This window comes from Marmota flaviventris, chromosome 1 (assembly GCF_047511675.1).
Source record: "Marmota flaviventris isolate mMarFla1 chromosome 1, mMarFla1.hap1, whole genome shotgun sequence".
NCBI classification, from domain to species: domain Eukaryota; kingdom Metazoa; phylum Chordata; class Mammalia; order Rodentia; family Sciuridae; genus Marmota; species Marmota flaviventris.
Genome location: NC_092498.1, coordinates 96,236,097 through 96,296,501, shown reverse-complemented (window position 1 = coordinate 96,296,501; position 60,405 = coordinate 96,236,097). Strand labels below are relative to the sequence as shown.

Here is a 60,405-nt window from a genome sequence, read left to right as displayed (position 1 = left end):
AGTCTCTTAGATGAAAATTAGAGTTGTTAACCCATTGACTTTGACTAAAATTATACAAATATAATCCATAATTGAAAATTTAGTCTTAACTTTTATAGCATGAATTTTAACCCACAAATAATGTAGACAGTTGGATAATTATATAGTCTCTTACTCTTTGTGTTAAAAGCAAACTGAGTGAAATTTAAAAGGCATACTAAGAAGAACCAATTGTATTTATAACACATCCAGGAATATAAACATCTTATGATTCTTGATTTTGTTTAAGAGTAAGGAGTTTTGCTATACAGTCAGAAATCATCAAGAACTTTTGATCCTTTCTTCTCAAAAGTGAAATTCAATTTTTCTTTTCCTAAAAAATTGCCTCTGGAATTATTATACTATATTAACTTCAAACTAGATGAAGGGGAGTATTGGCAAAGTATTTGAATTTCAAGTGGATATCAATTTGAATCATTTAATCATTTACAATAAGTCATTATATTAAAAATAAACTTAAAAACAGCTAACATTCCAGACACAATGACATGCCATTTTAAACAAGGTATGCTTTCTTGTACGTTTTGATATTATATCTGTGAGACACTCTTGAATCATTACTTTTAATATAATACCAATAATATATGCCATTATTCAGCAGATTAAGAGGAAGAGAACAATGGAAGACCAGAACCCAAATATCAGATATGTTTGATACAAACTTTTAGACAGAACCTAAGAATCAAATTTAGGTGTAATGAGATGTAAAGATCCTCTCCTTAAACCAGTTAATTCCTATCAAAGCATGTATGAAAATATGGTAGTGATGCTTGAACTTCAAAAAAAAATTATAATAATAAAATCTGTTTTTGGAAAACATTTTCAAAAGCAAACGTTTTGATAAGCACATTAATTGATGAGATCAGCACAATAGAATTTTACAATATAATCAATGTAAACATTTACTAGGAGTTTTTAAAATGTCATTTTGTGGCAAAATTCAAAACACTGTGGAATTTGGAAGTACAGGGTTAAACACTGCCCAACACAAAGGCCTGGAGTAGGTCACATATGAATGTGAGATGTTGTAAAACATCAGACATTAATTGGAAAAGGAAAAATCTTCAGAACTTGGCAAGGGAACTACATTTGAAGATAAGAGATGAACTGATATACTGTAAGTATTCAAGAAATGCATGCCCAGTGAAACAAGTGACAGTGTATTATTACAAACTTAAAAGTAAACCTACCTCCTGACACTTATTCATATGAGAAATAAGATAAGTAGGATGCATTCAAGAGTCAGCTAAATGAAAACTGGCTTGCACAGAATCACAGAGCATGAGACTATGAGATACTTGTTCAGAGAGCAGAAGTGCCAAAAGATGGGCAAAGGAAGCACTTGAGAAGCACTTGAGAAGGGGAAGGGACCACAGAGCCTCATTTACAGAGGTCACTAAAGTGGCATGGTTGTCTTCCCCTCCTCTGAATTATACCTTGACAAAATGCTCCATTATCAGAAAACCAAAGAGATAGAAAAAAAAAATAAGTGGCGTTATGAGCATAGAAAGCCTTGTTCATGAACAGTTAGAAGTCACATCCTCCTCAGTATGTTGAGAACAAAGATCAAGTTTTCATCCAGGCTCTGACATTTCATAGCTGTGACTTTTGACAAGCTACCTAACTTCTTTACACAACTGTAAAGTAAGGACAATAATTAATACTTTACTACCTCTGAGAGATGAAAGACCAGGATGGTCACTATTTCAATGGAAACTTGCTTGTGCTAACAAGCAATATTTGTTGCTACAATTATTCTTTGAAATTGATATTCCTCCACAGATAAAAGGTTTGATGCAGACACTTCCCCGAAGCCCACGATTTTTCTTCCTTCAGTTACTGAAATAAAACTTCATAAGGCTGGGACACATCTTTGTCTTCTCGAGAACTTTTTCCCTGATGTTATTACGGTATTTTGGAAAGAGAAGTATGGTGATAGGATTCTGGAATCCCAGCAGGGAGATACCATGAAGACTAAAGACACTTACATGAAGATGAGCTGGATAACTGTGACTGAAGAATCAATGGATAAAGAGCGCAAGTGTGTTGTCAAACATGAGAAAAATAGAGGGGGAGTTGATCAAGAGATTCTGTTTCCTGCAATAAAGAAAGGTATGTGCACATGAATGTAAATATAAATTTCTAGAAAAAATATTTTGAAATGGAATTATCCATCTTTTCAATCAAGTATTAAGAAAAACAAGTATGTCTTTTTTAAAAATCATATTTCATAGTAACATAAATTCCCTATTATTTTCCTTATTGAAGTAAAATGATATAGACAGGTGAAAACATGGAAAAATGCCTTAAGCTTTTTAATTCTCTATTTCAATATTTAAAATATTGAAACAACAAGATATGTTTTTAGAATTTTATGTGGATGAAATAAATAACATACATGAAAGGATCTAACAAAATGTTAACTGCTGAAAAGTGTCTTCCATTTCGGATGATTTTATTTGATTTAGAAATCAGAACAATTATAGTCTTTCAGACTTCATTCTTGCCATGCACAAAGTTTAATCTACAAAGAAGGAGTGCTCAGTTAACAAAATGGTGCTCAGACAAGAGTAAGAACATAGTTCAAAAGCAAAAAATAAGGAAGAAATAAACTTGACCACTGAAGTATTAAGGTGGCCTTGAGTTGTTCTGATTTTTATTTTACATATCACTGTTAAACAATGTTTATTGACTTATGCTTGAATAAGGCTAACATGTATGAAAATACTCCACTTCTCTGTGATGCAAATGCTTCTTGCCATTGGTAAATGCAGCTATATACATGTTTCCTGTTCTGCTAGCATACACCAGGCCTGAGTTGGAATGTGATGAATAGTCTAGGATTAGTGGCCCTAATAGGACTTGCTGCAGGCAATAGAGAATCCTCTTTCCCTATCACTCAGGGCCATGTATGACTCAGGCATAATGTCCCAAAGGAATCCTTTGGATGTAGTGAGGTACATATCCACACAGCTGGGCAGAGCCCTGACTGTGCAGAAGCCTAGAAGTAGTCCAGAGACTCAATAGGTAACACAGTCCTGAGTGTTAAACAACAGTTGAAATGTCACAGTGGGCATGGGAAGCAATCTTTTTATAATTTTCCCAGTGGCCAGAATCCCCATTTTATCAGTGAGGAACACAAACATAGTAAAAGTGGTGAAGACCTTTTCCGTGTCCCACCCAGCTTTTCCAAGTAAGGATTCAGCCTCTGGGGACCCTTACTTTCTGCCATGACCAATGAGGTCTGAACATTTGCCTGATTTTCCCTGGAGCTATGATGAAGATCAAATGAAAAAAGGTAGATCCTGGATTCAGTTATTTATATATTTATTGCTCTTATTCATAGCCTTTCCTAAAACAAATTAAAGTAAGAATACAAAGACCTCATCAATTTTCCATTTCCCTTGCTGAGAAACAGAGGGAAGACACGTAAGTAACATACAAGGTTAACTTAACCACTACGTTTATATGCCCAATTAGGCTCATATTTTTGTAGCAATTAGGGAAAAATTAAAAATTTTTAAAATTTTTAAAATTTAAAAATTAAAAATTACTTAAAATAATAGTAAGTTCCATGGTGATGAATATCATGCAGGAGAGAGGTTCCAGTTTAATAATGATTTACAAGGCACTAATTTTAAAACAAATTACTCTCATGGGTTCTTGTCACTAAAGTGCTGAAGTGGGAGCTTCTTCTATCCATGACATTCTACAATGCTTTCCATTAGTGATTATTAAATTTTTTTTACAAAAATAACACCTGGAAGCACAAATGAGTGAAATAATTATTTTTAAGGTAGATAAAATTAATTGGTTCCAATTTGCGACCAACATTGATTTAGACAATTTAGAAAACACAGATTTTATTATTAGGGACTCTGCTGTATTCTTTCTGCCTCAATCAGTTCCAATTAGTTCATGGTGATTGTGACTGTCATTTATCTTTTAGTGAATAAAGTCACTTTAAGAAAACTAATGTACCTTCAAGTTCTAAAAGTCAGTTCTTGAAAATATTTCAAATCTAAACATGACAATACTTACATTTATATTTTGGAACTAACTCCCAAAATCCTATACCACAACTCCATCTTTAAAAATACAAACAGAATACTCAGTGTTCAATGAAATGCTGTAGGGGAATTGTATTCACATGAACAAGAATGCATCTAGAGAAAAAGAATAAACAAAACAGCCATTTTGACTGTGTTTTTGTTTTATCGTTTTTTAAAAAATGTAATCTTTTTTACATGTTTGCTTTTTAAAAATGGTATAATATATACACATATATGCACATAATTATATACATAAATAAGGCTATATATACATATATATGTGTGTGTGTGTGTGTATGTGTGTGTGTCTGTGTGTTTCTGTGTATCATCTCTGAGTTTAGGCAGAGAGGTAGAAAAGTGACTTGGCCTACCTTCCTATACCCTGAAAGAATTTCATGGAAATGCTGAGTTCCTAAAACAGGAAAAGTTCTTTGGCTAAGAATAATTAAGATGCTATAGGAGAAGATTTTACTTTGGTCCACAATGGTGGAATGATTTGTCCACTAAATATTTTGTTTATATTTGTATGAATTATTTTTAAAATCTACTTTGCTCATGTACATGAAACATTTAACCCAAGAGCTTGGTACAGCCGTGATCATTTAACAGGTATTAGATTGTGTCAGTATTGATTTCTTCATGCCCACAAACATCACATCTCTAGAAAATGATACACATGAACCAGGGACATTAGGGATAGACATGATTTGGAAGGTATATCTGCTGTCTTCTGTTCAGATTAGAAATTTCTTCAAATCAGACTCCTTTGAATGTGTATAATTCTGTTGTCAACATAGATTGGATGGATTTCTTTTGAGCTCAACATTTCATGTGAGCAGTGTCTGCTGGATCCTGTAAAACAACCAATATTCTGCTTCTTATTCCATTGAACTTGTATTTGTGGATCACTTGCTTTGAGTAATTTCCTGGGCAAGAATCTGTGAATACAGAGGAGAAACACATAGTCATGGATGTGCATTCAGATTGCGATAAAAGGAAAAAGACTGTAACATTGGTGAAGCTCACTTTTTGAAAACAACGAACTAGTTTTGATTAAAAAATATACAGGTGTGTATACGCATATATATGTGTATACATATCTATACACACAAACGTAGACACATATAAATTCCAGAAACTTCATCATCTTCATGTGCAGAACCATTATGTATGAGTACTATTAAATGAATTAGAAACCACGTATTTTTGAAAAGGTGGAGCTCCCATTTTTAATGTGTATCACTCCTGTCTCTGTGGACAAATTGAATACATTAAGTATCAAATAATAAGGGTAAATAATTGACTGCTATTTGCTCTCATTGCTTTTAGTTGTGCCCACAATGAAACCCACAGAAGCCAACTTGAAAAATGAAAATGGTAAGTTTCAGAGTGTGTTTGCATTCATCTCATGCCATATCATTTTTCCACTATTAATTATCTTAACTTTTGAAATTCCTTCATCTAAGGTAGAAAAATCAGAATGTCTAGTTGTTCCACAATACAGTAAGTGGCATTTTAAGGTATACCTCATTTCCTCACATCAACCTAATACAGTAAACTACCTATCTTGTTATGAGATTGGTAAATTAGAGGATACAATGATATTCTCTGAAGTATTTCAACAAAGGGAACCCATTCATTTATTTGTTTGTATGATTGGGTAAAGTATGACATCAAATTACTCAGTTTTGTTTTTTAATCATAGGTAAATAAAATTCTCAAACTCAGTCTCTTAGAAATATGACTTGCCTATTTTTCTCTCCCCAGAAAGAATTGTACTGAAATGCTCTCAGTATCTGTCATTTAAAATAGGTGCATTTTCTAATCATACTAAACATATTTAGAGATTATGTTATTTCTACTAATAACTCTCTCACAATCATATGTATTATTTTTACAAAGTAATTTCCACATTCCCTCTTTTAGTTTCCCTCAAAATCCTTTGAATTCTGGCCCTGCCACACACTGGTAGGAATCTTGGAAAGATAAATGTACTCTTTACCTTTTATTTTCTCATTCATGTTATTGGAACTTTCATAATTCAACTCACTTAATTGTGAATGAGGACTTAAAACAAGATAATGCTTGTGAGGCATTAACTTGTGATCAATGAGTAGGAACCAATTTCATGAATGTTGTTCTCTCATGTCCACAAACACCACACTTCCAGAAAATCATGTGCACCAATCAAGAATAATGGAGAAATGCATGATGTAGAAAGGTTCAACTGCTTCTAGTATTTACATGAAAAATTTCTTTAAATCAGACTCTTTCCTTTACCTGTTGATTCTGGGAGTGGATGGATTATTTTAGAGTTTAGCACTTCATATCAGCCATGTGTGCTGGATCCTATAAAGCAGCCAATTTTCTGTTTATTTTTCCATTGAATGTGCATTTGAGTATCACCTACTTTGGAGCACACACTGGGTGAGGAGCTGTGAATATACCAGAAAACCAGACAATCTTGGATATGATACACTCCAGTTGTGATAAAAAGGAAAAAGTTATCTGCCAGGAAGATCAACATTCTTGTATGCAAAAATGTAGTATAAGAATGATACCTACTGAATTGCATACAGTGAACCTAATTACCTTTGGAATTATGGGGATCTCATTTTAAATGATTGTCTCTCTATTCTTGACAGACACATACGTATTTATTTATTTATATGCAGAGTAACTGTGTGTATACACATACTCATACACTTTTAAATAATAGAGGAATTATTGACTAGTACTTGCTCTCTTTTCTTCTAGCTGTCACCACTATTAATCCCAGAGAAGCTGATCTGGAAGTTGAAAATGGTAGGTTTTAGTGTATGTTTACCTTTATCTCATGCTGTAGCGTTTTCCCCTCCTAATCATCTTAACTTTTGAATTCCCTAGTTAAGGAAAAGCCAGAATAGCTGGCTTTTGCAAAATAGTCTGACATTTTAATTAACACATCATTAATTAATGACTCCCAAAAGTCATAGTGGGTAAAAGCAACTCTTGTCTCGAGTTTTATTCAAAGCTTAGAATATTTAAAATACAAGAAGATTGTCTATTATATTCTTTATACTTAAATTTTTATTCATAATTTAAGTATTCAGTTTACTTAAATCACTTGTCCTATTGTTCTCAGAAGCAGAACACCTACAAAATTTCCATTGATTAATAAGTGTACCACTTATGGTAACTATGAAATAATTGTATTTTTAAAGGTCCATTCTTTTGAGAGAAGTAATGGTTAATTTTAATAATGATTTCTGACCAATTTAAATGCATCCATGTTGATTATATTGAAATATTGTCAGAATTGAGAACTTGATCTTAATGGCTTAAATATTTTTTGGTATTTAAATGAAATAATGCACACAAGGCATTTAACCTAGTGTCTGACACAGCAATGATCACTAATAAGGTACGACCTTTTATTAATATAGATTAATTCTCATGTATCTCTGTCAGTGGATATTACACACAAACATAAATCGCACAAAGAGAGTAAAACATGGTGATGGATAATTGTTTAGTATTTGTTCTCATTTTTTTAACTCATTATGCTACTTCTTTGAAAGAGGAAAATGGTTTTAGTGTACTTTGACTTATGTTAGGCTACAGCTTTTTCTGCTCATGATCGTCTTTATTTTTGAGCTCCTTTCTTAAGGTAGAAAATTTAGAATGGCTGAAAGTTGCAGAATAGACTGAGTCCAATTTTAAATTAATCCATCATTTCTTTATTTTTCATTTTTAATTAATTTTTAAATTTATATGTAATAGCAGGATGCATTAGAATTCTTATTACACAAATAGACCACAATCTTTCATATCTCTGGTTTTATACAAAGTATATTTACATCAATTCATGTCTTTATACATGTACTTTGAATAATATTGTTCATCACATTTCATTATCATTTCTAACTCCATACCTCCGTTTTTCCCTGTAGTGAAAGGAGCAAGCATGATATCAACTTACTTCCAGATTTGTTTGTTTATTTTTAGTATTTTGCTAGCTGCTAATAACATGAACTGTCACAGAGTAATTTTATACAGAAGACTAGAGATGGGGGTCTGCATGCACTTTTGTTCTTAATCCTCAGAAAACCTCTATGATGTGATTCAGCTAGTTTTCTCACATTTTCCAGAGGTGGGCAATGAGCTTAAATTAATGAAGTTTTTTGCCCATTCTACATGTCTATACCAGATGTTTCAATGCAGCTCAGATGATAGAGTTCATACCCTTGCTCTGTTCCACATTCTTCCTCTAAAAGGAGACCTAAAGCAAGGAATTGCTAGGCCAAGGCTCTGAGACCCTATGGCCATATGGTAGTGAGGGTAAGAATATGGGTTCAGAATACCACCAATCTCTAAATAACCAGTTACATAAATATGGGTGAGTGATTTCCATTCTGCAAGTAGTTCTTTGTTAATTTGCCAATTCACAATAATTATATTAAACTCAGAACTATTGGAGTGGCACAAGTCCAGGTGTGAAATGTCTAGAATAGGTTCTTTTTAGCAGGTTCTGGTTCTTTTTCCCTACACATGTGCAAAAAACCCTGGTTATTGTTCTCCTGTTTCTTATTCCCCTGGGTCTCTGAACCTCAGCTGCCACCCCAGGCAAGGAGAAGCTGGAACTGCTCATCTAGTTTAGAACAGGGTATCATTTGCACATTTCTGGAGGGCCCTTTTCTGACCAATGGCGAGTTTTATTTAGTTCTGATTGTATGAACGTAGAACCTGTAAAAATTGAAATTATACCAATAATGGTCTTGGTTTGGTGACTCACTACCATTGTATTAAAATAATAATTGAGATAACATATTTCTTTCCAAACTTTGAAGGACATTGATGGCAATTATCCCAAAATATCACAGTTAAAATAAGAGATATGTGGAAAACACTTGTGAATGTACAGGTACCATACATTCCTGGGAATTTGGATTAACCACTTTCTTCCATTTTCTCTAGTGCTTTAAAAAAAATCTTACACAATCCATGTGGAAGACCACTAAATTTTCTTGGGTTGTACAGTTCCTACATATCCATTGTATTCACAACATGTAAAGCCCAGAGGCTTCCAAATAAATAAGTCTACTGGTATTTAAACTTAACCTGTTGGATGTTGACTGTACTTTCATATGCAGAATCACAGGGTAGATGACAGTGTATTCTATAAAATCATATTGCTGTGGTCATGACCTGGGCCTGACACTTAACAAATACATGCATCAACCAAATTCCTCCTTTCTGTGTCTTCACTTTGTCTGCAAAATGAGAATAAAAATAAACTGTCTCTTGCCATCATGGAACCTTAATAAATATTAAACAGCACTAAAGCTTTTTTTTTTTTAGAGAGAGAGAGAGAGATTTTTTAATATTTATTTTTTAGTTTTTGGTGGACACAACATCTTTATTTTATTTTTATGTGGTGCTAAGGATTGAACCCAGTGCCCCGCACATGCCAGGCGAGCGCGTTACCACTTGAGCCACATCTCCAGCCCAACACTAAAGCTTTTAATGCAAATTTCCCAGCATACTGTTTGGCATTGTGTTAGTGGTTAGTGAATATTATCTATAAAGACATATTGAGGGTGAAGAAAATCCAAAAATCTAGTTTTACACATACTTTTGTCTTTCACTGGATTCAAAGAACACAGCCCTACTTTTTTTGTTTAAATATTTTTTTAGTTGTTGATTGACCATCATTTCATTTATTTGTTTATATGTGGTGCTGAGAATCAAATCCAGTGCCTCACACATGCTAGGCAAGCACTCTACCACTGAGCCACAACTCTAACCCCTACTTTTAATATTAGGAAGCTCCTCAAGTGAATTCTGCAGAGGTTGTTAATGGACTTGAATTGCAAGCTGAGCCTTGCACTGGGTGGTTTGGGTGCGAGTGGTAGATGTTGACCTTTGGGGTTTGGTGGGGGTGGTGTCACTTCAGTGTAGGTCACCAAAAATAAACATCTGTGGCACCCTCCCCCACAAGGGGACCTTTCCTGTCAAATACGGGTGAAACTAATTGTCTGACTTCTCTTAGATGCTCTGAGGTTGCAGTTCACATACACCTCTGCCTACTGGACCTACCTCCTCCTGCTGCTCAAGAGTGTGGTCTACTTGGCCATCGTCACCTTCTGTCTGCTTAGAAGAACAGCTGCTGGTGGCAATGGGAAGAGCTCCTAACAGATGATGGCACAACACAGTCATCTTATCTTCATAGCTTATTGTCCTGAAAAGTGTTTGCTTAGGACCTGGTTGGACTTGTCACTGGGTTCAGGCTTCTTCAATTTTCACAAGTATTATTCTGTCATTGTTGCATAAAGGTTTTTCAAACCAGTGAGCAAATTTCACATTCTAATAAGAAGCCCATGGTGGCCTGTAACCTCAGTGTACCCAAAGTCTCCATTAGGCATTCCAGCCAGCCCAAATCATCAAAGCCTTGGTGGGGACAGCATGCAGTTTCTAGTCACAGTGTTTAGGTGTGTACAGTGATGACAGAGAATGGAAGAGCAGTGACTGAGATTGGGGGTCTCTGATGACTTCCTTGTTGTGCCATGCTACTGCCTGAGAATGTTTCTTTGCAAGAGCACAGGATGTCTAGCTACTATGGTAATGCCCCTCCCAAAGAGACTCTGTGTAATAGTCTTATCAGATTTGACCTTGATCTCAGGCATAGAGGATCGCAGGGATAGAGGAATTCTCATGGAAGACAACCACGATGTTTCACTATCTCTGCTACACCTAAGCCTTCCCCCTTAACAGCAACTTTAAACCATGGCCCTACTTGAGTGCTACACAAAGCTCCTAACATTTCACATTGCAACTTTTGAAAAGCTACATAGATGTTTGTAATCCTGTAACTTTCTTGAGCATAAAAAATAATGCTTGCATAGTCTTTAACTGGATAATGTGACATATATAATTAAAGATTGCTGGCATAACTCTTCAGACACTGCTTCTTCATCAGAGAGCAGCTCTCCATCTAAACCCATTTATCTTCATATCTGTGTGTGTGTCATTTTTCTAATCACCCATTGCCCCAGGCCAGTATCACAAATTTGGTTGTGCTTGTCACAGCACTTAGGGTTTTGTATCCTGAAACTACTAAAAGCCTTCCATTTTATACACTCAAAAGCAGCCTTTTTTGCAACTTGGCTTCTTTGCTTCTTTTTCATAATAGATACAATGAATATCAACGATTTATTTGGAATCATGTGTACTTTAAATTAATGAAACTGAATTGAATGTCCAAAGTGAGAAGCAGCATGACAGCACAACTCTACTTTAGAAATAGTGGGGACCACACTCACATACAGATCACTGTTCTTACTTATCTACAGAGAAGATGAGTGAAATGAAGCAGGGACATAGCTTTTACCAGGAACCAGGCATTCCATGAACCTTCTATGAGCCCTTTAAGGTAGGAACAATTATGGTGTATAGTTTATAGATTGGAAAATATAAATTTTCCCTTATGATCACTATTTTTGAGGTGATGCTCATAATTTAAAGCCAGAGAGACCCAGAGTCTGTGTATGTACACATATGTAATTGACACAATATCATATATTTCTCTCTCCCATTTTTTTGTCACCCATTTTTAATATAACAAAACAATACAATACCAAATGCATGCATCCCTTCTTTGGAGGATCTCACTCATTGGAGGATCCCTTACTAAAGGCATCCTCCAATAAGTGAGAGGACTTCCTTAAGGGTTTGAGTATATTTGTGTTTTCTCTTCTTATGTATATCATGCAACTGTTTTGTCACTAATTTCTAAATTGTCTTCTTATTTGAATAAAACTGTGACCTACTCTGAAATTAACATAATTTCTCCCTTTGTTATAGATGGAATAGAATTTCTGCTTCCCTTTTAAGTGTACATTTGCAACTGCTTCTTTTGGGAAGTGGGCTTTGAGCCTTAGATGCTCTCTCTGCATATAGATAATGTTTTGACTTCCCAGGTCCTTTCATATATATATATATATACATGTATGTATGTGAATGCATATATATTCGTGTTTCACCTTCTTACATAAAGTTAGTATACAACGTACATTATTCTGTACTCCTTTTTATTTATAAATCTGAAATCTCTTTTGAGATCAGTGCATAGGGATGTTTAGAGAGCCACAGGTATTTGCCTTAAAATATTAAATCTCATCTGTTCCCTCTGATAGTCTCTTGGTTGTTTCAATATATTCTCATAGTAAATAAACATTTATGTCCATCTGCACATATGTACACTGGTAATTTTGATAGGAAATGCCAACCTGCCCTCCATGGAGAGCCCCACATGGCTCTCCTATCCCCATCCATATGAATTTATGAGTGTGCTGCAAAACATCAGGATTTTGCTAATCTGACAGGTGAAAACTAGGATCTTGTAGTTTTAATTGCTTTTCTCGTTCTTGTTATGAGTGAAGATTAACATCTTTTTTATATGTTTAAGATCTATTTATATCTCTTTGCAACATTTGCTCTGGTCCTTTGACAATTGTTTGCTGTTAATAATAATAGTAAGACTTATGACTCTAGTTTGCTGAGTCTCTCTGCATTTCTATAAGACATGATACAAAATGTAGTATTTAATGTATGGAAGTTGGGTGAAAAATTAATGCATATTTTTCTATTTTCTTTGATGAATCATTTGAAAGTCAGAAACTTCTATAAATTTGAATTAAAACAACTTTATATTTATTATTGGAAATGTTTTGCTCATCTACAATCAGCTTCACTTTCTGTGAGATGCATTATTTGAAAAACAAGCAGAGATTCCCATTTGGAAACAAAATAAGATCAGTCAGACTCAAAAAATATTATATTTACTTTAGATCTACTCCGTGATGCTCCTGCACTGAACCCACCTCTTTTGGCCACATTCTGTCCCTCTGTTTAAAGATATGGAACCCTCCCTGCCCTGGGATAGAAGAAATGAAGGCAAGAATCTTTGAGATCACTGAGAGTTTGGTGGGGCTGACATCCCTGGCTGTGAACTAGGCATCCCCTCCTATGGTTTCAACCCTGAGCCCCTCCCCTCCCCCAGTGCACTTGGGCAGCATTGAACATGAACAGTGCAGAGAGGGAGAGCTGTGGTTATGGGGGACACAGAGTTGCAGGGGGGACTATTGTGGCTTATGGTATTTTATTTTCTCAGACTTCTTTTGTTTTTGTGCTCTGTCAAATGTGGTTGATTCTTGGAAAAGGCTCAGAGTCAAACCGGCCCCTACTGGTTAGGGCAGTTCAGGGGTGGCTGGGGTGTTAGAACAGAAGGTGAGGGCAGTTAAACCACAACTAACTTTGCTCACTTTCAAAAAGCCACAGCTAGTGGAAGGAAACATCCACCTTTATACTGGTAAGGCATGGATGGGACCTGCACTCCCTGCTGTGGTATGCTGGGTTCTCTGGGTTGGATATGAAAAGTTTGTTATCCTTTGTGGGAGGGGGTTGGGAATCTGATGCTCAGGGTTATTCAGATACCACACCACTCCTCTGATACTGTTCTGATTTTTTCTTTGTTTTTTTGCTTTTGCTTTTGTGGTGCTGGGTTCCAGACAGGACTTGAGCATACCATCTGTGCTAGGTATCCCTGAGCTACATCCTGCCGCTCATGACACTGTTCTGATGGAAAGAGCAAAGGACACATGAAGCCCCAAAATAATAACAAATGTCTGGTTTTTCTCAGGTATTTAATTTAAGGATTCTGGTACCTTCGGGTTAATTTTCTTAGTTTACACGTGTGAGGAAAACCCATGTCCTTGAAGCCATTAGCACAGGTCTGCCTAAATGTGGACAACAGCAATGTGCTTTAGGAGCAGAAAGACATCCATAGAATCAGAGTAGTCTCTCTTCAGAGAAAAATGACTTCAGATTCAGCCTAAGTGATGCTTTACATATGACATTCACATCACATAAATCAGTCACTGGAGTCAGCAAGAAGAAGAAAGCAGACTAATGTTAGCATAAAATATAAATGTCTCACCCTTCTCCTGCCCATCCATGCTGCAGAATGGGTGCTCAAGCCCTGGACTCAATCTGTCCAGTCCCAGGGGTAGTATAGACTTTCCCAGTCTGCCTTCATGGCACATTCTAATCATATACTCATTGTACTTTTTCTATACTCACTGTCATTCTTTTTTTTATATAATTTTTTTGAGAATTTTTTAATATTTATTTTTTAGTTTTCGGTGGACATAACATCTTTGTGTGTATGTGGTGCTGAGGATCGAACCCGGGTCACACGCATGCCAGGCGAGCGTGCTACCGCTTGAGCCACATCCCCAGCCCAATCACTGTCATTCTTTCTATGAGGTTGAGCTCCATTCTACAGGTTTCTCCCTGCGTGTCTGAGTCTGTGTCATGCTCCTTCTTAGGCAAAATTAGTAACCTGACATCTGGCTCATCTGTAGATTTGATGTGGATTCAACTCCCCTCCTGAGACATAAGCATTTTCCTTACTAAAGTTGTGTTATTTCGACATACCAAGCATTATTTCCATTAGGATCCAGCATGTGACTTTCCTTCAATTATTAATTGACAGGTCAGACTCAGTCTCCCTGAACTGAGGAAGGATCATGATATGAACTGTTAGACAATGGAGCATGCTGGGACCTGCAAAGTCATCCTGCATGTGACCTAAGACCTCTGCTTCTATGGTAGCTTCATTTCCCTGTACTGACTCCCACCTTCCACACATCCAGTTGTGTTTGAGTAGTGTCATGTGCAGTCAACATCCCCAGAGTCTTTTAATAAGGTAGGATCAATCTTATCAGATTTTCAGTTGATGTTTGCCCCAAAGTTAACTTACTGATGTAAGTGAAGGTGGTTCAGGCCATAATAAAGAAGTTTTTTTAATCAGGACAAGATAATGGCAGCAGCAGCAACCTCAAAACTCTAAACTTTAGGCAGACCTTTTTGTATAAGAAGACATTTTCATCTTGGGCTCTGCCTCCCCACCATGTATGTACTCAATCTGCTTCACTTCTGAGTTTTCCAGTTTCCTGGCTTCTCCTCTTCTGCAGAGGACCTGCACTTGGTGGCCACAGGGTGGTGCTAGAGAAGGGGACAGAAGGAGAGAGGCAGGGGCTCCTCTCAGCCCAACCCCTTCTGGTAAACAGTTGGGTTGTCTTCTCAGGAAGCTCCTCTATTACTTCTCCTTGCCTGTGACTCATTCAGGAGGATAAGCTGTAAGTCACTTTTGGAGATATCACTACAATTTTGAGCAGGATTTGTTGGAAGGCCTTTCTTCTCCTCTTATCATCTGGTACTTTTCCTTGTAAGCCCCAGGAAAGAAGGCATGCTGTGGGTTCTGGCCCTACTTCTAGCCATCCTGCCTCCTGGTGAGTATGTGGCACAGATGCCCATGGAATGTTGTTTTCCCGTAAAGAGGCCATACAAAAAATTCCATTACCTCTTTGCCATTAATTTTTATTATTGTTACCATTCCAGGAAGTCACACATCTTCCAGTTTGGAGAGAAGAATGATGTTAGTCACAAATTCACCTGGATCACATGTGCCAATCACTTGTGATTTACGTGAAACAAATAAATTCATCAACTGGTACCAATTCAAGGAAGGCAAGGTCCCAAGATACCTTCTCTACTATAATTTTTTAAATTGCAAGGTTGTGGTGGACTCAGGAATCATTTCAGGGAAATATGATGCTTATAAAGGCCCAGATGGGAAATGTAAATTAGAAGTACGAAATGTGGAGGAAAGTGACTCTGCTGTGTATTACTGTGCCTACTGGACTGGCACAGTGGTTCAGACCTGCCTTTATCTGTACTCAAAATGTTGCTTTGTCTGCTCCTGGTACATAGATAGGGATCAGCCCTCATCCCATTTCCTGCCCCTGACCTCACTGTACTCTGAACAAAGGGAAACCATGAGCCCAAACCTAACAACCACTCTGTATTATCCCACTCTCCTCTAAGAGTTATTTCCTGCCTCCATTTGCACCCTACGACCAAACTCCCTTACTGCTATCTCTCATCCTTGGCCAAGCGTGTACACACACACACAAACACAGAAGAATCTCCAGAAAGTTATTCAGTATTTAAAGAGAACAAAAATTTTTCTATCTGTAGACAACACAAAGTAAGATAGTAAGAAGGCCCACTTTGGCTCCTCCTGGACTGCATGCTGCCCAAGAATGGTTCCCAAATATTTTATATATATATATAGTTGTGGTTGGATACAATGCCTTTATTTTTTAATTTATTTTTATGTGGTGTTGAGGATTAAATCTAGGGCCTCACGTGTGCTAGATGAGGGCTCTACTGCTGAGCCACAACCCCAGCACCCCCCCCCCAAGTACTTTTGATTTGTGTGTTTAACTTACATGAATATACCCTACACCATCTGGAGGAGAGTATTATACCAGAAAGACTAGTGGAGGAAAGGAAAAAAAAATGTTCCAGAAGAGTGTGTGTGGCTGCAGGTTTGGTGCAGAATATATAAAGTACTTAATAAGGATGATAGAAACAATTGAGAGAAATAGTTGTGAATACTGACAACAAAATCTAAAACCTATTTTTATAACACTTTTGGTTGCAATAAATTTTTATCCCCCAAAGAAATATTTTCTTATACTTGGAAATCTGAAAAATTGTGAAAAAATAGAAAAAAAAAAAACCAGAAAAAATAAAACCTGCTATTTTCTCACCACCCCATTGCTCAACATCTACATTACATCTCTTTCTACTGATCATTTTGCTCTGCCAATGTTGGCACAGCTGTTAATATCTAACACCACATTTCAGCCTTATGTCTATGGGAGGTGTAAATGATAGTGCCATAATATTCTTTTATTAAAAAATTCCATTAGCTTTATATTTGACCACCCAGTCACAAAATCAGAAAATTCCAAAGACTGCCTCTAGAGACATGGGAAAGTGAACCTCAGTTGCAGTGCACAAGCCTGGCTCTCTCAGATTAGGAGCTCCCCCAGATTAGGAGCTCAGGGACTGAGTCTGGTCTGAGAGCCCAAGAACCCATAGCTTCCTTTCAGAGCCAGGCCTCCTCCTTCCATATCAACTGCCATCTCCTTGTGGCCATAGGCCTGACTACTACAAGATCCTGGGAGCAATTAGCAATCTTGAACCTGCGTTTTGCCTGGAGTCAGGGCTGGGTTTGTCTCTCCAAGCATGATTGCACGTGTTCCTTGACTTATTTTTCCCAACACCCTGTCTTGAACCTAAAGGCAAGACCAGTTCTGTGTCTTCAGAAAAAATTCTGAAGTCACAGAACTGGTCTTGCCTTTAGATTCAACCTATGCCCTGGGCCAATTCAGGCCTTTTCTTTTGGGAACACACATACACCACCTGATTCTCTAGGACCATGTCATAACCTGCAATTTCCGCTGCATGAAGAGATTACCTACTACACCTGTCCAATTTTGAGGTTAAACAATCATAATGCACATTTCTTGAGAGCTTTCGATGTATCTATGACTATACTAAATACTTTGCTTACAGGATTACACTGACACACGAAGCAATTACCTGGCATCCTTTTCACAGAGTGGGAAAAGGAGGCAAAATAACTTGCCCGATACCAAAACAACTCTTTGTTATTTCAGGGCACTGAAAATCTCCCACATTACCACTGAGTGGCATGCTCCCACACAGCTCAGATAGAGTATGCATTTTTGGCAGGGACTGCTTTTCAGTGCTTGTCCTTGCTCTAAAGCAAGCAGCACAAGTGTGGTTCTATTCCTGCAAAGTGTCTTAATAAAGCCAAGGTACTTCGATAGAAATGCCTGGATTTATCTCCCAATATTCATTCCCACTAGGTGTACAGTATCTGACAAGTTACTTCAAATAACAGCTTTCAACATTTCTAAACTGAGGATATTGATACTTATCCCACTATACTATTATATATTTATAGTATATAAATATATATTATAGTGTATATACTGCAATATTTCTAGTGTGAAATTGCAGAAGGAAAGGGTATGTGGGTAATAGAATCATTTTTCCCCAAAACCCAGATGAAGACATGAATACCAGGGATGTCTTTAATATGCAGACAGTTAACACACTTACCTGATCTGCTCAGCTCATGTGGTGCAGGAAACCCCAGCACTGCTCATAACTGAGAAAATCATGGACAACTCACAAAATCACCCAACCCTCCTCTTCTCTGAGACACCAGAACAGCCACACCCTCCAGCACTAACCTGAGATCTCAACTCTCAGGACCCTCCCTTTCTCACCTTCTCCCTGGGCAGCCAACCTGGCAGATGGATGCCACTCCTGAAAGCAGTCGTCCTGTATCCACTCTAGGCTGTGAGTTACCGGCCCCCATCACTTTACTCTCCAGAAGAGAATGAAGTCATTCTTTTTTGGACCTTCTTCAAATATTATTTGTTCATGGGAATATCTCTTCTTTGCTTGAAGTTGGTCTAGGGCAGTTGAAGCAACCAGAGCAATTTCCAGGGCAACAGATAAGAGTGCCAACATATATTGCAAGGATGGATGATTTTAATTTCTTTTTTTTTATTTCACAGATTTTACACATTTCAATGAAAAGCTTCTGTTTCTTTTAAATGTGTCTACATAATAGACTGAATATTTTATCAATTTATGAATTTATAACAAATCATTTACATAAACTATATACCAGTGCATATATGCACACTTAAATTTCCTATATTTTCAAAATAATCAAGGTCCTACTCTGTAAATCTAAGAAAAAAAAAACTACATAAACCTTTTATGGTAATAGTAGTTATCATTGAGTAGAGGTTTAGCAAACTATGCCCCTTACTAACAACCCCAGTTTTGTATATAAAGATTCATTGAAACACAGCCTTTCCCATTTGCCATATTGCCTATGGATGCTTTTGTACTAGAGTGCCATGGGTGGGTGGTTGCAACAGACGCTTGGAGCCTATAATATTTATTTATTTATTTTTGAGAAAGTATTTTTAAATGCTTTTTTTGCAACTTTTATTTTATTCATTTACATATTTTTATGCCGTGCTGAGGATTGAAACATGTTAGGCAAACACTCTACCACTGAGTCACAACCCCAGCCCCAGAAAGCATTTTTTTAATCTGTGTCCTAGGGTCCATTAATAAATGATAATTACTTGATTTTTCCATGTTTTTTAATGTTTATCTGACCCTTTGATGAACATCCAACCTCCCAAAGTTAACTAAGAGAGTTTGGATAAATTATTTCACATACCTTTGATTCAATTTCTTTACTAAAAAATGATAATGCAATCATATTAACCAGCAAGAACTCTTGAAATTTACTGACTCAATAATACACATAACATTCTAACAAAATTGGATGGGGCCTAATTTTTAATAATTGAGGTATTTTATTGGTTATGTGGGTTATTATTGCATATTAGAAAAATGAAATTATTTAGACTAATACTCAAAGTGTTGTTTGAGAACCAGCAGCAGCTGTTTGCCCTAATAACTTCTTAAACATGCAGAAATTTAATTCTCCCTCAGAGCAACTGAGCCAGAATCTCATTTCACCACATTCACAGGTTACAGCAACCTACTTTGCAGTTGAGGAACAGGGGTTAAATGCCAGGAGGTTCAAGGGATAGACTTCACAGTCCAGGACAACTAGTAACTCACCTCATTCAGATTATTCAAACTCTTCAATTTGTCTAATGTCATCTTAAATTTCTTGATAGAAAAATGTATTGATGTTTGTCATCTCTGAAGCTGATACACATGGCAAATTCCAAATTAATTAAAAAACAGTATATTTAACTTTCCACTTATTTGAATGTTTACATTCATAAATAAAATTCATAGTAAATTCAGTGCAAAGTATTGAAAGAAAAAGGTATTACATAGAAATGCTCAGACAAAAACAAATATAGAGGGAATCTGTTGCAAGAAGACTGACTCTATAGAACTATTAAGGAGAATGTTGGTGAGGCAAAACAATTATATGGTTCAAAAACTTGGACCTACAAAAAGAAGAAGCATTAGATATAAAATCAAGTGCAGATAAAATATAATATTTTCAATCTTTTAATATTTCTAATAAAGGAATTGACAATTTTTTTCCTTCAACAGCCATATAGTAAATATTTTTGTTTTGGGAATCCCATGCCTTCTGTCCCATCTGCTCATCCCCCTTGATTCAGAACAACATCCTGGTCATTTTTAGGTATTGGGAGTCTTGGAGCTACTGACAAAGGGTTGGGGGAGGATGTCTGTATGGGGGCCACCTAGTATATGGACACAGCCAGACTGTGTTTGGTTCTCCAGATCATGAATCTCAGGTGCTCAGCAATGGTGGTTCCCATGTAAAGTACAGGATAGGAGTGGGGCTACCATAATCCTTTACACCAAGCTCTTTGAGGTCCCTCTCCAAAAGGGCATTGTGAATTGGTATCAACTGAAAGAAGGGAAGCCCCAGAGGGAAATCCTTTATGGCCCAGCAAAGAATTACAAGCAAGACAAGCTCAACTCCCACTTGGAGACAGATGCGAGAAAAGATGGTATCTTTTACCTGATAGTCAATAATGTTGTCACATCTGATGAAGCCACATCTCACAAAGTCAGAGCATGCCTATAATCCCAGCAGTTTAGGAGGCGGAGGCAGGAGTATTGCAAGTTCAAAGCCAGCCTCAGCGAATTATCAAGGCCCTAAGAAACTTAGCAGGAACCTGTGTCTAAATAAAATATTTTATAAAAGACTGGGGGATGTGGCTCAGTAATTAAGGGATAGGTTCAATACCTGGTTAAAGAAAAAAACAGGGGTGGTTTTACAAGAACTTCTTATTATCATCCCTCAGCTGGGTTCATAATTATGCAACCACATGGACTCTGCAATGCTGTCATTCCCAGGTTCACAGGTATTAGAACAAGGAGGTTCCTCTGGTTATATTTAGTCCAATGTCCCCACTTCAAATGAGGAACCAGGCACCTGGAGAGGGCAAAGGCTAAATGGTTTGTCTCAAGCTACTGAACCTCAGAGGCAGGTACACACCTACCTTTCATGTTCTTACTCTAGTGCCTCTTCCTGCCTCTCTTGTGAAAAAATGCTGTTTTCTTTGGTTCTTAGTAACATAGCATTTCTTTTAAAAAGAATCTGAGACAACTCAGTCTTTTCTTCTCTGTGATGGCCTGGATCCCAACCAGGTTTTATGTAGGTAAAGTATGTGACTATCACACTCTTCAGAAGGCGATGAAGGTCAGCAGAGGATGAACTCCATGCTCCATTGACCCACACAGTGCTCTCTCCTGGCCACTTACTGCCCTTCAGTTTTGTAAATTTCTCCCTTGTCTGAAATCCCAACACTGGAACACTTTCTTGTCATAGTCTCCAACCAAAAGGACATGTGAGTGGCAGTGATTGATGATTTAATAAACATATATGTAAATTGTTTGTGAGTTCCCAGAGGACCCGCTGACCCAAACCCAGATTTCCTGCACTTCACTGTGAACCCTGGGACCTGTCTTAAGTTGGGGATCACACACTTCATTCAAATTTATTGTCTCTGGTCTGCTTTCTGTTTTGTTAGAGTGCTCAGGATTTTCAATGTTGCAAATCTCACTAGCTACACCTTGGAAATAAGAACACCCAGATCAAAAAATAAAATAAAATGTTGTAGTTATTCTTATCTGAAATACAGGAAATTTGCATATGAATTAGATAGTAATAGGTCAGTTTATGACAGTAGGTTTCTTTTAAAAAATGTACATCTCTTGGGCTGGGGTTGTGGCTCAGTGGTAGAGTGTTTGCCTAGCAGGTACAGGGTCCTGTACCACATAAAAATTAAAAAATAAAGATATTGTGTCCAACTGCAACTAAAAAAATAAATATAAAAAATATATATCTCTCTGTGTGTATAGGTTTTATCATAGGTCTTTGCTATAACTTACACTGTGCTTTTTATATAGTTCTTGTATTATAAATTTTGTAAGAGATTTATAATTCATTACTTACTCTATTGTAATTTATTTCTTTGTTTATATAAAAGATGCTTTTTTTCTTTTGTGTTTTATTTCTTGAATCCTCAATGACTCTGAATATACAGAAAATTCTTAAGACACCTGATATATCTTTTTCTTGTGTTGGAATAAGGAAAACTCAGAGACAAAAAGGGATGGCATGGGCCTCAGTCACATGTGGTAAAAGAGCCAGGTACAATCTACAATTCCAAGATAAAATAACTTAGAATTCTCCATTTACACAATCTTTCCAATAAATAAATGCTAAAATTTAAAAACATTTTTTGAAACACAATTTTCAGACAGTGCTCTTTTTCCTTCCAACTGGGAGGCTATAAGCTGCTATGAATGGATAGTTGTGCTCCATGATCACATTAATTCCTGTCCCTTGGGAGCGGAGGCCATGTCTGCTCATGGAAGTTAGGCCAGGCAGGACAGGGTGGGCCTGGAGTAGACATAAGATTGCAGAAATGCCCCCATGAATCTTCTGCTTTCCACTTATCAGAAAACTGGATTTATTTCTTATATTCCAATTTTAGTGAGGAATCTATAATTTTATGGGAGATAATATTCTACAATTTTATCTTTATTCCAGGAGAAATAAGAAGTCATCACAGAATTTATTTTTTATTTGGCTTTGCCAAAAAAAAAAAAAGAAACATGATGCCAAATGGTAAATGATAAATGTGGGTTTTTTGAAAACAGAGACGTTGGATCACAGCTCTTAAATGTGTTGGCATATTTGCATTTTTGGTTACTAAACAGCTTCCTCCTTTCAGAAACATATTCCCAAATTGCTAAGAGAAAAGCCTTGGTGATTTTGAGAACAGAAAATTGGTTCCTTTGATGCACTCTGAGTACTTTTAACATAACTGAACACCTGGAAATCAAAAAGAAAAAAAAAAGACTTAATTCTTGGAAAACTTTTCTTGGTACTTTAGAAAGGTGGTTTCTTAATTTTCACTTATTATTTATTGAACCCAGGGACCCTTAAACACCGAGCCACATTCCTACCCTTTTTATTTTTTATTTTGAGACAGGATCCCACTAAGTTTCTTAGGGCTAACTAAGTTGCTGAGGCTGGCTCTTAACTTGCAATCCTCTTGCCTCAACTTCCAGAGCTGCCTGGATTTCAGAAAGGTGGTTCTTTAAACTGTAGGCCTAGCTTTTTTTTTCCTTCTCCAACATTTTTCATTTTCCTTTGTCAATTTCCAGTGATTTAACCAAATTAGAAAACAATTTATAAGATCAATTCATGAGAAAACTTACAAATAATCAGATAATACAAAAATCTATATTCAAGTTATTCCAAAGGAAGCCAGAAGGCATAGTTGCTAAAGTGCTGGTCGGGTCATGAAGCTTGGGAAGAGGCTGAGATTTTTTTAAGACAATTTGGCCAATGTCATAGTGTAGGCTGTATCAGAATATTTGCAGGAGAGAATAAATTCATAGCAACTCTTCTTTTTAAGTAACTTTTTCTATTTTTAGCCTAGTAACAGAGAATGAATGGGCATACTTTAGAAAAATCATCTTGAAATCAACCTTATCTGTCTCTGCCTCATTCTTGAAGATATGGTTTTCTAGCTGTAAATTCTTTTAACTTTTGTTTATCGTGGAAGGTTTTAATTTCATCTTCCATCCTGAAGCTTAATTTCGCTGGATACACAATTCTTGGTTGGAACCCATTTTCTTTCAGTGTTTGAAATATGTTATTCCAGGATCTTCTAGCTTTCAGAGTCTGTGTTGAAAGATCAGCTGTTATCCTGATTGGCTTACCCCTAAATGTAATCTGCTTCCTTTCTCTTGTAGCTTTTAAAATTCTCTCCTTATTCTGTATGTTGGGCATCTTCATTATAATGTGTCTAGGTGTGGATCTCTTATGATTTTGCACATTCGGCGTCCTGTAGGCTTCTAGGATTTGGGATTCTGTCTCATTCTTCAAGTCTGGGAAGTTTTCTCGTATTATTTCATTGAATAGATTCCTCATTCCTTTGGTTTGGACCTCTATATCTTCCTGTATCCCAATGACTCTTAAGTTTGGTGTCTTTATGTTATCCCATATTTTTTGGATGTTCTGCTCATGGTTTCTTAACAGTCTTGCTGAGCTGTCTATGTTCTTTTCAAGTTGAAATACTTTGTCTTCATTGTCTGATGTTCTATCTTCTAAGTGTTCTACTCTGCTGGTAGTATTCTCCATTGAGTTTTTAAGTTGGTTTATTGTTTCCTGCATTTCTAGCATTTCTGTTTGTTTGTTTTTTATAACCTCTATCTCCCTGTATAGTTGATCTTTTGCTTCCTGGATTTGTTTATGTAACTCATTGTCGAAGTGATCTTTCATTGTCTGATTTTGCTGTCTAATGTCTTCCTTGATACTCCAGATCATCTGAAGCATGTATATCCTGAATTCTTTATCTGACATTCCATCTGCTGCAGCTGTTACCTCTTCTAAAGTTGAGTTGACCTGCATTGCTTGTGGTCCTTTCTTTCCTTGTCTTTTCATACTGCTTGCGTTTCTTTCTGCTTGGTGAAACTGTTGTGTTTTTGAAAATTTTTCCCCCTATATATTTATATTGCTCTTGTATAGTTGAAAAATCTCTCTTGCAGGGTCGGGCGGCAGTCTGCCTACCTTGCAGGCGCGGGCGGCGGCTCTGCTCTGCCCCTACTCCAATTGGGGTTACGTGACTACCACGCTGGCGGGCTGCTGAGCCTGTTCCGGGCGCGGGCGGCGGCTCTGCTCTGCCCCTACTCCAATTGGGGTGACGTGTGTACCACGCCCACAGGCCACTGGGCCTGATCCACTGGTCTGTTGCAGGTCTGCCTACCTTGCAGGCGCGGGTGGCGGCTCTGCTCTGCCCCTACTCCAATTGGGGTTACATGACTACCACGCCGGCGGGCTGCTGGGCCTGTTCCGGGCGCGGGCGGTGGCTCTGCTCTGCCCCTCTGGCTTGATGACAAAGTGAGAGAGACTCGGGTGTTTGTGACTCACTTTCTTTACCAGGAGACCAACTGTTTCTGTCGCCACTGGTATCAATGAAGTTCTCTCCTCTGCCACTTTCTGATGACATCAGATCTCTGCCATGTTGATATCCCATGCGGATCGCAGCATTTCGTTCCCTTTGCCGGGTGACCAAGCAACGGGTGAGTCCTGACCGGCCCTCACAAGCCCCATCTCAGTCCTGTTGCCATTGCCTATGAAGGCTCGGTTGGTATTTACCTCCACAGTATTCAGCAGGACCTGGACCAAGAAGCAGTTTCCGCGGGTTCTTTACCCCTGGGCCAGAGCAGTTCCGGGAGCCGGAATTCGGCCTCTCCGGGCTTGGTGTATGTTCTGATAGGAGCAGGCTCCAAGAAGCAGGTTATTTAGCACTGAGCCTGAGTAATTTGTCTGTGAGCCGCAGGCGAATGGCAGCCTGAAATTACCTGTTCTATGGCTGAATGAGCTGCGATCAGTCGAAAACAAGGGTGGTGACGTCAGCTCTCCAAGATGGTGGCCGCTGGCTTCCTCTGTGGTCTGACCGGTGTGGAGAACCAACTTGGACCGCTTCCTTCCCCCGTCTCAAACCCAGAATTCAGCACTGAGTATGGTGATTTCACAGCTGGCAGAAGCCCGCAGAAACTGCAGCACTGTATCTTTGTGTTGCTATCTCCTCGTTTCCCAGCGCACGCCGCAGACTCTAGCCGCGGGGCAATTTGCTGAATAAGCAGGGTGACCCTCCGTGCAGACAAATCTCTCGCGTTTGAGCCCCCGTAGCTGATCCTCGTGCGATGGAAATCCTTCCTCTAGGTTTTGGAGCACCCCAATTTTGCTGGAAATTCCTAACAAGATAGCTTTTAGCCGTTCTAACTCGTCATTCTCCCGCACAGTGACGCGGTACACCGGGGTAATGCTCTCCCTTCGCCGCCATCTTCCTCCCTCTCTGCCTCATTCTTGTCCTCAGAACATGAAGGATCCTTCTGTAGGTCTGGGCTGCTGGATATGGAAACAAAATCACTTTGTAGATGTTTTTTTATCTTCCTTGTAAGAAAATGGATTGATATGATTGAAAAAAATATATTGCCTGTAGATGGCCCATAGTACTGAAATTTGTTTGTTTCACAAACTACTCAAAGCCAAGGTTTTGTATTCTCATTTGTTCATTCACTCTCTCTCCAAACATGTACTGAAGATGGCTTTGGTGTTAAACGGCAGAGATAAAAGGGTAAATAACACAGAGGTTCAATACTTAAAAGATTCCTGGCCCATAGTTGAGTGTTGTTAGATTTTTCCTTGATTGGGTTGCACTGTAGTCTTTTTAGTTTGTTGAAGATTCTGGGTTGACCTCTTCCTTTCTGTATTTGTGTGGAACTTGTTACTTATAAAGTCCACATAAGCAGTATGAGATTCTTGGAAAATTGGGAATGGAACCACCATTTGACCCAGCTATCCCTCTCCTCAGTTTATACCCAAAGGACTTAAAAACAGCATACTACAGGGACATAGCCACATCAATGTTTATGCAGCACAACTCACAATAGCTAAACTGTGGAACCAACCTAGATGCCCTTCAGTGGATGAAATGGATAAAAAAAATAGAGCATATATATACAATGAAATATTACTCACCAATAAAAGAAAATAAAATCATGCCATTTGTAGGTAAATAGATGGAGTTAAAGAAGATAATGCTAAATGAAGTTAGCCAGACCCAAAAAACCAAATACCAATGTTTTCTTTGATATAAGGAGGCTGATTCATAGTGAGATATTGAGCAGGAGCATGGGAGGAATAGATGAACTCTAGATAGGACAGAGGGGTTGGAGGGGAAGGGAAGGAGCATGGGGTTATTAATGATGGTGGAATATGATGATCATTATTATCCAAAGGACAAGTATGAAGACACAAATTGGCGTGAATATACTGTGCATACAACCAGATATATGAGAAATTGTGCTCTATATGTGTAATAAGAACTGTAATGCATTCTACTGTGTCATATATAAATTAAAAATAAATAAATAAATAAATTCCACATTCAGGATGACCATCCTAATCCAAATATCAGAATTTTTTTAAAAAATTAAGACTTTAAAATGAAATAGCTGTGTTTCTAGATATTTTGAAGAAGTGATATTAATATCGGATAGGAGTTATTACATTTGGTTGAAGAAATTGATGAAATGGCCCAATATCATCCCATTACAAATAAAAATAATATAGGAAATTTTTTGTGGGCCCAACATCATGCTAAAGAATTTCAATGCCTCTGCCATCACTCAACACCCCTATATAAGAAAACCTCTCATTTCCTTTTCACAGTGAGAACTAAAAAGTTCAGTTACTTCCTAGTCACAGGACCAGGAAATGTGGCAACTTTGGAGATTCAGTGAGACTCATCATTCCAGAGCACCTGGTCTGGACCATTATATGATTTTGCCAAATTAGTCCTGTTAATCATATTCTGAAGATTTCCTTTTTCTCTAAGTTGTCTTTACTGGGGCAATTTGACTACTTAGTAACAGAACACAATTTATATTATTACTCATTAGGTAATAGATACTCAAGAAATTATTCTTAGTGAACTTCTACAGAATGACAAATGATTCTGGCACCATTCCCCTTAAGATTCTTTATATGTTGGCATCAAATTTTCTAGAAATACTGAATCTTAGAACTACAGCAGCTGTACTGAATAATATTCCTCACTTGTATAGTTCAGACCTGCTTTAACAGCTACAAAAGGTACGATAATACCCACAGGTTAAGATTCTCTGAAGAGCAGTTTCGATGCTCTAGTTGCCTTAGTGTGTATTTTCAAGTCAAAAGGAGCAGTTCTTTCAGCAAGGGATTGTTTAAGAGATCATCATTATGCACTTCCATTCAGGAAGAGCTCATCAAATCTCTTATCACTGGGAACTGGACTGTAAAAAGAAGATTGTAAAAGTCCAGATGTTTATCCTTCTACACCTATAAATCACAAAATACTAGTGAAGTATGTTGAATATATGTTTATGAAGTATTTAACTCTATGATTACTATGATTGGTTATTGAAATTAAAGAAATAGTAAATATCAGTTTCTACTTATAATATGTACTTTCTTAACTGATTGGTCTACAAAGTTAAAAATTATATTGACACAAATACCAGTTGAGAAACAGTGTTTTTTTTTTTTTTAACCTTTACATTTCATTAGGAATTTTGTCCGTGCTTCACCTGGATTAAACACATGCATTGCTTGTCAATATTCTAAGTCATCTCAGATCTGAGTGTCTATTGGGAAACCTCATATGGTGGTATCCCTGGTTATTATCTCTTCATGAAGCAAAAGCAAGGCATTTTCCTATTAATTATTATTTTATAAATTTGTAAAATAGTATAAATTATACAGACCTCAACCCAAGTAATATTTACTAATCTATATTAGATTTTTTTCTTTGGTTTATTTGTTTTACCAGAGCTGTTTCCAAAAAACAGCATTAACTGACATTTATTTTAGGTTCATATCTTCTCCATGTTGGCTTTGGGGTCAGAGAACTGGAAGACCAGCTTTTCATGGAAGAGGCTGCACAAAAGCTGTACTATGAGGTCCCTGTATTGCCTGCCTTTTGCCCCTGTTTTACCATAAGGTAATCCACATATTTGGTTATTTTGGGAAAGAAAGCCACTTATATTCTTGTACTTTCTTTATGTTTAAATTCAGCATGTCTTCATCTCTATCACAGAACTAATATTTGCATCCATGTTCTGATCCAGATTGGTTCATGCAGATAACACATGGAGACCTGAGATGGCTTTGAGGGCCAGGTCTCCTGTGACTTTTCTGGTCACTCTGCCTTGAAGAGTCAAGCACCAGTTGGAAGCTACTCTTTAGCATGAGCTGAACAAAAAAAAATTGAGACTGAACATTCTGTCAAAAGCTAGAATTCATGTGTCTTGCTACTACTGATGGGAAAATTATGTTGTACAACACAAGGAAAGCGTTTCCACTCATTGACTGCTGATAGTGCTGTTGATTCCACTGACACTCTTGTCATTCTCTTAAGATAATTAAAGGACCCAAATCTTTAACATTATTTGATTTGCTCAGTCAGAAATCCTGTTGTGAGCAAAATTAACTAGGACCAGAGCACTGGTATCTTAAGAATTCCAGACAATGATGTTAGAACTAGAATTTGAAGAACTCAGGGAAACCAAACTCATCTAATGTTTTTGGTATGGGTAGAATCACTGTGGAATTATAACGAGATCGTCTTCAGTGGTGGAACCAAACTTGTTGTCACAGGTGAATATCAAAGGCATACAACATTTCCAAGGTAAAGGAGGGAAGACATGAAATGCTTCTACTGGAATAACAGTAAGAATGTTGGGAGAAAAGAGGAGAGTGGTGGGAGTTTAATGTGAAAATCTTAGGAGAGATTTTAAAACAAATTCTTAGCTAACGTAGGTGATACCTATACTATGATAGGATTTTTCTTTGTGGACATGTGAACTTCTTTAAAGTGCTCTTATATAATGATATTATTTAAGGGTTGGATAGTGGGACAAATTTTATTATTACATGTAAGTCAGTGATAGACTCAGTGGAGTGGACACATTCCCTTTTCTGGTGGTTAAACCTGTTGGGGAAGAGAAAGAACTTTACAGGTAGGACCACCTGGATCTCTGTTTCCCTCAGAGCTTAATGAAGTTTGGCAATCATTTTGCCTTCAGTTTCCTAATTTAGAATAAGAGATAATGATATGAACCCAATAAGGTTTTGTGAGAACTGAATGAGATAATGAGAAGAAAGTTCTTGGCACATGGCCCAACACATAATAGGTTCCTGGTAAATTTTTCTTAAATTCAAAGGTAAGGTGAGTATCATCTCCACTATAGAGAGATTATTTGATCCAATAATATTTACTACAGGATAGAAATTCTCTAGAGGATTCAAGTATACTTCTAACTGATCAAATGGAAGGTACTTTAACATTCACTCACAGGAAAAAAAAGAATCTAGAGGGGTTTTTTTGGAGGATTTTTTTTCATTTGCTAATAAAAATAACACTTAAAATGTGTTTAAAATTTTTCTGCTTAAAACATGTCTAACATGCTTTGATGTTTAAACCTTTATTTCAATTGAGTATATCTCCTACATCAATAATAGTTCGTCCTATAATTTAGAGCCAATAAGATTACTCTTTTGCCAATATTTGTTAAAAAAGAAATTTAAATTCATACAGAAAATGGTTAATACATGAAATCATTGGAATCTTGTCAGAAATCTAAAATGCATACTAAAAATGAAATAGCTTTTACAATTATTTGATGAAAGAAAACCAAACAAAACCTATATTTAAGAAAAGTCTCCCTGTAGTTTTGAAATATAACTTCAATAGTTAATTCACTCAATGTTTGGTAAACATGAAATTTATTTCACTGGATCTTAAAATACAAAGTAGGCAGTATCATTAGGCAAATGCATACACACAAATGAATTGAATAGGCATACTGATTTTTTAAATAAAAAATTATGTAATAGCTATTTTATTCATTATTCAAATAAAATAGGATTTCTGCCATTTTATGTATTGTGGAAATAAATTTGGCCCTGAAAACACTCTTGTACAGATATTTAAATATAATGCTTTAAAATAGCATGTAATGTAAGAATCCAGACCATAGATACTAACTGTATAATAAAATACACTATTTAATGCTTAGTCAACTGTTACTAAGAAAGTTATGTAAGTTCAAGATTCATTTTATCCTGAAAAGCATAAAATTTATACTGTCAGGGAAAGAGGCACGAGGTAATAAAAGAAAAGTTTTCCAATCATCATTTGAGTTTTAATTTTTTTTCTTATTTTTATAATGAAACAGTAGATTTCCCTTGAAGAACCACACTTTTCATCTAAGTCCCTTAGATGAAAATTAGAGTACTTAACATATTAACTTTGACTAAAATCATACAAATATAATTCACAATTAAAGTGACAGTGCATTATTACAAACATAAAAGAAAACCTACTTCCTGACTCTTACTCATTTGAGAAATAAGATAAATATGGTGCATTCCAGAATCAGCTAAATGAAGAATGAGTTGCATAGAATCACAGAGCATGAGTCTGTGAGTTACATGTCCAAAGAACAGAAGAGATAAAGAATGGGCAAGAGAAGTACTTTAGAAGGGAGCACAGAGCCTCATCTAGAGAGATCACTAAAGTAGCCTGCCTGTCTTCCCCTCCCCTGATTTATACCTTAACAAAATGTTCCACTATCAGAAAATAAAAGAGAGAAAAAATACTTGAAGTTATGAACATAGAAAGCCTTGTTCATGAACAGTTAGAAATCATACCCTCCTTAGTATATGGAGAAAGAATAAAGATCAAGTTTCCATCCAGGCTTTGACACTCCATGGCTGTGACTTTTAACAAGTTACTTAACTTCTTTGCATATCTGTTAAGTAAGGACAATAATAAATACTTTGCAACCTCTGGGTGATGAAAGGCCATGGTGGACACTAATTCAATGGCAACTTGTTCTCCTATTGATATGTGCTAAGTTATTGCAAAACAAGCAATATTTATGTTTCTCCAATTATTCTTGCAAATTGATACTCTTTTTAATTGATATTCCATTTCCTTCACAGAACAAAAATCTCTGATGCAGACACTTTCCCGAAGCCCACATTTTTCCTCCTCCAGTTGCTAAAATAAATCATCATAAGTCTGGGACATATCTTTGTCTTCTTGAGAACTTTTTCCCTGATGTTATTACAGTATTTTGGAAAGAAAAAGAAGGGTATAAGATTCTGAAAGCCCAGCAGGGAAATACCATGAAGACTAAAGATACATACATGAAGATGAGCTGGCTAACTGTGACTGGAGGTCAATGGATAAAGAGCATAAGTGTATTGTTAAACATGAGAAAAATGAAGGAGGAGATGATCAAGAGATTCTCTTTCCTGCAATTAAGAAAGGTATGTGCATCTTAAATGGAAACATAAATTTCCATAAAAAATATTTTAAAGTGAATTGTCCACATTTTCAATCAAGTAGTAATGAAAAACAAGTGTAAATCTTTCCTAAAAATCATATTTCATGTTAGCATAAATTGCCTGTTATTTTCCTTATTAAAGTAAACATAGAAAAGTTTGCCTTAAGCTTTCTCAACTTTTGTTTTCTAATATTTAAAATATTAGAATCACAGAGTGTATTTTTAGAATTTTATGTATATTGAATAAAATAACATATATGGAAGCATGTAGCAAAATGTTAAATGCTGAAAAGTAGTTTCCACTTTTTGATGATTTTATTTGATTTAGAAATCAGAACAATTACATGACTTTAAGAAATGTTCTACCATGTAGGCAAGTCACAGACTTCAGTCTTGCCATGCACAAAGTTTAATCTACAAAAAGGAATGCTTGGTTACAAAAATGCTGCTCAGACAAGAGTTGGAACATAGTTCAAAGAGCAAAAAATAAAAATAAAAAAGAAATAAACTTGGCCACTGAATTTTGTGGTGGCTGAGTTGTTCTGATTTTTATTTTATATTTCACTGTTAGACAAGATTTTCTAACTTATGGTTGAATGAAGCTAATATGTATGAAGAGACTCCATTTCTCTGTGATGCATATATTTCTTGCCTTTGGTAAATGCACCTACATAAATATTTCCTGTTTTGCTAGCATACCTCAGGCCTGAGTTGGAATGTGATGAATAGTCTAGGATTAGTGCCCACAGTAGAAAGTGCTGCAGTCTATAGAGAATCTTCTTTCCCTGTTACTTAGGACCACATATGACTCAGGCATGATGTCCCAAAGGAATCCTTTGGATGTAGTGAGTTACACATCCACACAGCTGGGCAGAGGCATGTTTGCATAGAAACCTTGCAGTGGTCCAGTGACTCACTGTGTGTTCACAGTCCTGAGTGTTAAACAGCAGTCGAAATGCCCTAGTGGGCATGGGAAGCAATCTTTTTATAATTTTCCCAGTGGCTAAAATCCCCTTTGTGACAGTGAGGAACACACACATATCAAACTGGGTAAAGTCCTTTGACATGCACTATCCAGATTTCCCAAGTAAGACTACTTTCTGTAATGATCAACGAGGTCTGAACAGTTGTCTGATTTTCCCTAGAGGTATAAGCAAGATCAACTGTAATACTTTCAGCAGAAAAAAGATAGATTATGGATTCAGGTATTTATATATTTACTTATAGCCTTTCCTCGAACAAACTAAAGTAAGAATGCAAAGGCAGGTCCAATTTTCTATTTTCGTTGCTGAGAAACAGAGAGGAGACAAATATGTAAAGCACAAGGTTAACTTAACCACTGTGCTTACATGCCCAATTAGGTTCAGATTTTTCTAGTGATTAGGGAAAAATACAAAGAATAGTAAGTTCCTTGGTGATGTATATTATTCAGAAGAGAGGTTCTAGTTTAATAATGATTTACTAGCCTCTAAATTTTAAAACAAATTCCATTCATGGGGTTCCTGTTACTCCAGAGCTAAGGAGGGAGCTTCTGTCCTTATTGTTGTTCTATAGCACTTTTGTAGTCTTGATTCTTGATTTTTTTATAAACATAACACATGGAAGCACAAATGAATGAAATGATTATTCTTAAGGTAGATAAAGTTAATCAGTTCCAAATCTGCAACCAATATTTATTTAGACAATTTAGGAAACAGAAACTTCATTATCAGAGACTCTGTTTTATTATTTTTACCTTAATCAGTTCAAATCAGTTCATTGTGATAGATGCTATCATTATTATCGTTTAGTGAAGAAAGTCACTTTAAGGGAAAAACATGCTTTCAAGATCCAAAAGTCAGTTCTTGAAAATATTTCAAATCCAAACATGAGCGTGTTCATATTTATATCTTGGGACTTACTCCAAAAAAGTCTATACCCCAACTCCATCTTTAAAAGTACAAACAGAAAACTCAGTGGTCAATTAAATTACATACTGGAAATGAGCTCATATGAACAAGAACACAACTAGAAGAAAAATAATGAATAAAAACAACCATTGTGACTGTTTTTTTATCAGTTTAAAAATATATAATCTTTGTAACTTTCTTTTTTAAAAATTGCATATATGTGTACTCATATATATGCACACAATTATATACATACATATGGATGTATACACATATATATGCATGTGTATGTGTGTATGTGTGTATATATATGTGTGTGTATATATATATATATATATATATATATATATATATATATGTATATATATATATATATATATATATATATATATATGTATATATATATATGTGTGTATATATATATCACCTCACGTCTTATGCAAAGAGCTAAAACTGTGACTTGACCACTCTTCCTATTCCCTGAAAGACTTGTGTGTAAATGCTGAGCTCCTAAAACAGGAAAAGGCCTTTGGCTAAAAATAATTAAGAGAAGATTTTTCCTTTCCTTTTATTTGACTATGAATTATTTTGTATATATTTCTATGGATTATTTTTAAAAACTACTTTCCTCATATACTTTACTCGAGAAGATGGACCATTTAACCAAGAGCTTGGCACAGCAGTGTTCATTTAGCAGGTATTAAATTGTGTCAGATGATGTTCTCATGCTCAGAAACACCACAATGCTAGAAATTCATGTGCATGAACCAGAGACATTGGGGATATACATGACTTGGAAAGGTATAGCTGCTGTCCTCTATTCAGATGAGAAATTTCTTTAAATCAAACTCCTTTGAATGTGTACGATGCTGTTGTTGACTCAGATTGGATGAATTTCTTTGGGGCTCAACATTTCATGTCATCAGTGTGTGATGAAGCCTGGAAAACTGCCAATTTTTCTGCTTCTTATTCTATTGAAATGTATTTGTGGATCACTTGCTTTGGTTCGTATGCTGTGCAAGGGGCTGTGAATACAGAGGAGAAACACATCGTCATAGATGTACATTCAGGTTGTGAGAGAAGAAAAAGGAATGTAACATTTTTTAAGTTCACTTTTTTGGACACAACACTTCATTTTTATAAAAAAATACATATATGTATATATAAACATAGAAGTATACATATATAAATTTCAGGAACTTTATCATCTTCATGTAGACCCATAATATATGAGCAATATTAACTGAATTAGACAGCAGTTATTTTTGAAACAGTGGGGCTCACATTTTTAATGTGTATCTCTCCTTTGTCTCTGTGGACAAATTGAATACACTAAATATCAGATGATAGGGGTGAATAAATGACTGCTATTTGCTCTCCTTGCTTTTATTTCTCATCACTATGAATCCCAGAGAAGCCAATTTGAAAAATGGAAATGGTGAGTTTCAGAATGTGTTTGCCTTCATCTCATACCATATGACTTTTCCACTATTGATCATCTTAACTTTTGAACTTTCTTCATGTAAGGTAGAAAACTCAGAATGTCTGGTTGTTCCAGAATAGGCTGAGTGGCATTTTATATTATTCATGATTTCCTTTACATCACATTAATAAAATAAATTGCCAAAATTGGTATGAGATTGGTAAATTAGCAGATACAGTGATATGCTCTGAAGCATTTCCACAAAGGGAATTTATTCATTGATTTGTCTATTGTTTGTATGACTGGGGAAACATGATATCAGTTACTCTAGTATTGTTTTTTTTAATTTAATTGATTTTATTTTTTTAAATATACAACAGCAGAATGCATTACAATTCATATTATATAGAGAGAGCAAAATTTTTCATATCTTTGTATATAAAGTATGTTCATGCCAATTCATGTCTTTATATATGTACTTTGGGGGTTTTTTGCATTACAATTCTTAATTACACATATATATTACAATTTTTCATATCTCTCTATATAAAGTAGGTTAACATCCAATTTGTGTCTTCATACATGTACTTTGGATATGATGTCCATCACATTCCACCATCCTTGCTAACCTGCCTCCTCCCTTTCCCTCCCACCCTTAGAATTCATCTATTCCTCCAGTGTTCCCCATCCCTACCCTGCTATGAGTTAGCCTCCTTATATCAGAGAAAATATTCGTCATTGTTTTGGGGGGATTGGCTTACTTCACTTAGCATTATCTTCTCCAACGCCATCCATTTACCTGCAAATGCCATGATCTTATTCTCTTATTGCTGAGTAAAATTCCATTGTTATATATGCCACATATTTTTTATCCATTCATCCACTGAAGGGCATCTAGGTTGGCTCCACAGTTTAGCTACTGTGAATTGTGTTGCTATTAACATTGATGTGGCTGTGTCCCTGTATCGATAAAACAAATAACCCAATCAACAAATGGGCCAAGGACCTGAACAGACACTTCTCAGAAGAGGATATGCAATCAACAAATATATGAAAAAATGCTCATGGTCTCTAGCAATCAGAGAAATGTAAATCAAAACTACTCTAAGATATCATCTCACTCCAGTGAGAATGACAGCTACTATGAACACAAACAACAATAAGTGTTGGAGGGGATGTGGGGAAAAAGGTACACTCATACATTTCTGGTGGGACTGCAAATTGGTGCAGCCAATATAGAAAGCAGTATGGAGATTCCTTGGAAATCTGGGAACGGAACAACCATTTGACCCAGTCCCTCTCCTCGGACTATACCCAAGGGTCTAGTATTGTTTTTTAATTGGAGATAAATAAAAATCTCAACCTCAGTCTTTGTTCATAGGATTAGAAATGTGACTTGGCCTAGTTTTCTCTCCCCAGAAAGAACTGTACTAAAATGTTCAATCCTGTCCTTTAACAAAATTGGCAGTTTCTAAGCATAATAAAGACATTAGGAGATTATATTATCTCTACAAATTACTTTCTCACATTTACATGAATTATTTTTACAAAATAATTTCCACATGCCATCATTGAATCTCCTCAACCTACTTTGAATTCTGGCCCTGCCACTCACTGGAATGGTTCTTTAAATTTTATTTCCCATTCATTGTTTGGGTACTTGCACAATACAACTCATTTAAGTGTGAATGAAGACAGAAAACAAGGTAATGTTTGTGAGGCATTAGCATATCGCCTACCAAACAGTGATCAATCAATAGGTACCAATTTCATGAATATTGGTGTCTCATGTCCACAAACATCACACCTCCAAAAAATCTCGTGCTCCAATCAAGAATAATGGAGAAATGCTTGATGTAGAAATATTTCTCTAAATCATACTCTTTCCTTCCACTGTTGATCTAGGAGTGGTTGGATTATTTTGGGTTTTAGCACTTTGTATCAGCCATGTGTGCTGGATCCTATAAAGCAGCCAATTTTCCGTTTATTTTTTCCATTGGATATGCATTTGACTATCACCTACTTTGGAGCACACACTGGGTGAGGAGCTGTGAATACAGCAGAAAAACAGACAATCTTGGATATGATACACTCTAACTGTGATAAAAAGGAAAAAGTTATCTGTCAGAAAAATCAACAGCCTTGTATGCAAAAATGTAATATAGGAATGATATCTACTGAATTGCATAGAGTGAACCTAATTATATTTGGTACACATTTTAAATTATTTTCTCTGTTCTTGACAGACACATATGTATTTATTTATATGAATAGTAAGTGTGTGTATACATACATTCATACACTTTTAAATAATAGAGGAATTATTGACTAGTACATGCTCTCTTTTTTTCTAGCTGTCACCACTATTAATCCCAGAGAAGCTGATCTGGGATTTGAAAATGGTAGGTTTTAATGTATATTTATCTTTATCTCATGCTGTAGCATTTTTCCCTCCTAATCATCTTAACTTTTGAATTCCCTAGCTTAAGGAAAAGCCACAATAGCTGGATGTTACAAAGTAGACTGACATTTTGATAAATCCATAATTCTTGGAGTCATAGTAGATAGATACAACTTTTGTCTCAAGTTTTATTCAGAGAAATAGAGATGTGACTTTTCCTACCTTCTAACATAAGAAATATTGCACTAAAATACTCCCCCCCATGAAAATGGGCTAGTTAAAAGAAATAGCTCATGTGCCGAGAATAATTAAAATAAAATTGTCTACTATGCTATTTATACTTAATTTTTAATTCATAATATGGAACCATCCACAATTCAGCTTAATTATCTCATTTAGTCTTATTGTCCCAGATGCAGAACATCTACAAAAACTTTCAGGGATTAATAAGTACACCACTTAGGGTAACATTGGAGTAATTATATTTTAGAAGCTCATTGTTTTAAGAAATATAATGGTTAATTATTAAAATGTTTGAAAAATATATGTATAAAGGGTATATGAACTCTAGATAATGATTTTCAACTTATTTTAATGCACCTGTGTTGGTTATATTGAAATATTTGCAGAATTAAGAACATGATCTTAATAGGTTAACCTTATTTGGGATTTAAATGAGATAATGCCCACAAGGCATTTAACATAGTTTGGCACATCAATGATCACTCATCAGGTATTAGCTTTGATTAATTTTGTTTATCTCTCCTATATCTTAGTCAACGGATTTTACATTCAAAGTACACCACAAAAAGAGAGTAAAAAAAATGGGAATGAATAATTGATTAGTATTTGCTCTCTCTCTCTCTCTCTCTCTCTCTCTCTCTCTCTCTCTCTCTCTGATTCTGAAGCTTGTTTGGGAGATAAAAACGGTTTTAGTGTAGTTTGCATAATTTTATGCTACAGATTTTTCTGCTCATGATCAGCTTTATTTTGAACCCCCTTACATAAGGTAGAAAAATCAGAATGGCTGGAAATTGCAGAATAGAGCCAGTCTAATTTTAAATTAATCTGATATTTCTGAGATATTGTATTATCATAGCAAATAACTTGTTTTGGATAGGATGGCTGTAAAGTGGAAGATACAGTGGCATGCTCTGAGTTATTTTAAAAAATGGACTTCATTTATTTGTGTGTCTACTTTTCCCTGTAGTGACTGGGGCAAGCATGATACAAGTTACTTCTAAATTTGTTTATTTATTTTTAGTCTTTTGCTAGGTGCTAAGAACACAAGTGCTAAAAAATGTCACAGAGTCATTTTACACACAAGCCCTTGGGTAGGGTTCTACATGCACTTTTGTTCTTAATCCTCAGAAAACTTCTATGCTGTGACTCAACTATTTTTCTCTCATTTTACAGATGTTGACAATGAGCTTAAATTAATGAAGTTTTTTGCCCATGCCACATGTCTATAGCAGGTGTGTCAACTCAAGCCATCAGATAGAGTTCATACCCTTACTCAGTTCCCTATTCTTCTTCTAAAGAGAGTCCTAAAAGGAGACATTCCAAAGCCAAGGCTCTGAGACTCCATGGCTACATGGTAGTAAGGGTAAGAATAAGGGTTCAGAATACCACAGACTTCACTGTACCTCTATTCTCTGAATGACCAGTTACATAAATGTGGGTGAGTGACTTCCATTCTGCAAGTCATTCTTTGATCATTTTCCAATTGGCAATAATTAAACTAAACTCAGAACTATTGGAAAGGCATAGATCCAGGTATGAAATATCTAGAACAGGTTCTTTTAGCAGGTTCTGAATAAGTACCAGTTTCTAGTTCTTTTTACCTACACATGTGCAAAAAACCCTGGTGATCATTCTCCTGTTTCTTATTTCCCTGGGTCTCTGGACCTCAGTTGCCATTCCAGAAAAGGAGAAGCCGTAACTGCTCACCTAGCGGAGAACATGATGTCATAAGCACATTTCTCAAGGGCCCTTTCTTCACCAATATCTAGATTTGTTCAGTTCTGAGTCTACAAAGATGGAACTTGTAAAAATTGAAATTTCCACAAGAATTGTCCTGGCTTTGTAACCCGTTGAAGAGCCACTGTGACTTACTACCATTGTATTAAAATAGTAATTGAGATAACACATTTCTTACGAAACTTCAAAGGACATCAGTGGCAATTATCCCAAACTATCACAGCTAAAATGAGAGATATGTGGAAAACACATGTGAATGAGCCACAGCTATCATACATCGCTGGATATTTTCAATAATCAATTTCTTCTAGTTCCCTCTTATTTAAAATCTCTCACCCACTCTACTGGGAAAACCACCACATTTTCTTGGGTTGTACAGTTCCTATATATCTCATTTCATTCTCTACGTGCAAAGCCCAGAGGCTTGAAATAAACAAGCTAACTAGTACTTAAGCTTAACCTCTGGGATGTTGGCTGTACTTCCATACTGCAGAATCGCAGGGTAGATGAGATTGTATTCTTTAACATCATGTGGCTGTGACCATGGCCTGGGCCAGACACTTCAAAAATGCATGCAACAAGCAAATTCCTTCTTTCTTTTTTGATGATTTAAATTTTTATTTTGATATTGCTATGAATTTATATGCAGTTGTAAGAAATAATAGAGAGGTCCCATGTTCCCTTTATCTAGTTTCACTAATAATAAGTTTTACAAAACTGTAATACAGTATAACAACAGAGTATAGACATTGACATGGTCAAGATACATTTCCATCACCACTAGTATCTCCCATGTTGCCCTTTAATCTCTGCCTGCTTCCCTCCTGTCCACTACCATTAACCTTCTTAATTCCTGAAAACCCATCTCCATTCCTATAACTTTGTCATTTCAAGAATAGGATCACATAGTCTGTAACCTTTTTAGAGTTAGAATAATTTTATGCATATTGATCTAGGTTGTTGCATGAAAAATGCCTTCTTTCTTTGTCCTCACTTCATCTACAAAATGAGGATGAAAATAAACTGTTTCTTGCTGTTATGGAATCTTACAAAATTAAATATCACTAAAGTTTTTATACAAATTCTCAGCATACTATTTGGCATTTTGTTAGTGGATAGTGAATATTATCTATTTTATTTACTTAGAGACATATTGAGGGTGAAGAGAAACTAAAATGTAGTTTCAGACATACATTTATCTTTCACTGTACTCAAACATTAAAAGCAAAACCTTACTTTTTAATATTATGAAGTTTCTAAGTGAGTATGGCAGAGGTTGCTAATGGACTTGACTTGCAAGCTGAGCCTTGCACTGGGTGGTTTGGGTGTGAGTGGTAGATGTTGACCTTTGGGGTTCGGTGGGGGTGGTGTCACTTCAGTGTAGGTCACCAAAAATAAACATCTGTGGCACCCTCCCCCATGAGGGGGCCTTTCCTGTCAAAGAACAGGTGAAACTAATTGCCTGACCTCTCTTAGATGCACTGAGGCTGCAGCTCACATACATCTCTGCCTACTGGACCTACCTCCTCCTGCTGCTCAAGAGTGTGGTCTACTTGGCCATCATCACCTTCTGTTTGCTTAGAAGAACAGCTGTTGGTGTCAATGGGAAGAGCTCCTAACAGATGGTGGCACAATACAGTCATCTTCTCTTCATAGTTTCTTGTCTTGAACAGAATCTGCTGAGGACCTGGTCAGCTTGCTGCTGGGTTCAGACTTCTTCAGTTTTCACATGTAATATTCTGTCATTATTGCATAAAGGTTTTTCAAACCAGTGAGCCAACTCATATACTTTACTTTCTAACAAGGAGCCCTTGGTAGCCCGTGACCTCTGGTACCCACAGTCTTTATTAGCCCTTCTAGTCAAATAAATCATCAAAGCCTTGATGGGGACAGCAGTAGCTTCTAGCCTTAGGTGTGTAGAGTGATGAGAAAATGGGAGAGCAGTGACTGAGATTGGGGGTCTCTGATGATTTCATGATTGTGCCGTGCCTACTGCCTAGGAAAGTTTCTGTGCAAGAACACAGGTTGCTTAGCTACTATGGTAACAACCCACCCAAAAAGACTCTGTGCAAGAGTCTTATCAACTTTGACCTTGATCTCAGGTACATAGCTCCCAGATATAGATGACTTCACATAAGATGACCACAGTGTTTTACCAGCTCTACTACATCTAAGCCTCTCCCCTTAAGAGTAACTTTAAACAATGGACCTCTTTGAGTGCTACACAAAACTCCTAAGGGTGCAACTGTGGAAAAGCTACATTGATGTTTGTAGTCCTACAACTTTCTTGAGCACAAAAACAAGGTTTGCATAGTCTTTAACTCGATAATGAGACATATATAGATAAAGATTGCTGGCATAACTCTTCAGTCACTGCTTCTCCATCAGAGAGCAATGCTCCACCTGAACCCAGCTATCTTCATATATGCGTGTGTATGTGTGTGTAATTTTTCTAATCGCCTATAGTCCTGTGCCAGCACCCCAAGTTTGGTTGTGCTGGCAGCAGCACTTAGGGTTTTGTAACCTGAAACCACTAAACGCCTTTCCTTTTACACACCCAAAAGCAGCTTCTTTGCTTCTTTTTCATAATGGATACAATAAATATCAACAATTTATTTGGGATCATATGCATTTTAAATTGATGAAATTAAATTGAAAGTCCAAAGCGAGAAGCAGCGTGACAGCTAGACATGACCTCAAGCTTTTGTTGTTAACAGGGGTCCAACACCAATTTCCAATTCTGTCCCAGGGATGGGGGTCTTGGACTTTCCTTGGGGCACTGACTCAAGGGCCAAATAAAGACACATTTCTGCTCTTTTAAAGATCATACATTCAATTTCATTTGGTTGAAGACATTCACTTGAAAATAGGAAAACGTCTAATGTGACTTGGCACTGTGTGTGCTCTGCTCTGTGTTAAAGTCTCACAAGCAGCATGTTTCCTGGTGCACACTGTAAATGCTGCACTAAATCCCAATGGGCAGCGAAACAGAGGATTTGAGTCACTGGACCCTGAGAGCTTGGATTTCAATTCTGGGTCTAGAATGTAGTATCTGGGCGACCTCAGAGTCTTACTATCTCTATGCCATAGTGCCTTCCTATAAAATGAGGTTACAATTCCCTGTGTCCTGGAGCTGTGTGAGTAAGGTAAGTTGGTAATGCTTGGTGCAGACAGGCAAGTCCTCCACCGCACTTGCAAGTGCTCCACTCTATGTTAGAAACAGCAGGGACCACGCTCAAACACAGGCAAAAGCACCAAGGAAGATCTCTGTTCTTACTTCTCTGCAGGGGATGAGTGGGATGGAGCAGGGACATGACTTCTACCACAAACCAGGCATTCCATGAACCCTCTGAGTCTTTTTATGTAGGTACTTTATAGATTGGAAAATTTGTTTTCCCTTATGATCACTAGTTTTTGAAGTAATGCCCATAATTTAAAGCCAGGGAGACCCAGACCCAGAGTCTGTGTATGTACGCATGTGTAATTCTACAATATTATGTCCTTCTTTCACCCATTTAAACGAAATCAAGCACGTGTGTTACCTCTATACTAAAGGCATCTTCCAATGAGTGAGAGTATTTCCTTAAGGGTTTGAGTGTACCTGTGTTTTCTCTTCATATATATACCATACCACTGTTTTGTCACTAATTTATAAATTGTCTTCTTCTTTGGATAAAACTGTGACCTATTTTGAAATCACCATAATTTGTCCCCTTGTTATAGATGGAATAGAATTTCTGCTTCCCTTGTAAGTGTGCATCCATGAATGACAACTAACTGCATTGTTGGAGAAGTGGGCTGTGAGCCTGATGTGCTCTCTCTGCATATAGATTATGTTCTGACTTCCCAGGTCCTTCCATAGATTCACTGGGCCCAGCAGTCCTCACAGTCACCATTGGGAGCATTCTGAAGTATCCAGGTGTGTTTCTGAGGCATGAGGTAGGATATGCCTCCTTCTTGGCCCAGTCTTTTCCACCACAGCACAACTGCCCCCATGTAGAGAAGCCCCATGTTGGGGTGGGAGGAATCCTAGACCAGAAGTCACACTTCACAGCCAGTGAGAACCCTGGTTACTCAGTCTGGCCCTAATTAGCTATACCATTTGCTCTTTTTAATTAAAGTGATGCCTACAATTTATACATACTTATGAAAGCATGTGATACTTGATACACGAATACATTGTATAATGTTTAAATCAAGGTTAACATCTATTTATCTATTTATCTATCCTCAGACATTTATCATTTTGTCATTAAAAATCCTATTATCATTTTGTCAGGCAAAATCCTTTTTTTAGCCTTTTGAAATATGCAGCACATAATCATCATTCTAGTTGATTCCCATACTGCCTTGGTTATCCTTCTTTAGAAGAAAATGTTCAAATTAAATCATTTCAGATTTTTAGGCAAAATTACAAATTCAAGGATTGACATTCAAATGAAGCAATAATACCAATCATTTAAAGAGTGCTCACTATGTACCAGATACTGATTTAATTGTGTGTTACCCCCAGACCCTCACCATGCTAGGCAAATGCTCTACCACTGAACTACAAACCCAGCTTCTCCCAAGCACATCTTGAAATACATACAATTATATCTGTCTAAAGAAGGGGAAATTGAGGCACCAAGGCCTAAGTAGCCTTCCAGAACTAGTAAGCAATAGAATTTCCAACTAAACAGACTGATGTTAGGAGCTCTGCTCTTACATTCTTTATTGTTTACTCGTAGAGTAAAACCTATGACTTTTCAGTAAAATCTCCATCCTCATAGGAATTGTGAAGAGAGGAGCCTTATCTGTTATATTTCTTCTCTAAACTCCTGTACTGTTCTTACTATTAGAGGGTTAGAGGACAACCACCCATACAATTTTTCATGGTGGGAAGACTTTTACATACTGACCTTCCATCCACCAATAGGCTGTCTGTGACTTGAATCCGTGTTACATGGCTGGATGAAACAAACAGGAGAACAGCAGGTTCTACCCACAGGTGTTCGATGGCAAAATGTAATAAAGGTTTGTAAAATTTCACAACAAAGACAGTATTTCTCAATTATCATTCATGGAAACATAGAATTTCATATACTTCTCAATTATTTATATATATATATATATGAAATGCCATGTTTTCAAATATTTAGCAAAGAGAAAATTTCCAGACAACAATTCTCAGAAAGCCCCCCATAACGTGTTCACTTCATTGTTCTGAAATTATTTTCCCCATGAACTTCATTTTTGTGAAGGCTCTTTGTCTATCAAACAGACCACACTAAGAGTACTAGACTTTCTTCATTGTACTAATCAAGGTCCTATATAGCTGTCACACCAGAAATTCAGATTTCTAAGACATAACCAGAGATAATACACCAAGATAATATAATTCATCCAAAAGGCTAGAAGTCAACATTTTCATGAGACATAAACACTTATGTCACTGAATGCATGGTTCCCATCATCTTCTGTTAGGCTAGTTACTGGTTTGCTTTTTGTTTTCTTTGACTATCGTCCACATAGCATCAGGAACTCCACAGGGCAGTCCTTGGAGTTTGCATTTGCAATGGAAAAGCATTTGAACATGGGGACGTCACTTACAGAAGGGGGTTTGCAGGGTCGAGGGTTTGCAGGGTCGGGGTTTGTGCACGTCTCTAGTTTGCAGAGCATTGGGTTTCTGTGGCTTCAGGGAGGAGGTGGGGGAGAATCAGCTGTTCTCTGAGCCCTGAAACCCATCAGCCTGACCTGGGGAAGGAGAGCAGATGGGGAGAGGGGTTCAGTTCACCTTCTCTCCAATGCTCTCAACTACAGCACTATACAGAAATTATGCCATACCAAATCTCAGAGACCAAGGGTTAATCACACGTTAATCCTAAAGTTAATTATACCCAGGGATAACAAGTAAACCACTATGCCAAATATGCCCAATTTTGAACATTAAGTGAGTCCAGAGTTCACATGATTCCAAGTCTGACTGGAAACCTGCTACCCTGTCCATTTGCCTCTGGGTCTCTCTGTCTTCATGGGAGCCCTTGAGAGTAACTGAGGCATGAACCTTATCACAGGCAGGGTACAGGAACTTCAAAAACTCTTTCAGTATCTATGAACAGCCAGGATCGAGGCCATCAAGTGACTAAAGTACCTTCTCAGTTACAAGACAGCTAGCTTAGATTGGAATCCACAAGAACCCATCAAGGAGAGATAACAGTACCCGTGTGTGTGTGTGTGTGTGCCAAAATTATGTGCAAAGATGTTCATTCAATATATTGCTACATATAAAAGAGCCACATTAACACAATTGCCCAATAAGAAATTAATAAAATAAAGGAATGTCATTGGATAGATCAATATGCACCTTCAAAAAATGAAATTCTTTTAAGAAATGAAAAATAATCATGGTAACAAATATAATATACATGTGTATATAAAGGTATTATTGAAATATGTACATTATTAATTTACTTAAACTTTTAGGTAATATATTCACATTCAAAACATTCCACTTGAAATTTCTGTAAGTATGTATGTATGTATATATATATATATATATGTATGTATAACATATGAATATATGTATACATGCAAAAGTATATATATATATGTATATATATATATATATATATATATATATATATTCCCATTTCACCTTATTTCATAAAGTAAATATACAATGTACATTATTCTGCACTTTTTTATTTATAAATCTGAAATCTCTTTTGAGATCAGTGCATTGGGATGTTTAGAGAACTAGAGGCATTTTCCATAAAATATTATATTTCATCAGTTCTCTCTGATAGGGCCTTGGTTTGTTTCAATATATTCTCACAGCAAATAACCAGTTTTATGTTCATCTGCACATGTCCACACTGGTAATTTTGTTAGGCAATGCCATTCTATCTTTCACGGAGAGCCCCACATGGCTCTTCTATCCCCATGTATATGAATTTATGAGCTTGCTGCCAAGCATCAGGAATTTGCTAATCTGACAGGTGAAAAATAGGATCTTGTGTGGTTTTAATTGCTTTTCTCTTTCTCCTTATGAGTGAAGACAAACATCTTTTCATATATTTCAGATATTTGTATCTCTTTGCAACGTTTGCTGTGGTCCTTTGATGTTTTTTTCTGTTAATAATAATACGACTAAGAAATATGACTCTTGTTTGCTGAGTCTTTCTGCATTTCTGTAGGAAATGATACACAATGAAGCTTTCAGTGTATGGAAGGTGGGTAAAAAAATTAATGCATATTTTTCCATTTCTTTGATGCATCGTTTTAAAGTTAGAAACATCTATACGTTTAAATTAAAACAATGTCTTATTTAATATTGGAGATGTTTTGCTCATTTATAATCAGCTTCACTTTCTGGGAGACACTTTCTTTGGAAAACAAGCAGAGATTCCCATTTGGAAACAAATAAGACCAGCCAGAGTCCAAAATTATCAGATTTACTTTAGATCTTCTTCTTGATGCTCCTGCAGTGGCCAGACTCTCCCTGCCCTGGGAAAGCAGACACAAAGGCAGGAATACTTGGATCACTGAGAGCTTTGTGGGGCTGACATCTCTGGCTGGGACTAGGCAGGTCCCCGCCCCCCACCACCACCACTTTCACCTCTGACCCTCATCCTTCCCACAGTACACCTGAGCAGCCTTGAGCTTGAGCAATGCAGAGAGGGAGAGCTCTGGTGGTGGAGGACACAGAGGTGGAAGGTACTGGTGTAGCTGATGTGTTGTATTTTCTTTAGTTTCTTTAGTTTTTGTGATCTGTGAAATGTGGTTGATTCTTGGAAAAGGCTCATAGTCAAACCGGCCCCTACTGGTTAGGGCAGTACAGGGATGGTGGGGTGTTAGAACAGAAGGTGAGGGCAGTTAAACCACAACCAACTTTGCTCACTTTCAAAAAGCCCACAGCTTTTTGAAAGGAAACACCTATCTTTACACAGGTGAGGCATGGATTGGACCTGCTCTCCCTGTTGTGGTATGCTGGGCTCTCTGTGTTGGTTATGCAAAAATTGTTACCCTCTGTGGGAGAGGTTTGGGAATCTGATGCTCAAGATTGTTTACACTCCAAACACCTTCTCTCCACTCCCCAGATACTGTTCTGTTTTTTTTTTTTTTTTTCTTTCTTTCTTTTTTTTCTTTTGCTATTGTGGTGCTGAGTTTCAATGCAGAGCTTGAAGATACTACCTGTGCAAGCTATCCTTGAGCTACACCCCACCCCTTCTGACACTGCTCTAAAAGAAAGAGCAGAGGACACCTGAAGCCCCAAGATAATGCCTAATGTCTAACTTTTATTAGGTTTTCGATTTAAGGATTCTGGTACCTTCGGGTTCATTTTCTTATTATAGACACAGGAGGAAAACATATGTCCCTGAGGCAATTAGCATATGTATACCTAGATATGGATGATAACAAAGTGCTTCAGGAGAAGAAAAACGTTCACAGTATCAGAGTAGTATCTCTTCAGAGAAAACATGACATCAGATTCAGCCGAAGTGAGGTTTTACATAGAACATTTACATCACATAAGTAGGTGACTGGAGTCTGGAAGAAGAGGAATGTAGGCTAATGTGAGCATAAAAACAGCTACCCTTCCCATCCATGGTGCCAGTAGGTGCTCAGACTTGGACTCAATCTGTCCAGTACCAGGAGTAGTGTAGATTTTGGCAGTCCACTTTCACAATATATTCTAAACATACAGTCATTCTACTTTTTCTGTACTCACTGTCAGCCTTTGAGAGAACAAACATTCCATTCTTCGTATGAGATTGAGCTCTGTTCTACTGGTTTATTCCTGCATATCTGAGAAATGCTCCTTCTTAGATAAAATTAGTAACCCAACATTGGGCTCTTCTGTAGACTGGTGTATATTCAACTCTACTACTGAGACATAAAAGGCATTTCCCTTATGAAAGAGGGGTTATTTCAACACACTAAGCACCCTTTCTATTAGTTTACAGAACATGACTTTCTTTTAGTTATTAATTGACAATTCAAATTCAGTCTCCCTGAACAGAGGAAGATCATGATATGAACTGACTGACAATGGAGCATGCTGGGACCTGCAAAGTCGTTCTGCATGTGACCTAGGGCCCTGTGCTTTCAGAGCTTCTCCTGTGGTCACTTCATGTCCCTGCATTGACCACCCACCCACACACACACACAAACACACACAAATCCATTTGTGTTTGTGTAATGTCATGTGCAGTCAACATCCCTAGTATCTATTTATAAGAAAGAATTCCTTTACCTCTTTGCTGTTAAATTTTATTGTTGTTGTTACTGTTCCAGGCAGTCAAACATCTTCCAGTTTGGAAGGGAGAATGTGTCAGTCACACGTTCACCTGGGTCATATGTGCCAATCACTTGTGATTTATGTGAAGCAAGTAACTATATCTACTGGTACCAATTCAAGGAGGGGAAGGCCCCACGATAGCTTCTCCACTATAAATTTTTAAATACCAAGCTTGTGGTAGAGTCAGGATTCCTTTGAGGGAAATATGATGCTTTGAAGTCCCAGATAGGAGATTTAAATTAGCAGTACAAAATGTGGAAAAAAGTGACTCCACTGTGTATTACTGTGCCTACTGGACTAGCACAATGGTTTAGATCTGCCTTTATCTGTACTCAAAATGTTACTATGTCTGCTGCTAGTACATAAATAGAGATAAATCCCCATTGCATTTCCTGCCCCTGACCTCACTGTACTCTGAACAAAGGGAAATTATGAGCCTAAACCCTCACTCCCACCCTATATTTGCCCTACTCCCCCCTCAACATCTGTACATTGCCCCCACCAGCCCACAAGACCAACCTCCTGAACTGTTCTCTCTCATCCTTGGCTAAGTATCCTGCCTGACAGTATCATTCTCTCAGCTCTCTTAGGGCCTGGTGGAGGCATTCAATGCACTGGGTTAGGAACACAAGGTCACTTAGGGTTGATCGTTATAGGTGACATCTAGGAGAGCATTGTGAAAGGCTAGTTTCATGGTGTCATTTATCCAATTGTGATCTACAGATAATATCTAGGAGTGACTGATTCATTACTCAGGATTACAAGAAATGATAGAATAAATATTTGTGCTTCATGAAGACCTCATGTCAACAGACATAATTATTTTATTGAACAAATCAATATTTCCCTCACCACCAACAATGGTGCTATTGATATGAGTGAGAGCATAGGAAAAAATATTATTATAAATATGCTACCTTTTGTATCTACTTACACATGTCAGAGAACATAACTTTAAGAAATTGAGTTTCAGAGATCTAGGTGGCTATGGTTAGTGATTCATGAAATAGGTGGCATCAGTCTGCAACACAGACAGGAACTCTGCTGGGTGTGACAAGTGTTGGTGGTTGCATGACAGCCTGAGCAGGAAGAAGGATGCAAGATAGTCCAAGGAGCAGACTGGTGACATCAGATTTCTCTTTGTCTCTGTGGTTTAATGCCTAAGATCTTTCTTACCATGCCTGCAATGGTTGACTTGGCCCCTGTGACTGATTAGTGTGAATTTCCTGTTAGTTCCCTTTTTTGTTATTGTTTGCAAATTGGTTTGCTTGAGTGTTTGGCTGTTATTTCTTGATTTCTTGGAAGGTTCAATGTTACAATTAAATAATTTAGGTTTTGGGGATTTTGTGTGGTTTGGTTTATGGGTATATTTTGTACCAGGGATTGAACTCAGGGATGCTTAACCACTGAGCTATATCCCCAGCCATATATATATATGAAAATACATACATATGTATATATTTTCTTTATGCAGCCTCTGTGTGTGTGTGTGTGTGTGTGTGTGTTTTCTTTAGACAGCCTCTTGATGATTTGCTTAGGGACTCACTAAGTTGCTGAGGCTAGCTATGAACTCATGATTCTCCTGCCTCAAGATCATGAGCCACTAGGAGTATAGGCATGCACTATCAGACCCAGCAACAGTGTAGGTTTAATGACAGAGATTCTTTGCACAGTGACTCCATTTTGGTTACTCTGTTAATCTCCTAGTACACAAACACAAGCTCCATCTCTATAGTTGGCCTTCCATGAATTTTGCTTACATTCTTCTCATTGAATTTAGCATACAATCTGTTCTCTTCTCAAAGAACAAATCTAAACTTTCTATCTACTTCTACCCTCTTTTGTGGGCACAGGCCATTAAAAGTTTCTATTAAATTATCATTTTTCTCAATAAATAAAACTAAAATCTCTTTGATGAACAACCATATAAGGATATTGTATTTTTAAATCAAAAAGTCATGCAGGAAAGTGCAATTGCAGCCTATTCAACCATGTTAGTGTTGTAAAATTAATCCAGATAAGAGGAAACTGAACAGGAAGACATCAAAGTGCTGGAGGGCTTGGCTGTGACTATCAAGAGACATAAGTTTGTAGAAAATAAATTTTGTAGTAAATTTTAAATTTCATGTTCTCAAATTTCTTTTGTTAATGGTAGAGAGAAATGCAATAGATTCTGAAAGGGTGTGAATTTTACTCTAATAGTCTTGCTTATTTGTCTTAACAATTTTTATTTTATTTATTGATTCTTTAATTATTCTGTGTATGTATTCATATTAACTATAACTAAAGGCAGTTTTATATCTACTCTACATTCCTAACTTCTATTAATTTTGCATTCTTAATGTCCTGGTTGAGACTTCTGATGCAATATTTAATAGGAGAGAAGTGACTTGAATTCTTTTCTTAGTCTTCATCTCAAAGAGAAAGATCCAGGCTATTTTTAGAATCTAATAGAGAAAAGACCATAAGCTGATAATGGCCCTGCTCAAGCCATGAACAACCAGAGAGGGTGAGTGCAGGACGTGTCCCACTAGCATTTCTCACTATTGGTGCTATTAGTCTAGGAATATTCATAAAACATTTCTCAGAAATATAACCATGCATCCTTCCTCCCTTCATCTTGTGGATAGATTTGTGTATCTATCTCCTCTCTCTGAGGCCTCTTCTTCCCACTTTTATTTCTCTTACAAATTAAATTCTCGCCTCAGAGAATTGGCTCAAGATCTCACCTGACCTCAACCACCTGTCATGTTATGGCTCATGGCAGCAGTTTGAGACCAGGGGTCACCCTGGGCTCCGGTCCGCCTGATCAGGACATGGAGCCACACGAGGTTGCCTCACTGTCTTGTAGGACTTACTGTTTCCAGGTAAGTCTCCTACCTTCTTGCAGTGTGGTATCAGCAGAAGTTTTCAGTATATATTCAACAACTCCTGGGACACATAAAGATGTGTTATTTTAACATATCAAACAGTCTTTTCCAATAGGATCCAGCCTGTAACTTTCCTTCAATTATTAATTGACAGATCAGATTCAGTCTCACTGAAGAGAGGAAGGATCAAGATATAAACCGACTGGCAATGGAGCATGCTGGGCCCTGCAAAGTCATCCTGCATGTGACATAGTGTCCTGTGCTTTCAGAGCTGCTCCTGTGGCAGCATAATGTCCGTCCCCTGACCCCCACTTCTGACACACATCCATTTGTGTTGGAGTAGTGTCATTTGCAGCCAACATCCCTAGTCTCTTTTAATAAAGTAGATCCAAGGTTTATCTGATTTGCAGTTGGTGGTCACCTCAAAGTCAATATACAGATGTAAGTAGGTGGTATAGGCCATAATAAAGAAGTTTCATCTCAAGACACAATCATGGCAGCAGCAGCAACTCTAAAATTCAGAGACCTGAAGTTCCAGAAGACAGGCATTTTCATCCAGGGTTCTGCCTCCCACTATGCTTGTGCTAACCTTCTTCACCTCTGAGCTCTCCAGACTCCTGGCTTCTCCTCCTCTGCAAAGGGCCTGCCCTCAGGGGCCAAAAGGTGGCACTAGAGAGAGGGGCAGAAGCAGAGAGGCAGGGGCTCCTCCCAGCACAACCCTTTCTGGGTAAACAGCTGGGTTTTCTTCTCAGGAAGCTCCTTAGTTACTTCTCCTTGCCTCTGATTCAGTCAGGAGGATCAGCTCTAAGTCACTGTTGGAGGTATCACTTCCATTTTGAGCGGACTTGGAGTGTTGGGAGGCTTTTCTTCTCCTCTTATTGTCTGGTCCTTTTCTTTCTAAGCCCCTGGGAAGAAGGAATGCTGTGGGCTCTAGCCCTACTTCTTCTAGCCATCCTGCCTCCTGGTAAGTATGTAGCAATGATGCTCATGTGATGTAGTTTTCCCCCATAGGCAAGCCATAGTAAAGAACTCACATCCCCCTTACTCATTATTTTTGTTGTTGTTGTTGTTGTTGTTATCCGTGCAGGCAGTCAAACATCTTCCAGTCTGGAAGGCAGAATAAGGTCAGTCATCAGGTCACCTGGATCATATGTAATAATCATCTGTGAATTTCGTGAAGCAAATAAATATATCCACTGGTACCAATTCAAGGAGGGGAAGTCCCCAAGACGAATTCTCTACTATGATATTTTCAATTTTAAGTTGGACTCAGGAATAAATTCAAGGAAATATGAGGCTGATAAAGGCAAAGATAGAAGATGTTTATAGTAAGAAATCTAGAAAGAAGTGACTCTGCTGTGTATTACTGTGCCTACTGGATGGCACAGTGGTTTAGACTGGCCCTTGTCTATGCTCAAAATTGTGCTGTGTCTGTTCTGGGTATACCACTTAGACTAGCCCCCATCTCACTTCCTGCTCTGACCTCACTATACTCTGAACAAAGTGAAATAATGAGCCTGCACCCTAAATCCCACCCTATATGTATCCCACTCTCCCCTCAACACCTGGCCATTGTGCCCACCTGATCCCCAAGACCAACCTCCTGAACTGCTATCTTTCCCCTTGGCCAAGCATCCTGGCTGACAGCATCATTCTCTCAGCTCTACAAGGGCCTGGTGGAGGCACATTCAATGTGCTGGCTAGGAACACAAGATCATTAAGGGTTGATCAGTTACAGGTGAAATTTAGCAAAGCTTTATGGAAGGCTAGTTGTATGGTGTCATTTATCTAACCATGATCTAGATATAATACCTGGGTATGACTCTGCTTCAGTACTCAGGATCATGAGAAATTATAGAATAAAATATTTGGGCTTCATGAAGACCTCATGCATGTATTCATAATTATTTTTTAAACAAATAAATATTTCTTTCACCATAACCAACCATTTACTGCTGGTATAAGTGAGAATTTAGGAAAAGGTGAATAGGCTACCTTTTGTACCTACTTACACATGTCAGAAGTCATAACTTCAAAAAAATTGAATTGCAAAAAGCTACTTGGCTATTGTTAGTGATTCATGAACCAACACAGACTGGAGCTCTGCTAGGTGTGACAAGTGGTGGTGGCTGCATGACAGCCGAAGTTGGAACAAAGATGCAGCAAGATAGTGCAAGGCGCAGATTGGTGACCTCAGGTTTCTTTCCTTGTCTGTGTGATTTAAATACTAATGACTTCTTTACCATGCCTGTAACTGTTGACTGGGCCCATATGTTTAGTTGATGTGAATCTCCTATTAATCTGTTTATTTTGATATTGTTCATGATCTGGCTTGAGTCTTTGGCTGTTGTTTCCTGATTTCTTGGAAGTTTCCATCTTACAATTAAGCAGCTTAGGTTTAATGACAGGGATTCTTTGCAAAGTGACTTCATTTTGGATTAATATGTTAATCTCCTAGTACACAAGCACAAGCTTCATCTGTATAACAGCCTCCTGAATATTTTGTTTAATGTATCTCATGTTTAAATTCAGCCTACAGTTAACCTATTCTCTTCAAAAAGAACCAAGCTAAACCTTTTATCCACATCTATCCTCTTTTCTGAACATAGCCAAGACATTAACGAGAGTTTCCATCAAATTATCATTTTTCTCAGTAATAGTAACTACAATACCATTGATGAACAACCATGTAAAGAATAGTGTATATTTAAATAAAAAGAATCATACTAGGAAAGTGTGATCACTGACTATTTAGCCATGTTTAGTGTTATAAAATTAATCCAGAAAATGAACAAGGAGATATGGCAAACCTGGAGGGTTTGGCTATGACTATGAAGGGAAATAGGTTTGTAGAAATTTTAAATTTCATGTTCCAAAATTTCTTTTGTTAATGGTATAGAAAATTGCAATAGATTCTGAAAGGTATGTATAGATTTGCTGAATTGTCTTATTAATTTTTATTTTTTGATTGATTCTTTAATTTTTCTGTGTATATATTCATGTTAACTGTAACTAAAGGCAGTTTTATATCTACTCAACATCCCTAACTTTTATTAATTTTGCATTCTTAATGCCCTGGTTGAGACTTCTGGCGCAATACTTAATAGAAGTGCAGTGGACAGGCATCCTTGTCTTAGTCTTCATCTCAAAAGGAAAGATCCAGGTGTTTCAGACCCATTTATGTCATACAGTGACCATTTCCTGCATAGGTTTGTGTGCCTTGTTACTTATTCATATTTCAGTTTGAGTTTCTTTGTAAAGTTCTTCCATTTTCCCTCAAAAGATCTGGAATTGGTATTGCTAGCTTCATTCTTAGGTATCTTACAGTACTTATTGCTTTGTGCATGGTAAAATTGTGTTATGTACTTCTCACTCTTTATTGCTATGATATAGAAATGCTATAATTTCTGTGATTATTTTCCATGTTCTCATTTCAAGTGCTAAATTCTTCCTACATTACAGAATCATTCAAGTTGAGATTCTCCAGACTATGCAAATGTCATTCATGATCATAAACATCTCTTTCTTTTTCCTAACTTTAATGGAAATATTTCTAATACTTGATTGTGTTTGCTAGAGGTTTTGGAAGATGACCACCTGCATAAGAAGCAACTGGGATGCTTTTAATAAAAAAAGTGGAGTTGGCACCCAACACAATGAGTCTAAATCTAGGAATGGAAACTGGAAATGTACACTTTTAAATAACTATAACTGCTGAAACTCATTAAAAGTGACTTGCAATCAGCACCACCTTGATGATGCCATGTGCTAATACAGCCCTTGCTGCTTTCTCCTTTCCACTGAGAATGTCTACTTGTCAATTGTCCACCTTTGCTCAGGATGCAGCCAGAGGGATAGTCACTGTATATGAATACCTTCAATTTGACAAGTGCACTGAGTCCCTAATTTGTGTATCCCTTTGCCAAGAGCAAAGTGTTTTTATTTCTGTAGCATTATAATCATTGTGACTTTTTGATAGGCAGCTTGTTTTGCTGTTCTGGCTTTTCAAAAATCTCTTCACCTCATTTTTCCAATGAATAAACCCCCAATATATATTACACATGCAAAATTAGAAATGCTTTGTGTATATTATGAAGCATATACAAAAATAAACAAGTTTAAAAAATAGGTTATAAATACAATTAGTGATTGTTTTAGTTAGCTTTTTCCTTGTTGTGACCAAAAGACCTGACAAGCACAATTTTAGAAGAGGAAACTTTTATTTGGAGGCTCTTAAGAAAGCCCCCAAATAAACTTTTTTCAGTCATGTCAGTCCACAGCCAGTCAGCTTCATTGTTCTGGGTCCAAAGCATGGCAGAACATCATTGCAGAATAGTGTGATAGAGGAAAGTGGCTCAGGACATGAATACCATGAAGCAGAATGGGAGAGAGAATGTGAGGGAGGGAGAGAGTGAGAGAGTTCCCCTCACCATAGACAAAATATAAACCCCAGAGGCATGATCCTAATGACCCTCCTCCCCCATCCACACCTTCCTGTATATAGTCACCACCCAGTTAATCCCTATTAGGTTAAGGCTCTCATAGCCCAACCATTTTACCTCTCGTGTCTTGCATTGTCTCACACATGAGCTTTTGGGGGACACCTCGTATCTTACCATAACAGAGTGGGTATTCCAATCCTGCCTAAGCTGCTCCTCCTGTGTGACATGGAAGGAATAACCAGCATTTGTTTTCTCTTTACAGTGAGTGGCAGAGAGACCCCTGGAACAAGACCTCCCTCTGTCTTCAAGTTTCAAGCTTTAGTGACTCCTTAGCCAGGTGGGAATTTATACTGCATGACCTACAATTTTTTTTAAATGTGTTGCCTATCTCACATCTCTTATGAAAGGTATTAACTAAAAATCAGAAGACCAATGGTGCTTTTAAGAACGTGAAGAAAAGGAAATTGTTAGGCATTGTTGGTAGTACTGTAAATTGTGTATCATTATGGAAAATGTTATGGAAGTTCTTCCTAAAATGAAAAGCAGAAGTTCTAGAAGGTGTGAGGTAGGGGAAAGAGGCAGGCAGAGTAGCAAAATGGCAAGGGTCAATAAGGAGGATGGTTGACAAGACCAACATTTGAGGTATGCTCCACTGTTTTAGGTGCTCTAGCACGGCAACAACAAAACATGTTTCCCAAAAGGGACAAAAGACTCCATTTATATAAAAAAGACAACTTCACCATTCAGCCTGGGCACGCACATAGGACAATTAGAATCTCAAGAGCAGGTTACAGGGGTCAGTCAACAAGGTCCCACACTTAGCATCCAGATCTTCACACAGCATGTCTGTGTGTCCTGTTCTGCTCTTCCCACCAACTGCATGGCTTCCCCAAGCAATTTGAGGTCTGGGTCCACCAGAATGGTTTCCTCTGGAACAACAGCTGGAGGACACAGTTTGGGAACACATGTGGTTCCCTCATTCAACCATATGTTTTCTTTTATTGGAAACCATAAGGGTCTTTCTGAGAATCTCTCAAACCCTTGCTAAAGGCTAAGAAAGCCCACCCTGGCTTTTCCAGGACTTCATCCTGCCCAAGAGAGGTGCCCCAATACGTTTTTTAAAAAAATATCTTTATTATTATTTTTATGTGCCAGTGCCTTATGCATGCCAGGTGAGCACGCTACCAGTTGAGCCACATCCCCAGCCCCCCAATACTTTTTAACTATGTGTTTAATTTAGATGAATATGCCCTACACTATCTGGAGGCGAGAATACCAGGAAAAGTTGTGGAGGAAAGGAAAAAATATGTAGGAAAAAAAATGTCCTTGAAATGAATGTGTGACTGGCTGCAGGTTTGGTGCAGATTTTCTCAAGTAATTAATAAGAGTGAGAATAGCAATTGAAAGAAACAATTGTATATACTGACAACAAAATGTAAAATTTATTTTCATAACAACATGGGTGGCATAGATTTTTATCCCCCAAAGAAATATTTTCTTGCAGCTGGAAATCTGGAAGAGAGAGAGACAAAAAGAGAAAGCAAAAAAAAAAAAGCCATTATTTCACTACCCCATCGCCCACCATCTGTATTGCGTCTCTTTCTACTGATTATTTCTCTCTGCCAATGTTGACACGTCTGTCAATATCTAATACCTCATTTGGGCTTAATGTCTATAGAAGATGTAAATGGTAGTGCCAGAATATTCTTTTATCAAAAAATTCCATTACCTTTATATGTCACCACCAAGTCATTAACCCAGCACAACCAAAAGCTGCCTTTGGAGACATTGGAAAATGAACCTCAGATGCTGTGTGCAAGCCTGGCACTCAGGTGCTACCTCAGGTGCTGAGTCTGGTCATGAGAACCCAAGGACCCACAACTGCCTTTCAGAGCCAAGCCCCTTCCTACCAGGTCCACTGCCTTCTCCTTGTGGCCGTCTTCCTGATTACTTACAAGGTCCTTGGAGCCACTAGCATAACTGAACATGAACCTGCAGTTTCCATGGAGTAAAGGCTAAGTGTGTCTCTCAAGCATCGTTTCACATGTTCCTTGACCTGTGCTTCCCCAAACCCTCTCTTCTCCATTTCTGATGTCCTAGTAACCTCCTGGTCCTACCTTTATGTCCTACCTATGCACTGGTCTTATTTAGGTCTCTGCTACTTGGAATACACACACACACACACACACACACACACACACACACACACACACACCACCTGATTAGCTAAAACATATAATACACTAAAATTTCCACTGCATGTGGTCCCCAGAGATCACCTACTGCAACCTGTCCAATTTCAAGGTTAAACAATCATAACCCACATTTCTAGAGAGTTTTTTTTATGTATTTATGACTATATTACACACTTTGCTTACAGGATTCCACTGACACACAAAGCAACTCCCTGGCATCCCTTCTCACAGAGGGGATAAAAGAGGCAAAATAACTTGTCCAAGAGCAAACAACTCTTTTGTCATTTCAGGACACTGAAAGTCTCTGACAAAACCACAGAATGACATGCTCCTATTCAGATCAGATAGAGTATGTATTTTTGTCAGGGACAGCTTTTCAGTGCTTGTCCTTGCCCCAAAGCAAGCAGCACATACATAGTTGTATTCCTGTAGAGTGTCTTAACAAAGACAGGGTAGTTCTACAGGAATACTTGCCTTTATCTCCCAAGCTTCATTTCTGCTCGGTGTTCAGTCTCTGACAAGTTACCGAAAATAACAGCTGGCCTTTAACATTTCTAAACTGAGGATATTGATATTTATCCCACTAGGCTATTTTCAGAATCAAATAGAGGAAAGACCATAAGCTAATAATGGCACAGCCCAAGCCCCTGCACAACCAGGGGGTGTAGGAATGCAGGAGGTGTCCCACCAGCATTTTTCACTATTGGTGCTATACTCTAGGAACGTTCATAAAATATTTATCAGAACTCTAACCATGCATAATCCCTCCCTTCACCTTGTGGATAGATTTGTGTATCTATCTCCTCTCTCTGGGGCCTCTTATTACCTATCTTATTTCTCTTACCAATTAAATCCTTGCACCAGAGAATTGGTCAGGATCTCACCTGGACTCAACCACACACCATGTTGTGGCTTATGGCATCAGTTTGAGACCAGGGGTGACCCTGGGTTCCTGTCCCCCTGGTCAGGAAATGGAGTCATGCTAGGTGGCCTAACTGTCTTTTGGGACTTACTGTTTCCAGGTAAGACCTCCACCTTCTTGCAGGGTGGTGTCTACAGAGCTTTCCAGCTATCAATCCAGGTGCCAGTGGCTCAATCAGGTGCCAGTGATCAATCCAGGTGCCAGTGGCTCCATGTGGTTGGTGACCCCTTGAAACAGTGCTACTGCAATGGTTCAAGCTGATATGGGCTATAGTTCTAAAATACAAACCATATTTTAAGATTTAGAGTAACAAATAACCATTATGCCTCTTCTGAAGAAGGCATGAACAAAATATTTTGCAGAACATTTCAAGGATGAAAGACTCTGAATTTCCTGCTGAATTGTGGAAAAGCTGAGACGTGGAGGCTACCCTTGTTCCCAGCTTTGGAATTCTTAGAAGAGCCCCATATCAGTACTCTCTATTAAACCCTTATGTCAAGGATAAGATCTTGCATGTAAAATAACTCAAAAACCTTTCTATTGATTGAATGTTGGTGTGATTCTATTTTGGACATATTGCACTATAAAGCAATAATATTAAAACTAATTTTAAATGGCTCCTTTTTCTTTTTTAATGCACTAATTGGAGAATTTTAAATCTGTCACTAACGCTAGTTACCCACAATTATATCTACAGGAAACTATTATTGGAGATGCATTATTTAAGAATTTCACTGCCTTCCTTAAAGAATGCACATATAAAATATTTTGCAAAAGATTTTCCAAGATGAAAGACTCTGGATTTACTATCAAAGTATTGAAAACCTGATACAGGGAGCCTACTCTTGTTTTCAGCTTCCAATTTCTTGTACCAAGGATTCTTCTTGTGGCAGTAGAGTCAGCAAGTGGAAGCTTAGGTAAAAATTGCCTTCTTCCAATGCCTCATCCATGGAAGGAGGGTGCAGGAATTGATCAAATAAGCTACTCCTCATGGCAAGCGGATTTGCTAAATTCTAGG

General features: G+C 37.4%; 2 long non-coding RNA genes and 2 gene segments (V, D, J or C); all 4 read left to right on the top strand.

Annotated features, from left to right (window-relative positions):
- The window catches only part of LOC114096154 (T-cell receptor gamma chain C region C10.5-like), an 18,627-nt gene extending 6,486 nt beyond the window's left edge, over positions 1 to 12,141 (top strand). The window contains 4 exon segments of the C gene segment in view: positions 1,822 to 2,151; positions 5,421 to 5,468; positions 6,849 to 6,896; positions 10,123 to 12,141. Coding sequence covers positions 1,822 to 2,151; positions 5,421 to 5,468; positions 6,849 to 6,896; positions 10,123 to 10,265 — 569 coding nt within the window.
- A 2,989-nt stretch (positions 12,142 to 15,130) lies between these two features.
- Positions 15,131 to 31,720, top strand: LOC114096129 (uncharacterized). 2 transcript variants are annotated; one of them, XR_011707935.1, is made up of 5 exons: positions 15,131 to 15,271; positions 15,366 to 15,424; positions 25,024 to 25,163; positions 28,501 to 28,630; positions 31,636 to 31,720. It is a non-coding gene; the product is annotated as an uncharacterized lncRNA (long non-coding RNA). The 2 variants fall into 2 exon arrangements; XR_011707934.1 differs by having other exon boundaries at positions 15,135 to 15,424.
- A 59-nt stretch (positions 31,721 to 31,779) lies between these two features.
- LOC114096153 (T cell receptor gamma constant 1-like) lies at positions 31,780 to 41,450 on the top strand. The segment is given in 3 exon segments: positions 31,780 to 31,965; positions 37,649 to 37,696; positions 41,152 to 41,450. Coding segments are annotated over 3 exon segments (279 nt in total).
- Positions 41,451 to 52,606: 11,156 nt separating this feature from the next.
- Positions 52,607 to 59,994, top strand: LOC117794564 (uncharacterized). The gene is made up of 3 exons (XR_004618456.1): positions 52,607 to 52,792; positions 56,533 to 56,607; positions 59,750 to 59,994. It is a non-coding gene; the product is annotated as an uncharacterized lncRNA (long non-coding RNA).
- The last annotated feature ends 411 nt before the right edge of the window (positions 59,995 to 60,405 follow it).